Source organism: Cupressus sempervirens, chromosome 11 (genome assembly GCF_028749045.1).
Source record: "Cupressus sempervirens isolate cs-2001-9-10 chromosome 11, ASM2874904v1, whole genome shotgun sequence".
Classification (NCBI taxonomy): domain Eukaryota; kingdom Viridiplantae; phylum Streptophyta; class Pinopsida; order Cupressales; family Cupressaceae; genus Cupressus; species Cupressus sempervirens.
Window position 1 is genome coordinate 7,712,762 of NC_143128.1, and position 72,089 is coordinate 7,784,850.

General features: G+C 33.5%; 1 protein-coding gene across 1 annotated transcript; it reads right to left on the reverse strand.

Annotated features, from left to right (window-relative positions):
• Positions 1–14,808: 14,808 nt before the first annotated feature.
• On the reverse strand, positions 14,809–21,893 carry LOC149527959 (large ribosomal subunit protein eL34). The gene is made up of 5 exons (XM_089809207.1): positions 21,752–21,893; positions 16,632–16,775; positions 16,439–16,518; positions 15,877–15,986; positions 14,809–15,218 (listed from the first exon to the last, which is right to left on the reverse strand). The coding sequence occupies exons 2-5, from the start codon at positions 16,708–16,710 to the stop codon at positions 15,128–15,130; spliced, it is 360 nt and encodes a 119-aa protein (XP_089665333.1). The 5' UTR covers positions 16,711–16,775; positions 21,752–21,893; the 3' UTR covers positions 14,809–15,127.
• Positions 21,894–72,089: the final 50,196 nt, after the last annotated feature.

The following is a 72,089-nucleotide window of genomic DNA, read 5'->3' on the forward strand; positions in this document are numbered from 1 at the left end:
AAAAAAAATTCAAGAAATGCTTTTGTATTTTTATTGAATATATAGTTTTTTTTGTATTTTTGAATTTAAAAGGCAAGAACATAAACTAAATCTAATCTTAATGCAAGAAAAGGCCTAAAAAATATGAAGTAAAATATAATACCACAAGAGACAATAGGGCATCTAATTCCATAGAAGAAAAGAGGGTAAGTGTGTCAGGTTCACCAAAATGAATTGAAAGAAAATGGAAACCCTCTGCACAACCCTAATTTTCAAAAGGAATGATCCAAATTGATTAAACACAAGAAGGTGTTCAATGTAGAATTGGATCAAGTGATGAAAAGTAGGGGTAAAGAGGGGGGTTATGTGTGATCTTTCTATTATGGGAGAGTATGTGCCAAAAGCCTAAACTAGATAAAAGACAAATACTCACCTTGAATCTGGAAAAAAATGTTTTCTTATGTCTGTATGAAGTTTTTGGAAAATCTGCAATTACTTTCCTACTAGAAATGTCGAGATCGAGAAAACCTAGAAATATTTTCTCTTTTTTAAGGGAGGTCGACCTTGAACCTGTTGGTGGGGCACAATCTTACCCCGGGGCACAATTGTACCCCAAAAAGTTGAGACTTGCACTACTCCAACAAAAAATTATGTTCACGGATCTTGCAAGTTTGACAAAAAGGGTAACTAAATCTTCTTTCCAATTTGTTGTTCCACACTTGTATATGCAAGAAACATGGATTTATTTTTTTTTGATGAGGGGTTTGCCTCAATCAAACCTTGGTTTGGAATCAACCTTAATAATGGAATTGAAATAGAGAATGCTAGCAAGTTGTAGAAGTAAATTTAACAACGAAGCTATGATATTTAATAGATATGCAATTGTATTTGAAATGTGAACAAGTATATTGATATGAAAGCTTGAAGATAACATTAACAAATATAAATCAAAACCTCCATGATTGTATGTTTAGAATCCACCTTGATAGAAAAATGAATAGATCTTGAAGATGAACAAAGGATCTTGAAGGAAGATCACACCACCATGATGGCTAGATCTAGGGTTTAAATGATGAATCTTGAATGATTGAACCAAATCCCTTCAAAGGCTTAAATGCTTCAATCCTTGATCTTCAATGGAGAACTTGAATGCTTGAATGATAGAATGCTTTCTCACTTGAAAAGTAGGTAGTTTCTCATAGATAGTAGATGTGCTCGTGAAAAAGGTAGATAGTTGTTCATGTGGGATAGATAGAAAGTAGATACAAAATGAGGGAAGAAGGCTTCCTTATATAGTGATATAGGGCACTAACTCCTAGAGAAGGCTGGCATAAGAACATTAAATCCTATTTAACCTTAAACCCTAGGAATAGACCTAGATTAAATATAATTTAAGAGTCTACCATTCTGAAACCTGAAATAGTCAACCCAGAAGTAGGAAAAGAAACTTTCTAAAGCCCGAAATCCCAAAACTTCCAAAAATTGAAAATGGACCCTAAGGTCAAGGACGAGGTTGGCCCTAGCCTAGGTCAAATTCAAGGTTGCCCTTTACCTAGGTCAAGGTCAAGGTTGACCTTGACCTAGAAGGTCGTCCTTGACCCCGAGGCCTTCACAGAGCAGTTTGTCAGAAATAGGTTGGAAATAGAGAGAGAGAAAAGTAGAACAGGGACAAAACTACCAGATTCATGGAAAGACTCATTCAAGGTGCTTGACATGAACTCAAACCACTTACTCAGAGGGCTAAATGCTCTTAACATGGAAGTGCTTCCATTTTTAGACAATATAATATCATAAGATAATCCTCCATATAATAATGAAATAATTATATATAAAGTTTGGAATAAAAATAACATAATTTAACTTAATATAAAACATACTTTTATCATCTAATTCCTTTACCCTTATTAACTGTAATCCTCGCATAAGTGCATATATGAGCTCTTTCATTTCTTAGAATGAAGCCCTCTTTGTCTTAGTTTGAAGGGTCTTACATTATGTAACTTTTTCCTACTTCTACACTACTCTATTTTCCTATTTAATACTTCCATTTTATCTGCCATTTAATGTTGCCATACAAGGAATTAGCTTTTTGGAAACTATTGTTGACTTGAACTTACACGTCACATCTTTCTTTGAATATTTTCTTCTTTTCTATTTTCTATTCCTCCCATTTGATAAGATGGGGGATGTAACATATATCCCCTTTTCCACTATACCAAGGGGTACAACCTATGGTTTTCAACCCACTTGTCGGCTATGTGGGGTATTACTTTTCCAAAGTCAACAATTATTGATAATTATTAATGTTTTTTAAGCAACACTCATGATTAATTTAGAAAATAGTTAGTAAACTTGCTTACTAATGATATGAGGTTATTTAATTTAAATAAATTTATTAGTAGTTATTTAAAATATTTTATTTATATGGTTTGTCGAATATATATTAAAAAAAGAAATTCCTAGTAATCAAGTAATCAATTCTATTGTATATTTTCTTTTATCATTTATTTAATTAATTCATCAAATAGGGATGTCACTTATGATTAAATTTCATTATTATAGGGGTATTACAAAGCCTAAAAGGGGACAATACAGAGACTTGAATAGGAAGATTTAGAACATAAACATTTGTTAAGATAAGGAATGTTTGATGAGTTGTAGGTGACGCAATTGTCAAATCTTCAAAGACTTACATGCAAAATATGTGGGACATCAAACAAGGCATGATGATATAATTAATTGGAATACAATGAATTAGTTGTAGCACATTTATAATTTATTAGAAAGGATTTGCAAAACCACATTCAATAAAGTACAATATGTTTAAACTTAAAAATAAATAGGAGACATCCATTCAAGCTACAATTATGGTTTGTGGTTTAAGAATGAAATTGTTTGAAATCATGTATTTTCTCTAATTGGTCCTCACATGGAAGGTTTAATGTCAAGATAGTAAAACTAGTTGAATTTATGGTCATCTACTATGATATTCTCTACCATTCATCTAATATTTCAACAAATTAGAATAATAGGTCTTCAAATTTGTAGAAAATCATCAATTTTAATCAAAAAAATTACCAAAATAGTAACACAATGTATAATATAGTGAAATAAAAAACAAATGACTAGAGATACCTAAGCAAGTCTCTAGTTTGCTAATCCATGTTTGATCCACTTTCAAAAGTGATATTGAATAAATTGGTAAGTTAAAGGGTCAAAATTGAAAGACCTAGTTGGTAGAGTGTGGGCGAATACTAAATTACAATTTTAAATGCAATAAACATGATTAGTGTATATTTATGTGAATCTCAAATTGTTGATTAAAAGGTTTAAAAAAATTATAAGCATTTTTTTTTAATGTTCATTTCTTATTCAATAACATAGATAATTAATTCTAATATCTTCTCTTTTTTTCATTTTTAATATATTTATTAAAATATTTTTAAAAACCTACAACACAATGGTAAATTGGGAGCCTCTCAATTAGGGAGTCTTGGGTTTGAGTCTACTGAAATGTAACACAAAATATCAATTAATCTCAACAAATAATAATAACTAAAAAAAATATTATTGATAATTCTATTAGTATTTTTTTCTATTTTGAAACATTAAAAAAGGTAGAATATCATGATGAAAGGAGATGGTGTTGAAAGAAGCTCTTATGAAAAAAAAAAAAAATTATATTTTTTTCAATTCTATATGTATTCTTTTTCTAGTAATAATATTTAAATATGATGTTTTATTTTATTTTATTTTATTTTCTAATGTAAAATTATTACATAAATAAATGTAAGGGTTTTTCAAAAATCTGACTAAAAATAAAGCATAGATGAAACTTTGGGAAAATTTGTTTTGTAATTTTTTGGATAGTTTTACAATGTGAGACAAGTTTTCCAACATAAAAGTATGATGGGCAAGCCCGCATTTAAAATCATTTTAGCTTATTACCAAATACAAGAAAATATATTTTTTTCATTTTTAAATAGGAAAGAAATCATCTATAGCAAAAAAAAATTGTTTAGTAAAAAATGTGTTTCTAATTGAGTATTGCAGGTTAGAAAAAGGGTGTGATAGTACTTTGTCTACAAATAAATGAAAGAGTTTGGTGCAATCTAGTTGCCCCATAGCCAGTGCCTATAATCAATAGGTCAGACTTTTGGTTAGGTTCTCCAAACTATTCTTCAAGTTTCTTGTTATGTCTTAACTATTCACGTGTATGATTATAGTGAGATGACAATTGGAGGTTCCCCAATTTTGGGGTAGTAGATAGAGGGGATCAAATGAAGTATATGTGTAGTTGGAACTAGGTTGTCAATGGTGATTTTTTTAAGTTCAACTACTTCTATTTTGTGATTTGATTTCAAGAGGATAGATACAAATATAGCATATAGAAGATAAAATGCGTATACAACATGATAGAAATGTAAACTCTTTTTATATAATATCAATTAACTATAATTTTTTAATTAAAACAATCATTATCAATTAAATTAAATATTTTATCATGATGATATTAATGTATTATAAAAAATTAAAAAATGTGTTATCAAATGGTTAGTAGTCTTTGTAGCATTTTTTGATTGGTAAAGTCAATAATATCATCCAAAATTAGGAGTAGGTCTTATAATAATATATTCTTGCAAGATGTATAAGATTTTAACTTTCAAGATTGAAGTTGAGTTGGTAAATATTTTCTCTAGATGGATTATTGTTTCTCTCTCTTGATGAGCTCTTGTTTTTCTTTCTTAGGCTTCAAAAACAATTTTCTCATCATTAAACACTTTACATGCATTCATGAACTTTTTTGGAGCACATTTCACACTCTCAATGTACAAGCTATACATGCTTATAGGCATAAAATCATCTCATGAAATATCGAGCATATGCAATAGAACTCTCGCACACAATCCACTCTTTTTTTTGGTTTCAATGTCTTCTTAATTCTCTATTGTTTCAGGGTTCCTCGCACATATAACAAACCTCTTGCACTCTTCATACAACCCTTGCAACTTTAAAAAATAAACCTTTTTTTTGTTGTAGATTGCCCCTATGGCCAATGATCTATTCACACACTCATGATCTCCAACTCTAATATTAATGATGTAGTCAACACAACTTTTACACATTTATATAAGGAAGGGCCGAGCAATTACATTTTCATTTGAAAGGTGTTGGAACTAAACGTATTTTTCCTACATGGATCACTACAATATAGGGCTTGGCTAACTATAATATAATTCATTATAAGTTTAATCCTTTAGAGTGGGAACTAAAAAGTTTCTAAGATCCTTGAAGCATGCCCACAAGATTTTGGTAAACAAATGGATTTTTTGACAATGTCATGTTGTGGCAGGCTTAGATGAAAATTTGGGTTGTCTTTCCTTCATCAAAGAATTGCTTCATTCAGCTCGGTGTTGTATTCTCACTATAGTTGTGAAAGTCTTCATTTTGTAAGGAACATTTTTTGTAATATGTATTATTCCAAACCATTGATGTTACATGTGAAGCAGAGAGAATCCAATAGACACCAATTTGTTTTGTACTTGTGAAAGCATCTAAAAGACCCTTTAATCTTCTTGCAAAAAGCTCTAGCTTTTAACATAGAATTTTATTAAGCTCTACTACTTCAAATACAATCATTTCTCTATGCTTGAAACAAATTGATAAGTAGGAGATAATTTCTACAAGTCAAATTATGATGAAAATGAATGGTTCATAAGGCACAACACTTGGTGAAGGTTTTGCAAATTCAGTTGCAATCCTCATCCATGGAAGAAACTCCATAGTTAAGTGCACTCAAGCTAGAGTAGAACTAGGATGGATGACCTCTTGGGAAGTCTCACTGCTTTATCTCTGTGAGCATCACTTGGATCCAATGAGTGCTAAGAGTTCCATTCATTCTCATCTTATCTCATGATAGATGGGTTCATGTGAACCACTACTCATGAAACATGGGTTGATGAGTTTGACTCAAAAACTACACAGTTAAATCCTAATAGCAATATCATAATTTGACTTGCTGAGGAAGCTATCTCCTACTTATCAATTGATGAGCTTAAAGGGCTTTCTAATGAATGGTCATAAGGCACAATACTTGCTGAAGGTTTTGCAAATGGGGTTGCAAGCAGAGTGGGTTTAACCATGGTGGAAACTTTGTAGTTAAGCACGCTCAAGATGGAGTAGTATTAGGATGGGTGACCTCCCGAGGAGTCTTGGCGCTTCACCTCTGTGAGCATCACCTAGATCCAATGAGTGTTAAGTGTTCCACTTATTCTCATGAGAGATGGACTCATGTTGAATCACTACTCGTGAAATATGGGTCAATGAGTTTAACTTAAAAACTACACGATTAAATACTAATAGAAATATCATAATTTGACTTCTTGTGGAAATTATCTCCTACTTATCAATTGATGAGCTTAAGGGGCTTTCTAATCAATGGTTCATAAGGCACAATACTTGGCCAAGGTTTTGCAAATAGGATTGCAAGTGGAGTGGATTTAACCATGGAGGAAACTTCGTAGTTAAGCACGTTCAATCTAGAGTAGTACTGAGATGGATGACCTCCCGAGAAGTTCTAGTGCTTCACCTCTATGAGCATCACCTAGATCCAATGAGTGTTAAGTGTTCCATTTATTCTCATGAGAGATAGATTCATGTTGAATCACTACTCATGAAACATGGTTCAATGAGTTCGACTCAAAAACTACACAGTTAAATCCTAATAGCAATATCATAATTTGACTTGTTGTGAAAATCATGTCCTACGTATCAATCGATGAGCTTAAGGGGCTTTCTAATGAATGGTTCATAAAGTACAATACTTGGTGAAGGTTGTGCAAATGGGGTTGCAAGTAGAGTGGATTTAACCATGGAGGAAACTTTGTAATTAAGTGCACTCGAGCTAGAATAGGACTGGGATGGGTGAACTCTTGAGAAGTCCCCCAGGAAGTCTTTGTGCTTCACCTCTATGAGCATCACCTAGATAGTGTTCCATTTATTCTCATGAGAGATGGATTCATGTCGAATCATTGCATACCCCCATTTTAATAATGATCAGATGATGCGATGTTATTAAATAAATAATGAAAATAAAGTTATATCAAAACTAATACTAAAATATAAAAATAAGAAATTATTATTATTTAATCTATATTATCAATGAAATAATATTTAGTATGATATTTTAAATAATTAAAAAATAATAAGTAAATTTCAATAAAGAAATAAAAATAAATATAAAAGACAATATCATAGAAATTATGTTAACTTTCTAAATAGAATTTAATAACAAATAATAAACACAAATAAATAAGTAAATAAATAATATAACATAGAATAATATAAATTAACTAAATCTAATGAAAAGTCAAGAAATGTTTAACAAATAGACATGACTCCTTAAAAGTAAGATATAAAAGGGATGAAAGTTTATTTTACAGAGAGAGGGAAAAAAGAAGAGAAGACATGAATTCAAAAGAGAAAAATGGAAGAGGAAAGTAATATGAAGAAAACAAGCTCCTGTTAAGATGGAGTCCCTGCCTTTTGTCCCAAAGAAATCTAAATTTGTTACATCTTTTGTAATTCTCTTTATGTTATGAAATATTTTAATCATTTTTTGTCGTTTGGATGTAATTTAATTTTAGATGCATAGGTTTAATTGAGTTAAAATATTTTATGACGCTGACATCAAATTTTTAGATTTGTATGCAGTGTGTGTTATTAAGATTTTGGATCTTCCTTTATGGGCGACATATATATTAAAATGTTTCTTTGATGTATGAGTACAAGATTTTGATTCATAAAACATTATTAAAAAAAAAATTTAAATAACTAAATTTATATTTACAAATCTTTGGGATAAATTTATATAAATAATTATGTGAACTTTTTTTTATAAACAATTGCAAGCAACTATAGGAAAATTTTAAAAATCTTTGAAATAAAAGTATACTAGCTAGCATGGGTGTTGTATAACATGAATGAAATAGATTATTATCTAAAAATTAATATTATTTCTCTTGTTCTATATTATTTATCTTTATTAGATAAACTAGCTTTATATATATATATATATATATATATATATATATATATAAGCCGAGAGATATCCTTTGAATATATATAAGCTAGTAGCATTCTCGAAGCAATGTGTTTAGACAATATATTCATTTGACATTAAAGCAATTTGGCATAAATAATTTAAAAATATCATGGAATAGAAAAATTGAACTATTATATTTAGTCTCTCTAACTATTAAGATTCTATTTTATTTCTGTGACAAGTAAATGAACGTCAAATTTTTTTTAGATGAAAAATGTTTACAGTGAAGATTGCTGCCATTGTAGAAAGCCTCTCGGCTTAATAAGCTAGTAGCATTCTCGATGCAATGTGTTTAGCACAATAGATTCATTTGACATTAAAGCAATTTGGCATAAATAATTTAGAAATATCATGGAATAGAAAAATTAAACTATTATATTTAGTATCTGTAACTGTTAAGATTCTATTTTATTTCTATGACAAGTAAATGAACGGCAATTTTTTTTTAAATGAAAAATATTTACATTGAAGATTGTTGTCACTGTAAAAAGCCTCTCGGCTTAATTATTTATTAATAACAAAGGATTATATACAAAATGAAGACAAATGAAAAATTTAATAATATTTTCATTGCTTAATGTAATTAATAAAATATAAAATATAAACTATAGTAAAACTGATATATAAATAATCATTATTATATTATATTAATTTATTTATTTATTTACATAAATATAAAATTAATGAAACAAATTGATTCAAATAGAAATAAATAAAACATAATGATAAAACCTAAGCATTAAAAATAACAAACAATCTATTTTTATTTCTTGTGCGCACTAATTGTCACAAATGGACAGACAAACTTTAGCCCACTTAAGGCAAATGGAGGGCTCTAAAAACTTCGTAGGAACACTTCATTTTAATTTTTAGATTTTTTGCTCACAAAAAATCAATATATAGCCCAAGAAATTATTGACAAATCAAAAAATAGCAATTAATATAGGATAATTTATTTTCAAATCGAACCTAACAAAGTTTAGAAATGACATTGATATGTTGGACATTAATTAATATGGGGGCTAAAGTTATCAATGATATTGAAATGATGTGAACCTTGAAAGGGTCATTATAAAGTATAGAGACTTTTCCAAATTGTGACTTTTCAAAAGGATTATAACTAGTGTTATGACTTTTTAAAGGATTTGTATTATGAACGGTTGTCTCTTGGAAAAGAAGAAACGAAGAAGTGTATTTTATCATTTCCTTGTAATTAGAAAATGAAGAATTTTAAAAAGTAAATATAGAGTCGAGATAATCTAGAGAGAATAATTCATTGAAGGGTTGACTAAGGATAGAGTCACATGGACTATGAAAATAACATGGTAAAGAACCCTCTAATTTAACCCCAATCGTAAGGATGTCTCTAGATCAAGCTTCCTAGCTCATAGCTACCTCCTCGTCAATGAAGCATGGGTTAATAAATTTGACTCAAAAACTACACAATTAAATCCTAATAGCAATATCATAGTTTGACTTGTTGTAAAAATTATCTCCTACTATCAATTCATGAGCTTAAGGGGCTTTCTAATGAATGATTCATAAGGCACAATACTTGGTAAAAGGTTTTGCAAATGGGGTTCTAGGCAGAGTGGATTTAACCATAGAGGAAACTGTTGTCACTGAAGTCTGCACCCTTGTCCAAAGTTGTTACCTAAGAACGACCTCGTGAAACATGGAAACAACCTCCAAGCTGTGGGACTTGAACTATGAGGTTGACTCTCCAAAGAAGGTCGGCTTCCTCTTACTATCAGGATGCACCTAACTACTCTTGGAGAGAAAAAGGAAGAAGGAGAGCATGAAAACAAATCTACCTAATCTAATCTAAAGAGGTGATGCACCAAAATAGAGTGTTCAGACCAATCTCTGCCCATATATGCACTTTTCAACCAAAATGAAACTAAAGATATACACATTCAAACTTGCTTTAATCTAATAATCACATGCAGATCAAAAGACCAAGATGAATGACACAAGGAAAGAGAGGTTCACTTATATTATCATTCACATGCCAAGGAGATACAGTCATACAGATCATAGATCTCTACAAAACACCAATAAGAGGCAAAGAGTTCTTGCACTTTTACATCAATGGCTAAAAGAGATAAGGCAGAAAATCATGTAGTTCAGAGGCACAGGGGAATTTACACTGAGAATCTAAAACGCAATAACAAAGAAAACAGAGAAAGGTCCACCACAAAATTCATAAAATTTTGCCTTTGTAGCTCAAGCATAACTGGGATGTCCTCCAACTGTAATCACTTCGCAACAACCTGCCATTAAGTCCTGCAGAGAACAATCATGAAAAAAATTCGATCTGGATACGGATCCAAATGCAATGATATCTGATCTTCTATGTCAAATAATGCCTTGAGAGGACAGAAACGGCGCCATTAAGCCACTCTGACCAGGTAGATGGGGATTGGATCGGAGGTGGAGTGTTCTTCCTTGTCTTGCATTCATTCTAGGTTGGTTGGGATTGATTATAGAGATCAAATTATGCAAAAAACCTCGGTATCCCCTGTTCCCAGTTCACGAACCAGCGTGGCCAGCAGTCAACATAACCCTGGCATCGAAATGAGCCACGTGGACCAACGATCTCTTTTCACTTTGCCACCCCACAAAGTCTTCCCGAGGTTGACCAATCTTTCTTTACTAACTATGCCAATTCCTCAAACTCCAACTGCGATGGTCACATTAACTACCAGCGCATCTAACCATTATTGCCTCCACCGGACCCACTGGGACACGTGTCATCGAGGCGCTATGTCGTTATGCGTATCCTCAGAGCAATTTCCCATAGCGAGATAGCGCCCACTGTGGATTTAGACTAATCTGACAATCGTGAAGACTCACTATATTACTGCGCTATCTCCCTAAAAGAAACTTGAAAACCTGGGCCCACGAACCACTTGGCAACCACCTGGCATCTTCATCTTGGCGTGACCTGGCCCTACCGATCCACGTGGCACAATGGCGCTATGTCGCTATGGGTAATATCCTCGTAGCTTTCCATAGCGAGATAGCACCCACCGTCGATTTTCCTTAGATCTATGGTGATCAACAAAAATGCACGACTGCACGCCGAGTTGGCTGAGTGGACCAATGAAATATCACCATTGTACTATGACCCACCTGACAACTACCACCAAGGATGAGCCGTAATACTACTTTGGAGAAGGGCGGGCCCATGATGTCGTCTGTGCTACGCGTCACCGAGGCGCTATCGCTATGGGTAATATCCTCGCAACTTTCCATAGCAAGATAGTGCCCACCGTTGATTTTCCTAGATCCAAGGGTGAGAAAATCCTCGTGCGTTTGAAAGCGGCGTGGATCCAGGCAACTGCTGACATCAACGAACTGCCCAACTGGCGACGAATCAAAGCTGCCCAACTGGCGACAAATCAAAGCCTCATTCCAAGCATAGTCATCCTTCCACATTGCCTAAGGTCTCATTGTGTGTGCCAAATTTCATCATTGATATCTGACAGGGCATGCTTGGGACCCACCTTCCTTCTAATGTCGCCGCAGTATCATTTTCCGTCTGGGCACTATGTCGCTAACGGCGAGGAACACAGATTTTTCGATAGCGCCATAGCGCCCTCCGAGGATCTATCAAAACTCGGCGTCGGAGAAACAACAAGGAAAAGGGAGGACCCACCGGCCACGCGGCCAAAAGGCGCTATGTCGCTATGACAAAACAACATGCAACTTCCCATAGCGAGATAGCACCGACCATGGATATTTCGAGATCCGACGATGGGGACTTGCAAGCCCGCAGAAGTAAACCTAGGAAATAAGGAATATCATAAGGTTCGATCATTTAATTTTTTCGATATTCCTAGGATGTTTAAAAATAACATTAAACAGGGAAGTGACCGTTGGGCGGGCAAATATTTAAAAACTCAAATGTTTGGTGGGGGGCACAATATGTAACAAAAACTTTGTATTTAAGAACGCTATAACTTTAGGTACTGGGATGGGTGACCTTCCAAGAAGTCTTGGTGCTTCACCCCTGTGAGCATCACCTATATCCAATGAGTGCTAAGTGTTCCATTTAGTCTCATGAGACATGGATTCATGTTGAATCACTATTCATGAAACATGGGTCAATGACTCAAAAACTACACTGTTATATCTTGATAGCAATATCATAATTTGACTTGCAATGGAAATTATGTCCTACTTATCAATTGATGAGCTTAAGGGACTTTCAAATGAACGATTTAGGAGCCACAATACTTGAAGGCTTTGCAAACGAGGTTGCAACAGTTTAACCATGGAGAAAACTTTGTGGTTAAGTATGCTCAAGTTGTACTACTGGATGTCTAACCTCCCAAGAAGTCCCAGTGCTTCACCTCTGTAAGCATCACCTAGGTCCAATGAGTGTAAGTGTTCCATTTATTCTCATGAAAGATGGATTCATGTTGAATCACTGCTCATGAAACATGGGCCAATGAGTTTGACTCAAAAACTACAAAGTTAAAACCTAGTAGCAATATCATAATTTGACTTGCTATATAAATTATCTCCTACTTATTAATTGATGAGCTTAAGGGGCTTTCTAATGAATGGTTGGCAGGGCACAATACTTGAAGGTTTTGCAAATTGGGTTGCAAGCAGAGTGAGTTTTAACCATGGGACGGAATCCGTAGTTAAGTGCACTCAAGTTAGAGTAGTACTATAGGATGGGTGACCTATCAGGAAGTCTCGATGCTTCACCTCCTTGACCATCACCTAAATCCAATGAGTGTTTAAGTGTTCTATTATTTTTCATAAAAAATGGATTCATGTTGAATCACTGCTCATGACACATGAATTAATGAGTTTGACTCAAAAACTACAAAGCTCAATTCTAATAGCAATATCATAATTTGACTTCTTGTGGAAATTATCTCCTACTTATCAATTGATGAGCTTAAGGAGCTTTCTAATGAATGGTTCACAAGGCACAATGCTTGGTGAAGGTTTTGCAAATGGGATTGCAAACAAAGTAAGTGTAACCATGGTGGAAAATTTGTAGTTAAGCGCACTCAAGTTGGAGTAGGTACTTGGATGAGTGACCACTCGAGAGTCTCGATGCTTCACCTCTATGAGCATCACCTAGATTCAATGAGTGCTAAGTGTTTCATTTATTCTCATGAAAAATGGATTCATGTCGAATCACTACTCATGAAACATGGATCAATGAATTTGATTCAAAAATTACACAGTTAAATCCTAATAGCCATATCATAATTTGAATTGGTGTGGAAATCATCTCCTACTTATCAATTGATGAGCTTAAGGGGCCTTCTAATGAATGTTCACAAGTCACAATACTTGGTGATGGTTTTACAATCAATGTAGCTTTAACCATGAAAGAAAGTCTATAGTTAAGCACGCTCAAGCTAGAGTAGAACTGGGATGTGTGACTTCTTGAAAGTCCTGATGCTTCACCTTTGTGAGCATCACCTAGATCCAATGAGTGCTAAGTGTTACATTTATTCTCATGCAATGAATTCATGTCGAATCACTATTCATGCAACATGGGTCAATGAGTTTGACTTAAAAACTAAATAGTTAAATCTTGATAGCAATGTCACAAATTATATTATTGAAAAACCTTTGCTCGAGCCTTCTTCTTGAAGGGCTGGATTGAATGTGAAATGGTGCTGCTCAAAAATTGAAGATATCAAATTTTAAAATTTGAAATGTAACCATTGTATATCCATGCACACATTTTATTTTCAAAATAAAAAAACTATGGGAAAAATCTTAAATATACATATACAGTATTTCATCAAGAAAGTGTTAACACATCTTAATTGCGTATTTTCATGGCAGCCTTATAAGGCAACTATTTATCAAAACACAAACTTCGGCCACTTCTAAGAGCTCTCCACAGCTCTCCACGTGTTATCACAAATTTACTATACACACTTGGTAGTTTAATATTCTTGGGAAGGAAAAGGACTCAGAGACATGCAACAAAAGATCTTAGATCTTATACAAGTAGTGTAATGCTTTGCACACTCCTATGAAACAAATTATGAAGGTTCAGAATGTGACTCCATCAACACCCCCACTTCTTAACTAGTGCAACATTGATTGAATCTGTAGACCGCACAAGGCAGGTGAAGCTTAAGTGCATCCCACTAAAATGTCATTAAAAATCTCATTGGCACTCATGTTTTCCTTTTGAGCTTTGCAACAAGAGAGAGAGAGAGCAGAACTGTCATGTCCTATGAGTTACTGAGAAAGTTTTAGAATGTTTCTCTAATTATTTCATCTTAATACCAACTTTCTCCTATCAGCTTCCTAGTTCAACTAAAATAACCAAAATGTTTCCTCTAGCCCTAAATAAAATTGCAATATGGATATATACTATTTCTAGACTTTAACAACTCTAGACTACCATATTCATGAACTAAATTTTGATATTATTGGGTGTGCTTGTAAATCCCAGATAAGTCTATCACTCAGTGGGTTGGAATTGGCTGTTTGGCCTTTTGAACTGCTCTTTGATTCATTTCTCTCCCAGTTTTACCTGAGCTAGGAACCTTGTCCCAATTAACCTCCTCTAACCATTTCTATACAGTTCAGCCTGAGCTTTGAACCTTGTTCCAATGTACAGCTCATAATTTATTTGTTTCCTTACATGCTCAAATTCAGTATTCTAATTCCAGTTCTGCATATTATTATCATAAAAAAAATACAATCAAACAGCAAAAAGTGAATAAGAATAAATCTTAAAATTTGTCATCAATTAGCAATTTTCAACACGTATGTGAGTATAAATGAACAAGAAGCATTAAATACCTGTAATCCACTTTAGTGTGATTGAAAAATAGTCCCGCAGGTGATGAACAAATACATGTTGATCATAAGACTAATAAAACCTCAAGCCCCTCTGCTAGAAAAGGGAACCAGTACAATCACAGCTACCCACTGGGTGAAAAACAAACAATATACTTTTCTCGGGATTAACCAAAATATTTGGTTTACCACTGATCTTGATTACCTATAGGAAAAAAAGGTGTTCTAAATATCATATCCCCAATTCTAACTCTTAGTAGTCTTCTCCTTGGACTTCTGAATCTTCAACACTTTCTTAACAATCTTCTGTTCTTCAACAAGGAAAGCCCGGATGATCCTGCAATATAATTTGATATGGGTAGCTATTATTCCAAGGCAATCTACCAACAACACTAACAAAATAATTACACTGAGAAAAACAACATAGCAATTGCACTGCGACAGACATTTACTTCAACAAAAATAAATATAACCTTGCAAATATGAAATATCCCTAGAAGCCCAAAATTTTCTGCAGGCTATATGATTTAGTTTAGGGCCAATATATACCAAGTTAATTAAATCCATTCAAACTTAGAGGGAATGCACTCGTGTTGCTTCCATGGACGTCATATTCATATTGTATATCGAACAAATTAACTGGACGGTAATAAAATCCTTGGATGGTCTTTCTGATCAAAAGCTTTCATGGAATAAACAATTATCACCCAAAAAAATTAGTCGAAATTCAAATGAAACCAGTAATAACTGAAAAGAAAAATGGTTTACAAAGCACAAATTACAAGTTAATTTGAAGAGAACTACCAGCAGTATCATGTAAAATCATTCAAATATAAAGCCCAAATTTAATGGAATCTTTTAAAAATAAAAAAAGATCAGCATTCACAAGAGATGTTTACAGAGAGCGACAGCAATGAAGAATCTAAACAAATAAGAAAATGTATTGACCAAGAGCAAAGACCGGGAATATCAAAACTGAAAATGTAAAGCAATACCTTTCTCGCACAGCTGAACCAGACAGAACCCCGCCATATGCCCTGTTTACAGTTCTCCTGCTTCTTTTCAGCCTGCTCACCTTGTACTCAGCAGGCCTCAAATGGGGAATCTGTGAAGTATCAACCCATCAAGTACATAATATTTGAGTTTAAAATAAATTCAATTGATAGCTTCATAATGACTCAGCAATGACAAAATTACAATTGAGATTATATGCAACCTTTAGAAAGATTAAATCAAGCCAAAAAAATACAACATTTAACACTATATAACAGATACACTAATTATAAACATCCAGATTAAATATTTTGCAAGATAATAGGGAAATTAAAAAAAGGCATGAAGTGAAACTGTGAAAATGTAAAATAAGTAGAAAATGTCAGGATTTTTCATATGTTCTTATATTTTATTGCATATTTATGAAAAGCCCTAGACTACAATTCAGTTATGTCCAGCATATAAGCATTCGTAGCTTACCTTGCTCTACACTAACAAGAAAAGACCCTCATGAAAGCAATACAAAAGTAATATTTAACAAATTGAAAGGATGGAGCATCTTACTCCTTGAATCCTCTTGCCAGTAACTGGGCATTTGGGTCCACTGGCCCTCTTTTTAGCGGTCTGGTAGATTAGCTTTCCGCCTATTTAAATATGCATAAACTAATAGATGTGAAAACACATAAACAGAAGGATAGCATTATAAACTTACAAACCCTGTTGCAAAGTTAAACAAAACTAGAATATATTTTTGTACCAGGAGTTTTGACAATTCTGGTCTGGTTTGACTTGGTGTGATAGCTGTGGCGCCTGCGGTATGTTAGCCTCTGCACCATCTTGGCCTTTCCTCCCTTCAGCAATTACCTCTACAGCTGCTTTAAGCTGTAATCTATCTTTCACGCTGAAAAAATAGCATTTATATTTAGCTCTTTTTGAAACTTTTAAACTGGTCATTTTAGTTATTCAAGTTATATATTAGCGACTTATGCTCTTCTTGTTGGGTGCCAAAAACAAAATTCATGTTGTATACTTCTCTATTATAACTAAGATGATGTATCACCTCATTTTGAAACTATATTTTTGTAAACTATCTCTAATACAAAATATGTATATATAAACTAATCTTTACAAAGAGAATTCTAGTATGCCTGTCGGAGGAGGGATTGATTTATACAAAAAGATATCCTTCTCCATAAAATGATCAAGATTTTCATTCAATGAGGTCAGTGTAAAAAATATTTTCTTATAAAAGTGTTGGTATGTGGTGACTGATCATGCAAATAATGTACACTCATTGGAAAAAAATTCTCAAGGTTACGGTACATGCAAATAATGTACACTCATTGGAAAAAATCCCAAGGTTACGGTTAATTTGAACTGACTTTGTAAACCACCTCAAAAAAACTTGATTAATTAGTAGCAGCAAGATTAGAATACATCAGATTGTTATTTGCTCTCTCAGTTATTCTACTTAGGTATGGCTGAAAGAGGAGGGATTGATTTATACAAAAAGATATCTTTCTCCATAAAATGATTAAGATTTTCATTACATGAGGTTAAAGTCAAGAATATTTTTTATAAAAGCAGAACTTCAAAAGTGTCAAATTATTTTGCCATAGGGAAAACAAATTACTATTATGCAAAGATATTTCGTATTTGTATCGGCTGCAGATGCAATATGATGTTTTTAAGTTTTGAGATTTGGAAAGCAAGTCGAGATTGCAACTTCCATCACTATTTCCTTCAAAGCCATGGGAAAGCATCTCCTTTGAGTTCATTGAAGTAGATCATGATTCACAATCAACAAACGGTAACAAACATCTTTGTTGGTGGCTTTTCTAATGAGATGATAACTTTTTTCAAATGTTAATAATTTAAATGTACAGATGGAATATATATACTTAGAGAAGCAAATTAGTAAAACTTTCAACTCTTTTTAAGATAATGAAGTTATGGCTAGCTTACAAAGATGCCTATCATGTACACATCTACATATAACCTAAATAATGTTAATGAATGCATATAGGCTATTCATTGAATGTGTGTCCAAAATGAGAGAAAGGACAAAGGTGACTTGGATAGCATTCCCAATCTTATAAAGTACTGAGTTCTCTGGATTCGATTGTGTGTGTTTATTTATCATCAACGTTTCGGATCACACTACATGATCCATCATCAGGATGAGAAAGTGCAGGATAGTAAGATGGATCATGTAGTGTGATCCGAAATGTTGATGATAAATAAACACACAAAATCGAATCCAGAAAACTCAGTACTTTACAAATGGATTGTGGAAATCTGTTACTATTAATCTTACAAAATTGTTATGTACTTACAAGTCCGGGATTCAAGAGCATCAAAGAATTAAAAATATGCATAAATTGGGCTGAAATTTTTTTCAATATTATGGAAATAATATAAATTGCAAGTATCATAAATCCAGTTAAGTAAATAAACAAAGTAGCTTAGATATTTTTTTCTTAATTTTCACAGATTATATTCTCAAGAGTTCAGAAATGGAGGATAGAATAGGATAGATATCTTGAATAGTAGAGTACTAAAGGAGTTCATGAAAAAATTCTTAAATTCATGTCCAAGAGTGCAATAACTATCTTATATTACCAGAGATGAACTCAAGTGATCTATAAAAGCCATATTTAAAATTTTAGAGTGGTATCCAAGATTTTAAAACATGATTGATTCTCTTGTTTGCAAGTCAAACGATAAGTTTCATAGCACTTATATTCTTCTTGTTAGGGACAAATACAAGTCCATGAAAGTCACTTAATACAGGTCCATGAAAGTCACTTACAACCAATTGGTACATGCTTATCTAAAACATTATACTTTGCAATATATCACATTTTGCAATACATTTAATTTTAGGGTACCATCCTCACTTTTAATTCAATTTGAGGTTTACAACATCCATGCTTGAATTCTGATTAAAATAAGCACACATTTCAACCAAACATCTTTCTGTGATTGCAAATTAATAATCTTCTCCCTACAAATATGTGCAAAAGCAATGCAACCAAAAAAATTTTAGTCAAAGGAGAAGATGGCACTGCAGAGCTGCTTTCCTGGCAGTAAGGCTAGGGTTTCTGCTGCTCCTGATGCAAAGGTCAAATTTCCACCCCCACCCCCTCCTCACCATGGACAGCCTGGTCTGAGCTTGAATAATCTTGGCTCTCCAATAAAACCTCAAAGGCATGCACAACTCATGGAAACAATGATAGTCTGGCAGTTAGAATGCAGCAACACTTTTTAGAATTTCTTGAAGGTGATTCTTCCATCAACGTTGGCGAATGGAAATGCGGGAGCTCCAAGATATTTTTGCATCATCATGTTACTGACGCGCAGGTGAAAACTTTGCTGCAGCCTGCAGAGGGAATGAGATCTGGCAGCGGACTGGAGCTGGTTACTGGGGACCAGCCTGCTAAACACACCGCGAAGCATCTGCTTGTCGGGGGTGACGGGAGATAAAGCTTTCAAGAGCCCTGGCCCTAGCCTGTCACAATGGTACATGCAGCAGCTAGGGCACCAGCAAGTGAGTGGTTTAGAGGCTTCTGTCCCATCATCCAAAAGTTGTGTCTGTTGATTTGAATACAGAATCTGAGGAAGAAATTGCTCATAATGTTTCAGTTTTCTCATAACTAGGCATGATTGGGCAGTTAGGGGGGCTATGGCCAAGTTATATGATCTACATGCTTGGATTCGTGAATACTGGGAACCCATTCTCAAAGGGTGTGTTCAAATTTACCCTGTCGCAAAAGGGCTTTTCAATGTTTTTGTTTTTTTTAAAATTCAAGACAAAACTAAGGACTTATTAAGCACTTTTGGAGCTGGGAGTAGAAGTTCACTCTGATGCTGAAACCCTTGCATCCTGATTTTTGTCCATCTACTTAAGTATTTGACAAGATCCCACTCTGGCTAAGGCTTCCCAGTCTTCCTTTGCATTTAACGTTTGATTCTCTTTTAGAGGCAGTTGGAAATTTGCTAGGGATTTCTTGATGAAAGATGAAGAATTGTCAAATCTCTTGTATTCTGGTTAATGGATGTTTCAGAGGGGCTTCCTCCTGATATGTCTATAGACACTTCAAAAGGATGTTGGATCCAACCTTTGGACTATGAAAGGGTTAATCTCCTTCATTCAAGCTTTGCTCATATTCTGGTTGAAAATGAAATGGATGTTTCATTGGGGCTTCTTGCTGATATCTCTATAGATAATTCAAAAGGATGTTGGATCAAACCCTTGGACTATGAAAGGGTTCCTTTCAGGTGTAAGTTCCAAACAGTTCGTATGGCTGCACAATGTGGTAGACAAAATGTCCAAGGAGACTTCTTGGTAGAAAGATAACAGCATTATACAGTTAAGAAGAAGGCTGAGAAGCAAAAAAGCTTCTACAACGTTGCTGTAGGGGATGTGTCTTCTTCTCGGGATGATTTAGCCATAAGGAACAGTGTTAATGATGGCTTGGTGGGTGAGGCAAGGGAAGAATCTCAAATCAATATTGTTGGTATTCCAGAAGGAAGGGAGAAAAGCAGATCACCCTGAATCAAGGTTTGGGATGGCAGCAGAACCAGCAATGATCTGACCCAGGGTGGGGTTTCATGCTTAGAGGATGTTGAGGGAGTCTCAAAGGATTCACATCTGATTGGCTGGAGAAGGCTGATAAAGTTGAAGACAGTTGGTGAACAGTGAAAGGGGAAAAAAAGATAGTAAATCGGAGAATTTTGAGATGTTCCTCCGTTCCCATTCTAACCAAATTTAAAACTTAAACTTGGATTGGATGATCTCTTTAGTCGGGTATGTTTATGAACCTTTCGGTCATTCTCACTTCGGGAAGCTAGTACACTTGATTGTTGCCAACTTCGTTTTGAGGCAAGCTTCTCCCAGCTTACTTTTAATGATATTAAAATTATTACCGATTGAAAAAAACTGAAATCACTTATAGAAGATCTTTTGTCTGGACTAGAATATGAATTTGGCTGAGATGCAAGATAGTGACTATAACTTGAAGCAGGATAAAGAGAATGCCTACAGCTGGCCTGTCTGTAGGTGTGTTATAAGGCTTAGAAGCCTTAAGTCCATCCAAGCTACTTAATATAATTCTGACAATTTATAAAGGATATCATTTCTAACTTCTAAGAACAGTTGAGCACAAGTTGTGACTGAATGATGTTATTTGTCAATGTTTTCTGCTGTAAATTATTGTGTGTTGGGGCTCAAGTTTGGAAATCCCTTAGCTTGGGGCCTCCAGCCATGATTGCATCAGTTGAAAACAGAAAAATACATTATTTTACAAAGGTGCAAAAAGTATTTTCAAAAATGTAGAATTTATCAAATACCTGACCTGACCTCCTCATGTCTTTGTTAAGTTCAATTTTATACAACCTTGCTTCTTGTAAATAGTATGAGGAGAACAATGGCATGATTTTAGATCAAAACAATGACCAAATAGGCACAAGCACTTCTACACTAACCAAATCCAGTTTAGAAATCAATTACAACGATGCTCCAAGTAAAGATAGGCTGGTACATTAGGCTTTATTGCGCTCAAATCAATGGCAGTACGCGGAGGAAAAGAGAATCGAATTTTCCGAAATGAGTATGGGTCAAAAAAGGAAAAATGTATCACCCTACAATCAAACTTTATTAGGCTAGACGCCCAAACAACTGTACGAGGTTTTCTCTGCACTTAAGACGGATGTAAATTGCAACAACTTCATATGCGCAAACAATCATAGATGAAACCACAGAACCAAAACCTTCATTGAACAGATCATGACAGAATACTGAAATAAAACGAAACTAAAACAACTCCGTATACGGATTCCTCAAAAAAATGGCTGAAGCCATTGCAGGTGACTTACCTCAAGGTTCTGTAAAAATTGGGTCGTACTGCTGCACGTTCCAATGGGTCAAAACGAAAGGGTTTGCGAGCAAAACTTTTACAAAACCCTAACAAAGCAATTTAGCGGCGTCGAGTCTTTCAACAAAATACTAGGGTTCGGGGACCTTTTTGACTCTTCTCACAAAAGTAATTCATTAATCTACAAAATAGGGAAACACGTGAGAAAAAAAATTAATAATTTGAAAGAAAAATGAAAGTAAAACTAATTTTTATGTAAATTTCTAATTAATTAGATTAGACTACGGGAAAAAATATAATTTAATATTTAAAAATAGTGAAAGGAAAGAAAAAACTTTCCCATAGTTACATAAGTTAAGCTAAAAAAATCAAAATTAATTTGAAAATAATGAAAGTAAAATAAGGGGTAAAATATTGTGTAAATGAAAAGAGGTATTATTTTGTTAAGTGGAAGAGTGATTCAAATTAAGCATTTGAGTCTAATAATATAGAGAGACACTTTAGTTACGAGCTAAATGAAATTTAGAAAGGGGACTCGAGTAAAATAATAACATGTAGAGGATAGTTATGAATAAAATAGCTAAAATGTTAAAGATAAAATTTGATAAAGATATAATATTTGAAATTGTGATGAACTAATAGAATATTAGTTGATTATAGGTTCTTTATACTTTTACTACCTCTAAAGTATATTAATGGTTTAATTAGAAATAAATAGCTCATGTCAATCTCACAAGAGCAAGATACAAGAGAGGGACCAATAAGTAATAGAGCTACAAATACATCTTATAGTAGGTGGACAAAATAGACCTTTAGTGGTGTACTAAAAATGATGTAAATGCTTATCCCTAAAAGAAATTCCTTTAAATTAGCAATCAGATTTCCACAATCCATATTACTATTCTTGCACTCTCCCATCCTGACAATGGATCACTGAGAATGATCTGAAACATTGATGCTAAAACCACACAAAATTGAATCCAAAAGTACAGTGACATTTCCTTTAAATTTCAAAAACCCACCACCCATGTGATGCCACATCTACATGTCATTAAATGTGAATTACTGTGCACCTACTGGCCTTATCACTTTTGGGACCATTTTGTACACCTTCATGAAAAAAGGTACTATTGTACCATCGTATTTGACTATGTGAACTTGAAAACTATTTTTGAAGTAGGGTACTTGACAGGTAAAATTGATGTGGGAGCACCCATGGTCTATAAGCTATCCAACATCAACAAAAAATACTTGCATTTCTAGTTTGGTAAAGTTTACTCTAAGGTTATTGTCAATATTTAATAAGTTTCAAATATTTGTTAAAATATTTGGGCACCTACCTAATAAACTCAAAATTTGATTTTCCTACCATTTCATAGCATTTGACAATTTAAAATTGTAAAATTTCTACATAAGTACTGAAATTTGTGGGACCACCTACCACTTCAATAAGGATTTGAAATGGGTAAGAAAGCATGTTGACATGTTCATTCGTGCAAATTTAACTCAAAGAAGTGAAAATCTTGTAGATTCTATCTTTAGAAGTGAAAAAAAAAAAGCTAGAATAAAAAATTAAGCCACCTACCCCAAAAAATCTTAGAAGGGGATTTACAAAAGAATCAAGTTGAGACATTGTATTAGGGAGAAGTGGGGGAAAATGTACTTTTGGTGGTGATTTCTTCAAGGGTAAGTAAAATGCAATTTCATTTGCATAGTTTAGTCAAAATGTCAATTGTGATTTTTAAGCTAGTCTTTTGTTTTGTTTGAGTTGTTTTGAGAAGACATGTATGGAAAATATTAGAAATACTTTTGGGGGTATTGTAGTTGTATATTCATGTTATTGTTTTAAATTCATATTGGAATAACATTTTAACATATTATTTGAAAGTCAGGATGCTTATTGTTTTAGTTTCAAATTATTCTCTCAAGTTTCAATATAATTTCTCATTTTTTGCATATTGGCGTGACATTTTAGCATTGAATTTGTTGTTGCAAAACTAGTTTTGTGTTTATTATTGAAGGGAGAGAACCTCTCTATGTCATAAGTTGAACAAAATTGAGAGAGTAATTTTAAATATCTACATAGGATTTTGAGAAGTGGAAACTTAGGGTGCACACATATTGGGCTCTCTCCACTATATATTCTATGGGGTGGGGGGGTGGTGGTGTTTTAGTTATATGTAATTTCGTTGAGAAAGTATAGTACATTATGGCAACAATTTGCCTGATTGTGAAATAATAGGATCCCATTTTTCACGTAAAAGGGGTAATTCCCAATTCAATTCCTACATGGGTAAAGTTGCCTCTCCTTCCAATTTAATTTTAGAAGAGGGAATCTTCAAAAATGATAAGGGAGACTCTTAGTAAAATTGTCAAAGTCCTACAAGCAACCTCTCAATATAAATATACATCATGTTCTCAAATATGCATGAAAAATGGTGTTATAGGCAATCTTCGTAAGTTCATTGCAACAAATTGATAAGAATGAATTTGGAGACAAGATCATAAAAAAGAACAAGTTTCACTTGAATACTTGTATTGTCATGACTATGGGAATCCTTTTATATCCATATAGAAGCCAAATGAAGTGGGAGGAAAATCCAAAAACTAATGAAAAATAAGGATTTGTATTGTTTCTAGTAAAAGACAAACCTAGGTGATTAGAAAGGACGCTAATTGTATGTTGTCTACTTGAAAATAAATTTATTTCTATGGAAAGTTAATATAATGGAGTAATGAAAACTAATTATAGTAAAAACAAGGAGTAAACCACCATGGAAAAATATATAATAAACAAGAAAAGTAGGTTAAGAAATTAGTATATAAAAGAATAGCTTTCAAGAAAAGGAAAGTAGAATAGAGATGAATGTGAGAAGTAAAGAAGATTTTTAGAAAGTGGAGGTGATAAAGTGATTCAGGATTTATCTAACCTTAGTGAGGTGGTTCAAAAATCCCTTGAAGATATGTTGTATATAAGGTGCAACTTGACTCTTAGATTGATTGTGGTACCTGTGCTAAGATAAATGCAAGTTATTCTTCAAAATTAGAGGCATAATAGATATATGAAAAATTAGTGGAGGAGTCTTAGAAGAAAATTGTTTTACAATTTCACATAGGAAGATTAGCTAGGCAAGATAAAGAGCAATTCTATGTAAACCAAAGCAGGGAAGAATAATAAGAGTGCCCTTCACAAGCTCATATAAGTTGAATTATATTCTCCTACACTAATTATTTATTATCCAACCAAAAGAACTATTCAAGGAAAGATCCTTGGGTCACAACCTAATATTATCTTTAGGAAGGAGATTTAAAAAATTGAGGGTAACATGTTCCAGCTAAAGAATTTTTGGATTAAATGTGTGTGAGTGTGTGTGTGCACATGTGCATGCACTTTGTAACTTTCCTCTCCTTTACTATTTGTCACATTGTTAAGTCCTCAAGCTCTTGTGTATGTGGTTGAGTGCAACAATTGCAGTGATCATTTGTCCATAAATTCTTAACCTTTATAACATTGATAATCAATTCCCCCAAACTTACTTTAATTCTTAATTATAACAAGATAAAAACATGAAAGCACAACAATGGTAGAACACATGAAACACTAGATTTATGTGAAAATCCCTATTAAGAAAACTAACATGAATAATACTATTCTCAAATATATGAACACTAGTTAAGGTGGCATCAATTAAGGTTCTTTTTAAAAAAAAAGACTCGCTACTAGAAGCTCACTGGTCAAAGAAAGGCTTGCCACCCATAGAAGAAAGATAAAAGAGAATAGAGTGGGCACCACTAATATAACTCAACTATTTGATATGTAGACACCTTCAACTCATTACCTTCAATGGCTAGCACTCAAATAGCCTTACTCTCCTCAAACATGTCTTCTTAACAAATCAATATATCAGAGAGACATGTACTAACCACATGTCTACCATTATCTTAGTATTGATGTAAAACTCTTTTAGGTCATTTTTCATGTGTGTGTTGGTTATTCTAGTGATATTTGGGGATATATAAGTATGACATTATAGTGAATTTGGTATATTAGGATTCTTTGGATAATTGTTTGATATCATGTGGCTATTATTGGATGATTATGGTTATTTTCATGTTGATTAATTGCATGTGATGATGCTATTTAAGTTTATGGTTTTTACTGACACCATAATTGCATGTATATGGCTGGTGTGCATGTTTTATATTTATGTTTGATGTGTTTGATATGGTGAGGGATGAATTCGTGGTCGCTTATCAATATTTACATGATGTACCAATCTCTACCACTATTTATTATATTGGGGATTACATTTGGTATCAGAGTGTGAGTTTCCACATTGGGAACCCTAGTAATTGTGTACACTCATTAGATGTCCATTATGTATTAATTTATCTCTTGTCTTGTCTTGAGATGTTACTTTGTCGATTGATTATCATACATAAATATATATTGAAGCTTTATTAGTTACTAGAAATCATGCTATAACACTAGGATTTTTGGTTACATTATTTCTCACAAAGTTGGTAATTGTCTATATGACTATTTTGTTGTGAGGGAGAAATTTATGTGTGTGGTTACTTGATGAAAGTGATTAGATTTTCTCGGTTGACTAGTGTGATAGTTGATGCTTGTTGATGATTAGAGTTCATGTGACTCTCCTTGTTGTTTAGTTCCTAGTTTGAGGAGATCCTTATTTCATGATTCCATTCATCTGATCATTTTATGCTTCTTGAGTGACATTACTACTATGCACCTAGTGGTATGATACTATTATTTGTTTGTTGTTTAGAATTGTATTTTGTTGCTTGGATCCTATTTGATTTTGAATATTGCATAGGATTAATGTTGTTTAACAAATTATGAAGGTAGAGGATTAATTTTGAGGTTAGGAAATAATTCTTAGTAATTTTACTTTCATTGAAATGCATTGTTCATTGATTTGAAATAATGTATCATTTATTATGAGATTATTTTATATATTTTATTAATTAATAATAGGTCTTACACATGAGTTCAAAAAGGTCATTTTTTATGGCCTAATCCACATACCCCATTAACCTAACACTACAATAAAGTGCATTGAAACTACACCAACCCTTCATTAGAACCAGATTTTACATCATCCTTTCTCTAGGCATTACATCATGTATACACATGCATTTAAAATTTCATATTAGTCACATCAAAACACACCAAAATGACACATTGCTTAAATTCTTTGGCTCCAAGTTCATTCCCTTCAACCAATACCTAAAAAACTACTTTAGACCACCATTCTCAGACGAAAAAATTCCCTACATCCATCACCATTTCCACCATCCCACAAAAACATAAAAGAAGTCACCAAAAACCTACAACAAAATTTATCCTTGAATCAAAACTCAATTCATTAACCCACTCGGTCTATATAGCTTATCATTAGCAACTTAACATTATTTCTCTCTATTTTGTGTATGTGTCAACTAATAGTAAATAAAAAACTTTAAAATAACATGCATAACATAACATTCACACAAGAAAATGACACCAGAATTTAATGTGGAAACCCAATTTGGAAAAAACTACCAAGTAACATGCTACCACTTTTTCACTCTTCTAAAGTGAGCTCAGTTAAGAGCCAACCCTGTTAAAGGTTACGAAACACACTAATAGGTGTGACCCTGTAAAAGAATTTAATCACCCTATTAGGAGTGACCTTGTTAGAGGACTTTGGATCATTCCATTAGAACGTCACATTCATTAAAGAATTTACAAAAAGATTGTTAGGTCAACCTTGATTAAAGGATTTTGTTTGACACAATGGTTAGAATGTAATAGTATGTTTGGTTTGTAAAACACAACTCACTTTGCAAATTTATATCTCCATTTTCTCATCTGATGGTTAATTGATTGGTCGTCATTATCATCTCCATCACTGATCAACTTAGCATCTCTTCAAGCAATCACTCTTCACTAATCTTCTCACTTCTCCTATGCTTCTTTGTTGATCACAAGTTCTCCTTAAGATCACCAATCAACAATGAACCAACCTTGGAAAACATCTCTTATACCTCCTTAAATAAGCAATTTTTATCTTTTTCTTCTTAAACATCACCATAGATCTTAGGGTTAGGTGAGATTCATCAAATCCTTCTAGCATTATGTTCTCCTTCTCCCTTCTAGAAACTTTTCATCAAATCCTTGTCATAGATCAGTTAACAAACTCTCAACATGCATTAAATATGTCAACTAATTAGTCCTTATCATCCATGTGTTTTAACTAATCCAAAATTTCAACTATGTTGGCCCTAAATCTCAAATATTTCATAACCTGTAAACTTTTTCTCCCTCAACAATCACTAAGTTCTTTAGTTCAACCATCATTATGTAGCTCAGGATTCACTATTCTTCTCGATCCTTACTAATGCTTGGACAATACTAACATTTTCTTCATGAACTTTCTCGGCCATAACTATCACTCGACATATATTGTTTGTTTGGCTCCTTAAATTCCTTAATCTTTTGCTTCATTGACCGACCAACATTGGTACTTGGTCAAGCTTAGAATTCTACTCAACTTCTTGTCATTTCATTCATACATCACTTCACTTTTCTTCTTTACTTCATGTAATGATTGAACAACACATTATCTTGTCAATGACTAACTTATCAAATGCCCATTGTAATTCCATGATACCTAACTTCTCTTCTCAACAACTTACTAGCTCACCTTGCTATCCCCTCTTTTCAAGCCCTCTTCATCAAACAAATGATATGGTACTCTACACTATTAGTAAATGTCTCACCAATAGGGTTTGACATTAATGACAATATAACAATTACTCCAATCATGGTTTCCAACAAACCTATGTAGTATTTTGGAAAAGTTAAGTAGGACTCATAATTGCACATGACTACATAAATATATGTGTAAAAAAGAATAAATTATTTGTCTATCTATTATGTTAGGTACATTCTCAAATGCATTCAAGATGTTGTATTCGTAGGTGTCATGAAATGCTCACTCCATGGAATGTGACTGATACTAGTCACTCTATTATGTGAGGTGTTTTCTGATTGATAGTTGCTTTTGGTTATTGATAAATTATATGTGTTCTATATGGGCTAGCATAAAATGTTTGAAGCTTTCTTATGTTTGGATTAGTCACCTAACTCTCTTTTTGTTACCTATTTTGTTGCACTCAACATACTTGGTTTACTATTTTCATTGTGACATTTTATGATTTAATGGTGAACTTGGTATTTCATTACCTGGGTGTTCCTTTTGAATGTTGCAGTGGTCATTACACATGTTTGATATTGCTTGTTCAAATTTGTGATATGTGTTGTTTCTATCATGTTCATTATGGACCTCTAATAATATATGTAAGTGAGGATTCCACATGGAATTGTGTTATATTTGTATGTTTAGGTGAACTGCATTATGTATCATATATATATTTGCATAATTCCTTTTATGACATTTATAGATATTAATTTTGCCTTTCATTATATCATATTAGTTAGTGTCAACTTCCAAGAGAAAGCCTAATTTTATTCATTTATTTATTTGGCAGGGGGAGGGGGCAAAGGATGTAATACCCACCCATCTATGAACATTTAAGGATATTGATATATGACATTACATTGTGATTTGATATATTATGAGTCATTGGATAGTTGTGTGATATCATGTGGTTACAATTGGATGATTATGGTTAGTTTCATGTTGATTAATTGTATATGATGATGTTATTAATGCTTATGGTTGTTATTGACCTCATACTTGCATGTGTATGGTTGACGTGTATATTTTATTGTTCTATTTGATGTATTTGATCTGGTGAGGGACAATGCCATAGTCACTTGATTAGAGAGGTCTACATGATGTATTGATCCATACCATTGTTTATTAAACACACAGACATAGGCATAGACACACACATGCACGTGCGCACATACACACACATGCATATGCTCATCCTTGATACAAATTGTAGTACTAGGAGTTGACTTCTCTAAATTGTCAAGATGAGTGTGCCCTATTACACTACCTCAATGGTAAATGGGGCAAAACTAGTCCCCCTTAGTGAACACACAGACACTCGTAGCACACACACATGTGCACTTGGCAAACATGGGGTGCTCTCAAACTTGAGACTATGGGAGTAACCCATGACCTCAAGTTCAACCACTACTATCTAATTGACTACCTACCAAATTTGTTAAGGTTATGTGAATTTGTGAACCCATGTTTTGAGCATGATTATTGCATTTTGATCTAGTTAGTTTTTCTTTTGTTGTAGTTTGTGATTTGGTGATGGGTGACGTAAATTGGCTATGGGATTAATTAAGATTAACTATGTGATTAAAATTATATTTTATAGAATATAAAGATATTTAATTAATTAAAATTAATTAAATACTTGTGTTATTAAAGAGACATAAATAAAGGGTCTAATTATGAAAATTGAGGATTTAATTAAATATTAAATCCAAATTAAAAATTAAATGCATAATTAATATAGTTGACTTTTAATTATCAAGTTGCTTATTAATAATATGTTGTAAATATTAATTTAATTATAATAATACTATACAATTTAATTACTTTAATTTGATAAATTTATTTATGAATTTAATTAAAAGGTTGAGTTAAGTGCTTTAAGTGGAGAGTTATTTAATAAAAATATTTCTTTTATTAATTTTAAGTTATCTTTTTTTAGGTTTTAGATGATGTCGAAACCATAGCTTTTATTAAGTTTTCTAAAGAAGAGGTCATTTTAGACACACAAATTATCAAGCTACATGTTTAGTCTAGATTTTGAAGTTAAGGAAATGATTGAAAGATCTAGAAATTGGAATTTGAAATTGAAGACTCTGTTGTTGCATATTAGTTGGTGGATTGATGTAGGGTTTGAAATCCCTTGTAAATCTTTCCTTTTGAATGGGTTGTCTTCATTATGTTTCCCATATTTGGTTGATGATTGTGGAATGTTTGCAATATGTTTTTTGTTATCAGTAAAAGACTAAGATTTTTTTAATTTTTTTTTACGACATTCTTCATTCAAGCAAGCACTAGTAGGAAAGAACAGAGAAGAAAACCTCCAGTCTTGCTTGAGACATTAGTCCTATACAAATTACATAGTTAAAAGAGGCATACCCCAATGATATACTTTTACAATCTTGTCACTTACATTTATTTATTTTAAAGAGATAATTTACATTTGTCCCTTTTTGTGTTTGGGATCCTGAAGAAGAAATTTCTAAACATGCATTATCTATGAATACCAACTACAAGTTCTAAGCTGAAACAAAGGAATGATAAAAAGAGAAGGATAAAGTGAGGAGCTCTTGGCCAAAGATTTTCCTATCAGAACATTGGCTATCTACATCACTCAGTAAAACTTTAGACTAATCCAATATTAATAGTCCAAAATGTCCTTAAAACAAACATAACTCTACTTATCTTTTCAAAACATTCTTATTATAAGATTTATTTAGAGTCATTACTCCTTTAATTTCACTTTTAAATATTGTTTGATCTGTGTTAAATAAGCATACAATTTAGAAACTAATATTAGTGATTAGTAAATTAAATAGGGAAGGTTCTGGATGTCTGGATCCTTCTAAGATTTAGATTGTAATACTAAAATTTAACTTTCTTGATATCCTTACCAAGATTAAATTTATCTAGATATTGATTAGAGATAAACATCTAATGACCCCTAGCATTTGAAATGCCATTGGGTTACCTTTTTTGTGCTAGTGGAGAGTTTCTAATTCATTCTTGTATTAAGCTTTGATTATAATTTTATGATTACCTGCAATTGAATTGGACTTAAAAGAAAGGATGAGCCACCTTTACTATAATTCCGCTATTTCAATTTCACCATATACGTTTGCATTCAAACTTACAATGAATACCAAAAGGATTTAGGAAAAAGGAATAAAGGTTAAATGATAGATACCAATGTCAAAATGCAGTCTTAATCTAGTTTGGATATGAAGAATCTAACCTTCCAACCTAAATCACAAGTTACTACCATTTAAGTTTGATCCATTTACCAAATTTAAAGAATAGATCATATCCTTAATATTTCAATCCATTAATAATTAAAATTTACTAAGTAGATAATATAAATGAAAAAAAAAACCAAGGAAGAAGGACAAATAGAGGAAACCTAACCAAAAGAAATAAGCCTAAGATGAGAAGACAAGAAGAACATGAACAAGTCATTTAAGCATGCCTTTAGCATCCAACTTTTAAACTTTGAAATCAATCCTATAGAAAGTATTGTTAAATTGTTTTGGTTTCTCATTGGTCTTTGTTATTAATAATGCCTTTGTAAAGATTTAGTTGTGAAAGAGGCAACAACTCGATATTGAGTTGAACTTGAACTTTGAACCACAAATTTAGACATAGTTTAAAATTTAAGTTCAAGGTTTAAGTTCAAACTTCAAGTGCATTGGTTTGAAAGTGTAGGTTCAAAGTTCACATTCAAGAGATTAAGTATGAAGATCTAGGTTAAGTACTTAAATTTAGTAAATCAGAGTTCAATACTAGCAATCATTTCACAGACCACCATTCTAGTTCAAGTTTGAAGTTTAAGTTCAACAATTCAAGCTCATAGGTTCAAAGTACAGGTTTGGAATTAGAATTCAATAGTTCAAAGTTCAGAGCTCTAATCAAGTTCAAATTTTTAAAATTCAAATTCAAAGTGATTAAGGAACTTAAAATTGATCTACTATTTCCAACCCATATGATAATTGGGATTTCATGATAACAAAATATATATCTTTAAAGAGGCCTACATGTAGGATTGCAGAGGATGTGAAAGTGGTTGGAAACCACATTTTGCCAATTTTATAACACTCATATAGACCCAGACTCGGTAGCTTATATCTTTTGACTCGATGATTAGTTTTTTTATCTCTCCTCTTAGAATTCAGAAAACTAGGATTGGGATAACATATCCAAAATTGAGGTTGTTCCAACAGTGAGAAAAAAAGATATGCCCCTCAAAACATGGCTCAGTTTTACTAGCTACAGTATTTTTTTGTCCACATAGCAAAAGAAATGTTTTGATTTTGATTTAACATATTTAAATTCCATTTGTTAAAATATAATTTAAATATGTTAAGATATACTCTTATAAATTTTCAAATAAATAGTTTATAAGTATTTATGAATTCAAAAGGGGAAAGAAAGGACATATTACAAAGAAGATAAAGGTAAAAAGAAATTACTTATTGAAACTAAAAGAGGTCAGGAAGAGGAAAGATAAATATGTCAAAGCAAGGGAGGTCGGGGTTCTTCTTTTCTGCAAGTCTTGAGGCTACCAAGGAAGGAAAATACATTTTCTGACTATAACAAGGGGATATAGGAGAGTTTATTTTATGTTTTCTACATTCCTGATTGTAAAGGCATGACACTGAATAGTCTTGTGGTTGCTTTGTTATATCCAAAAATAGGAATAAATTTATACCACAAGTCATATGGGTTGCATATTTATTTTCTTGATTAAAAGTAATCACAAAGTTCTCTTCTTCACATTTCTAAATATAATCCTCCATTTTATATCAAACATGTGTTGTATGTAATCCTATGGTTCACATACTCACATTTTGCATAATAATATTTTTAACTCCTCTAGTCTCTCATGTAGTGTAGAGGATTAAATAGGTGTTCCTATGGTTATTTGTTTGTCCTCTTGCTTCAATTTGTAAATTTGATAATCACACTCAGTCCATGGTTATGGGGTGGGTATTAACATGCCTTAGTGTCTTTTGGTTAAAGGTATATCTAGATGTTTAATTCATTGAATATCTTCTAAGAGGGGGTTATACCTCTCAATTCAGAGGAAGATTATCAATGCAATGATAATCTATTCAACTATCGGTAGAATTTGTGCCTTTATTTGGGCATTTTGAGTCATTATTTGCATTTCCTTTTTGAAGGAGAAATATGTTTACCAATAGATTTTTGGTGACTCTACTAGGGAAATAGAAAAAAAAGATTCAGTGCTTGATATTTGGTTCCTTAGTTTTCATTTCATCTAGGTGTACAAGATACTAGTGACTCTGTGAAATGACCATGTTGACTAGAAATGTCACGAAGAAGGGACTTGACCCTACCATCCCTAAAATCCTTCAAACACAAGAGAAAGTGTTGCAAGACTTTTGGGAGCATTGTAAAAAAAGTATCTCCCACATTGTGAAAATAAGCCTCAACATTGAAGATGATCACACTTCTACCCTTCTGTGGAGAAGTTTGTGTCACTAGTTTCACAAGTGAAAGGATTTGGAATAATACAAGAAAAGAGTAGAACAACTTGAGAAGGAATTGGAGGTATATGATGACGAGGCTCAAATTATTCTAGTTTCCTCCCTCTCGAGTAACTACCTTTTTATGAATGAGAAAGAAGTCCAACAAGAAACCTTGGGGTCTCACAAGGAGAAAACATGGGTACATTGTGATGAACAAGGTATGGAAGGTATGGTAAATCTGAAATGAAACATTGTGCATGAATCTAGCCTCCTTCCAAATTTTGAAAATCTATGTTTCAAAATGTTAGAAGATCATCTTGCTGCAAAAAATGTAGAGAGTGAAAAATCCCAAATTCCTACACAACCTAAATATGAAGCTTTTTGTTTTATGGAAGATTGTGGTAAAAATGATCCTCTAGGTGCAAGAGTTTGTACCAACCCTATTTAGGAGTCCTTTTCTTTTGAAGATAATAGGATATCCAATTTTCTTGATGAAGCTTCTCCATAGTTTTCTAATAAAGCTCTTGATAGACATGCTATAGAATCATGTCTAGAGAAGCAACCCTATAGTCTTGGAAGTATTGTTAGAAAGGAAGTTTCCAATGGAAATAAACATCATGTTGATGATAAAAAGGAAGTAATCCAGCATCAAGTGTGCCCAAGAAACCTGAGAGGTATTCCTTGTAAAGATGAAACTATAGAGAGAATGCTCACAATCATTGAGAATGAAATAGTAGAACCTCATAAAGATCAAACATCAACAAGCTTGGGATGGGTAAGTAAAGAAAGCCTTCTCAATTCCACTTTTTTTCCTAAAGATAAAAGTGTTGGTATTTATTCTTTCCTGACCAACTCCAAGATGAATACCTTCAATCACTTACACAATCTGAAAATGAGGCTCTTCATCCTACTTGGGATGAGAAAATATGTGGTTTTTAAAATCAAATAGTTTTAGAACTAAGATCCTTGCATGAAATCTCTTGTGCTAAAAGTGAAAATTTATTGTTGCGTAGTGAGAGTTTTTCAAATTTTATAAGTTTGAAAATAGAGAAAAAAGATGAGATGTATGAAGCACTTCATGATGGAAAGAAGGTTGAAAAGCTCAATCATCGGTAGTTCACTTGGGTGATGACTCTTTGAATGAGGAAGATATTGTCAAAAAAATTTTATCAACAATCAATTATGAAGATCCTAAAGGTAAAAATTTAAATGGTGATTTGATTAATGCATTTGACTTGGATACAATGTTTCTGAGGTGGTTGCAAGAAAATTTGATGAAGCTTATCCATTCCATGCTAGTCCTATACTGGAGAAAGTGTATTTTTTCTTTAAGCATACCTCTATTGTTGAAAATCCTTCCCATGATTGGGATCTTGTAAGTATTGATTAGGTGAGTGGCATGATTGTCCCATTGACAATATGTGAGCTAAAAAAATATCAGCCACTAACTAGAGATGATCTTGAGATTTCCATGTTGGGAACTCAGATAGGGGATGATGTTTATAATGAAATGTGGATTGTCATCCATGCACATAATCAACTTAGCTTGCAACAGTAAGGAGGTTACCACAAGTAGGTTGCCTTCAATTAATTCATTTAGGTGCAACCCATTAGTCCGAAGTGGCTCTTTCTTCTCGCAATCGGTAAGTGACTTTGTGTAAGTCTTCCTTGTTTCCATTTTTATGGTGACATCCTCTTATGAGTACATATTTGTAAATAGCTATCTTCTTTACAATTTTTGTGGTGTATAGTGTAGCTACTTATTATTTTTGTGGTCTTGGTAGCTTAGATACTTTGGGTGTTTCCCCACCATTTCTCCTCTCTGCAAGCAACTTCTCTTTGTTTCTTAGCTTATGACTCTACTTTCCCAATGGATAACCCTTGGTATCTTACCAAAAGATTTCTAGATTCTTCATACCCCTCATGACCCACATCTCTAGTCAGAGCCAGTTGTAAGCACACTTTTAACATCCAACTTTTAAACTTTGAAATTAGTCTCATGAAAAGGATTGTCAATTTGTTTTAGTTTCTCATTGGTTTTTGTTATTAACAATGCCTTTGTAAAGATTTAGTTGTGAAAGAGACAGCAACTCAATATTGATTTGAACTTGAACTTTGAATCACAAAGTTCAAAGTTAAGAGTTCGAGAGTTTAGGCACAAAGTTTGAACTTCAAGTTCATTGGTTCGAAAGTGTAGGTTCAAAGTTCACATGCAAGAGATCAAGCATGTAGATCTAGGTTGAATTATGAAATTTATAAATTCAAAGTTCAATATTGGTCATTATTTTAAGGATTGCCATTCCATTTCAAGTTTGAAGTTCGAGTTCAATGATTCAAGCTCATAGGTTCAAAGTATAGGTTTAGAATTAGAATTCAATAGTTTAGAGTTCAAAGATCTAATCAAGTCTAGAATTTCAAAATTCAAATTCAAAGTGATTAATGAACTAAAAATTGATCTATTATTTCCCACTCATATGATAATTGAGTTTTCATGACAACAAAAATTTGTCTTTAAAGAGGCCTACATGGAGGGCTGCAGAGGATGTGAAAGTGGCTAGAAATTACCTTTTGCCAATTTTGATTTTATAATAGTCATATAGACCTGCACATAGTAGCTTATAATTTTTGACTAGGCGACTATGCTTTTTATTGCTCTAGTCATAATTCAGAAAACTAGGATTGGGATAACATATCCAAAATTGAGGGCGATCCAATAGTGAAAAAAAATGCCCCTTGAAACATGACCCAATTTTAGTGATAACAGTATTTTTATGTCCACCCAACAAAATAAATGTTTTGATTTTGATTTAACATATTTCAATTCCATTTGTTAAAATATAATTTAAATATGTTAAGGTATACTCTTATAAACTTTAAAATAAATAGTTTATAAGTATATTAGATTTCAAAAGGGAAAAAAAGGGATATATTACAAAGAAGATAAAGGTAAAAAGAAATCAGTTATTGAAACTAAAAGAGGTTGTCAGGTAGAGGAAAGATAAACATGTCAAAGCAAGGGAGGTTAGGGGTTCTTTCTACGAGTCTTGAGGCTACTAAAAAAGGAGAATACATTTTCTAATTGTAACAGGGGAATGTAGGAGAATTTTTTTTTTGTTTTTTTATGCATTCTTGATTGTAAAGGCATGACACTGAATAATCTTGTGGTTGTTTTGTCATATCTAGAAATAAGAATACATTTATAGCATACGTTATATGGGTTGTATTATTTTTCTTGATATATCTTCTAATAGGGAGTTTTACCTCTCAATTCAGAGGAGGATTATTAATGCAATGATAATCTTATTGGCACTCAAAATTGCAGCCCAAATTTTGAGCAAGTTTGAGAAATTGAGCCCTATAAATACTTTTTTGATGCACATGTACCCAACTATCAAGTTGAGGCTTAAGAGGTGTTTGGTGCTTCTAGCACCTTCCATTCAGCCTATCTAAGTGTTCCATGAAGTTAAATTTCCATTTTGAGCCATTTTGTAAAGTCCTGTTTTGAGCAAATGTCAATTCTGCATTTTCACTAGTGTCAAATAGTGATAGGAGGCTATGTTTTCCATTTAATATCTTGCACCCATAAATGTTTCATGACTTACTGCTTTGATAATGTCTATTGTCCATACCTAAGAACCTATGTTTCAAATTTTGAGTTGTTTCGAGTCCGTTTGACTATGTTTTGACTCCCTCAAAGTTGGTCATTTAATATTGTTGTGCTGATGCAATTAGTTCAAAATTCTGGGAAGCCCTGTTTGACATGTTATAACTTTTGACCAGTTGACCAAAATGCTAAAATTCCTTTTGTGTTGCATTTTAGACATCAGAGACTTATTATGTTTCAAGTTTCGGCTTATGAAAAATCCGTTTGATCAATTTTCAAATGTGATTCCAAATGCAATTTCTATCCTTTTACTGGTGTCAGCATTTGTAGATTGATTGGAACCGCTGTTTGTGATGTTATATCTTGAAATCTGTGATTGCTTAGATCAAATGGATTGTACCACTGTGTTGTACTCCAAAAATTCTTTAAGTGTGCCAGTTTTCAAGTCTTGATGAATCTGTTTGCACACTTTTCTAGGTCAATTCCATTCACAAAAAATGTTTTCTATCAGTGTTTCCAGTTTGCAAAATCCAAGTAGCTCACTTTGACTAATTGCCATTTGCATCTTGTTATTCTTCATGAGCCCAAATCACACATCCATATTGTTCTCATGACAGAGAACCAACGCCCCAAGTTTTGTTTTCCCAAGTGTCCATTTGCCCAGTTTTTAAGATCAAATTCGAATGCAATTTATTATTTTTTGACATGTTTTCTTGTAGGCAATTATGAGAGGTGAACTTTGATAGTGAATATCTTTTAATACCAAATCCTTCATGAGACGAGATTCGATGAGATGCAAGTGTGTGGAACAAAGAATCAGTGTGCCAATTTTCAAAGCTCGATCAGGTGTTTGGGTCAGTTTTTAAGGCCAGTCAATGGATCTCCTGACATGAAATTCATAGTTTGCAGATCTATGGTAAAATGAGTTTTAATTGATGGTTCAGTGATCAAACTTGATTTTAATCAGTTCGAGATTATCAATAGATCAATTTTCCAGTTCAATTGTTCAGAAACAATTTTTTTTTAGCCAGACCCACTTTGGGGCCTGACTAAACTTCACTAGAGCATGAGTTAACTAGGAGAAAGTTGTGTAAAAGAAGTATGTACTTGAACTTACAGAATTCACACATGGTCAAAGTGAAGTATCTTCGAAGAATCTTTATACGAACTTTACGAGTTTTGTGGGTAGTTAGTCCTGAGACATATAATGTTTATTAGTGGTAAGGCCAAATAGATTTTGTGAAATTGTATATGTGTGTAATCATTTTAAAGTTTGGAGCCAACTGTATTTTAAAGTAATGTGAGAAGCCATGGAGTTATCATGAGGGTTTTCTAATAGGTATGACTCATGAAACTATATTGATGATGGATTACTCAAGGAGTATTTAAATACAAGAGGGTTAAGAATAGAAGGCTTATTTGATTTCAAGAAAATTGCAAGATGCCCACCTATTTTGTGGATGTAGACTTGACAACATTAACCAGGCAAGTGGTTTCAGTTGCAATAAAGAAAATAATGGCAAGTGAACATGCACAAAGGAGGAATTGCTTTTCCAAGAACCCATGGCTAAGAAGACACACGAAGCGATAAAAAGGCAAAGCCATAGCATTTAAGGACACCAACGCTAAGAATAATTTACATTCACACAAAGGCAACAAGTAAGTCGAGAGCAGTCTTTCAGAGGCAAAGGTAACTCTAAAAAACATAATAGGGGATGGCCATTAAACAAGAGCCCCACACATTTAGTAAGATAGAAACATAGAAAACTCCTCGCCAAAAGCAAAAAGGACATTGCCCACGCACTAAAGAGAAGCACAAAGCAGCATGGGAGTTGGAGTAAAGAATCCATGACAGTAGTGAGAGCTCATGCCAAAGAAAGCTGCAAGAAGCTCAGAAAGAACCTTTGGCACAAGGGGACTAAGACACATTCAACGCCTTGTAAAGGGAACCACACATAAAAAAGACACCATGCAGGGGAGCAGGTTACCAACAGCAAGGAGCGGCTTTTGCAAAAACATCCACACTTAATCCAAGCCATGCAGTCAAAGAAAAATAAAATATAAAGGGTTGTTGCATACAAACAGAGATTCACACATAAGAAATGACAATGCCTCACGCAAATGAAGAAAGGAAATTCATGCAAGCAAAGACCAGAAGCATCCACATTGAAGGGTTAAGCTAGCTAGCAAGTAAAGTAGGCCCATAAAAGAATGTGGTAGCCGCCAGGCAAGAGACACCAAATAAAGAAAAGGGTAGTCTATACAGGAAGCCACCAATATAAAAAGACCCCTCAGCTTCAGTCAACTGAAGGAGATCCACATAATCGAGCATGAATGGGAGGCTACCAATTTAACATAAAGAAAAATGAAGCCACCTTGTAAAATTGGAACCTACACTTTAAAAGGAGAGCACGTTAAAGATAGAGGCGTCATGAAAATGCCAAGGAGCCATCCACGTTGAACAGAGAAGGTGTGTTTTGAAAAACACAATCTACAGGGATATATCCCACATGCATTGTTGGAGAGATTTTTTCTTTGTTTACTTTTGGAAGCCATGATGCATGCGTAGGGCCCATTGATGGCCAGTCATAGGTGGATGCCAATTGGAGATGATGTAAGCAATATTTTAGAGAAAGATGGACGTGTGTTGATGTGGCACCCAAGTTGAAGACTGCGGGAGATGTTGTCGCATGGTGAGATCGTGCGGTGTGCGCATGCCCACAATAACAAGTTGCTCGCTAGTTAAAGATTGCGGGAAAGCGAGATTAGGACATGTGCAGGTTTCAGTTGGCGATGAGGTGGAAAAAGACGAGCAGTTCAGACGCAACGCACAGGATGTTGCCACGTGGTAGATCCAATGAATAGTACACGCCTGCAAAAAGAAGATGCACGCTAGATAAGCAATGCAGGTAAGCGAGATGCTGACACATGTCAGCGTGTCTCGCCCAAATAGTGATGTGGAAGATGCAACGGGAGGGCCAATCAGATCATGACAAGTGGCACTTAGTGGTAGTGGTTGACCAATCAAAAAGTGCCACATGGCACACCCAATCAAAATTAGTTTGACCCGTAATGAAAGGCTAAAGGGAAAAATGAAATGTTTTTAAAAAGATATATCATTTTTTTAAAATCATTTTTCCAAATTTGAAAGTATGCACATTCAGACCTTTTTAATTCAAAAAGAGTATAATCTAAAGTTTCAACTTTAGATTAATTCAAATTTTTGAATTTTTTTTAAATTTTAAAGTGCAGACTTGAGTTTTATGCAGAAGGACTGTTTTTCAAACTCTGATTCTGGAGGTTTTCGAGAGGCTAATATAGTGATGTTATATATCGTCGAAATTGTGAGAAGATCAACTTTTTGATTCTAGAGTCAATTTCTATATAGAAAGTAGCTGGTTCGTGCTACAGGAGGTTTTGTCCCAGATTCCTAGTAGGCCACCACATTCAGATGACAAAGCTCAAAACTATTTTTTGGCATGGTAATGACCTAAATATGGATAAAAGACAAGGAAAATGCAATTGGGGTCAAGTTTGGTCGCATTCAAACTAGTTGAACCTCAATTTCATCAGCATTTTGAGGCATATCAGATATTTTTGGTTGCATAAAGGTTTCATCATTTAGCTAAGATATTTTGCAAATCATTTACAAAGCAATGATGAAACCAAATCAGTTCAAAATGGTAGAAAGAAGAGAGAGGTTTTCAATTGTAGAAGATTGAATTTCAAGTGGAGACATATCAGTTGCATAACAGATCTGAGAATTCACTTCTTGCTATATCTTTCTATCTTTCATCCATTATAAGGGGTTCCAGTCTTTGTCACTGAGAAGCCAGTAGGTTGGCAGTTTTCTCTGGGTAATATCAGCAGGGTTCCAGTGTTTTACTGTGAAACCATTTTCTTCAGCAGATTTCTCTTGTATGAACAACATTAGGAAGGATAGTATAGATAGTTCAGATCTGTTAGGTGTTTTTTGTGTTTTCATTTCATGCATATGACTGTATAATTTCAAGGAAATTAAGACAAAGAGCAAAAGATTCATTAGTTTCATTCTGATTCTCATCTCCTCTTATCAATGATCTTCAATGTTTTATGATCTTTGAACAAAGAGCTTAGGTTGTAATTGCAGTCCCTTAAGGCTGTATGTTATTTCATTGTTGCTTATGACTCAAGAAGTTATGCAAATGCTTCAGGGAATTAACAGGGTTGCAAGTTTACTGATGAGGATATCATGTAAGAATGAGGTTCAAATTGAGCACAGATGTCTATTTACAAGGTAAATAGATAGATCATATATCTAAATATATGAATAAGTCTCAGATATCCATATGTATGCACTTGATTCATAGATTTGCCCAATGGATTAGGCACTGATCAGTTACAGGATCATTACAGTCTTACTACTGCATATTTGAGGGTTTGTTGAATTCAACATTATTAATTAAATGTTCTTTCCCTTTCATGTTGAAGGACCTAACTGTTTAACCCTCACTCAGCTTATGAGATTCATAGCTTTGCATTTAGCTATTGTAGATCTATGTCATTTCATGAGCCATTAGGAGAAATAAGGGTAAAATCTGCTTAATAGATTCAAGGATATGTTTTTGCACTGGTACAGTATTATTTGAATCTGAGGTCTACCTACCTAGGTTTAGCAAAGCCTGAAGTAGAAGAAGGGTCATGCCTCATAGTTGGCCTATTGTCAGAAATGGCATGTTGAAAATGGGAGTTAGTTGCCCCTAGATATGTCAGTTTCTCAGTGGGATAATTGAAAACCCTACAACGTTTTCAAACACCAACAAAATGGTGACTCTGCTGGGGAGTTGTGTTGAGATTCATCATAGAAAAACCTTGAGAATTTAAAGGAATTCAACACAACAGAAGGAACTACATGGAGAAAGTTTTTGTACAGTAGTAAGTTGACGTGTTCAATCCATTTCCTTACTAAATTTTCATGTTCCCTAGTATGCTTTATTCTCTTACAACAGTAGTTTCTGAATTGGTTATAATTTGTGTTGAGAAACGAGTATACCTTCTATTAGTTCAATTTTGTGAGATGCTGTTGTAAAAGTCAGAGTCAGGAATCTAAAAATGAAGTGTATCCTCTTTCCAAGGTGTTGGTGATTTGCAAGTTTTCCATATTGAAAGTCTGGTTCAAAATGCACAAATGGTAAAATTGTTTTAAATATTTTCTCACTAAGTGTGAGTGGTGACTCTGAAGTAAATCTCTATACCAGTGCATGATTTTTTTAAAATATTGCAGGCTTTCAGTATTTGTGGGCAGATCTAGTTTGTTGGGAAAGAGAAATTATAAGTTTCTTGATTAATGGTTTATGTGGTTGTTTGTGTCTACTGAAGTAATGCTCTTCAAAGGGTGAATCATTGTTGTGATTTCATTTTCCTCTTCAAGGAGGTGGCAGCTCTACAAAGGATTATATCCACGGTGTGAAGGGTTTCATGCTTGCACCTATACCAATTCGCAGATCTGAAGTTTCAGACAGCAACACATAAAGGTATTTCAATTTTCATATATTTGTCTCTCAGGAAAATTGAATGAACAAAATGGTTGCCTCCATATAGTGTTTTCAGCACTAAGAAAAAGAGGTAGGAGTTTTAAAAGTTTGTAAGATGGATTCTAAGTTTAGGTCTAAAAATGATGTTCCAACTCTTGAAAATGTTCGTGCAAATATTGCTAGATTGAAAAGAAAGATTCATGATAAGACTATCTTAATGTTAAGAAGTACAATTGGTGATATTAAAGGTCTTAATGGATTTCAAATTTATATAAAGTTCAAATCAGTAGTTATGAATCTTGACGATTTTTTTAGACCTGAGGAGTCTTCATGGCTAGTGGTACTCTTAGAAGTTTTTATGCCACGTTCGGTTGATTGGCCAGCCAATTTAAGATTAGATAAGATTTATGAAATCCAAGATTTTATCATGGAGGTTCAAAATGTTTTGAAGAGTAATGAGTCTAATGTTAACAAGTGCAATAAGTACATTGAAAATGATGTTAAAGATGAAGTGTCTCAGTTTTATGAATTAGAGGATAGTAATCAGTAGTGTGATAATATGCATAATGTGGATTCATCTTTTTATGATGATGATTGTAAAGAAGAGGAATAGTGTGATAGTAGTGATAGTCTTTCTTCTAGTGATGAATGTGAATGTGTTACGATGCTGCTTGTTGAGGTATTATCTAAAGAAGAAGATGTGTGTGATGATCAAAGTTCTAATTTTTCAGAATGTATTACTAACGAGCTTGTTGTTACAAATGTGTCAAGCTATCTAGATAACAATCACAACCAAGGTGAAGAAACTAGTAGTGAAATCTTGTTAAGTGTTGATGAGATTTTCGACTTGTTGGCTCACGATTTTGAAAGGTATGCCATGTTTTTCATTTCCATATGGTGAAGTCATTTCCCCTAAATTTGATGTTGAAGAAGATGTAGTTTTAGAATATGCTCTGTCAAGTTTGGGAGGTGTATGTGATGGTAATTCATGCATCAATACACATGCTGACTTCTATGTTGAAAATGAAGATGTATAGATAAGGTCTATTGCTTGTTCTCTTGTTTTCATGAAATCGAGATACATTCAAATTTCTCATGTGATAAAGAAAGTAGTACTAATGAAATGGTTTACCCTAATGAGTTATTTGAAGCAAACATTGATACGGATTAGCATATTATGAACATGCAATTTCATGATGATTCTTGTGATTTAGTATCTAATTAGTTGTTGGAGTGTGAAGAGGTTGCAGTGAATGTTCAATCTGGTTTATGGATTACTGATAATACAGATAAGGAGAAATCAGATTTTTCATTCTCTTCACACTTGAAGGCACAAGGTGAGTTACAATCTGATTCATGTAACTCGTTGAATGAAGTAGAATACCAAGCTTTTGTGTTTCCAGTTGAAGCAATCCATAATTCAGTTAGTGTTGATCAGTTTCAGTTTAATGTTAGTTGTTATGATCATGCTAAATCATTTTTTCATAGTGAGAAAGATGAGGAAAGTATGTCTGACTTTCATACGTACTATGAAGATCATGATAGTTTTGTTTTGCCTAACGAAATAATTGAAAGTGCTAATGTGTTGGGTGAAACAAATGAGAATAAGAATTTGATTTTGCCTTAGGAGAATGGTGATGAAAATTAGGTGTATGATAGAGGTAAGAAGTTTTGAAACTTTTCAATGGCCCAAGGCCATGGCTTGTACATAGTAGTGCTAGTTGTTGTTTTCTTTCAATAAAGCTGTTCAAGAGAGTTTTTGCTATCAGGTGTGTGGTCTGCTTCTCCCAGAGATTTGAAATCTTGCCATGCCTGCAAGGGGCATACATCCCCAAACAAAGCCACTATTGGTGCTCACAATTGTAGCCCAAATTTTGAGCAATTTTGAGAAGTTGAGCCCTATAAACAAGCTAGAGGCCAAGCCTTGACCCAAAAGATAGAGATAGAAGGCCCAAAAAAGGGCAGATACACCTAAAAAGGAAAACCTGAGGCTAAACTACAACCAAGAACAAAAATAGAATACAAGATAAAATAATTACATAGTATTAGTCCCAACATAAGCTACCAATCTAACCTTCTAACAACAATAGAAAATATATCCCAAAAAATAAAATGTAGGATGATAAACCAGTGAAATCAAGGATCCTCCTCTTTCTTCTAGAACACCATGTTTAAGTCTTTGACTTTCTCCAAATCTATTGTAACCAAACTTGGGGCTAAGAAATACATAGGTTTCTCCCTACTAGATTTAAACAAGTTTGGGAGAGAAAATTCAAGCTTGTCTAGGTCATTGAATACCACCCATGGTTTAGTGTATGAATCAAATACACAAATAATGGAAGATCCAACCCTTGTCTAGGTCTATAACTATGCCCCTCCAATATAAAAGGAAGATAACACCAACCACCATCCTAGGTCACTCTTTGTTAAACTGATTAATATCTCTTATGAATAAAGTTGGATGCCTCATAACATTAACTTGCCCCAAACACTTGGTGGGTTAGAAATATAAACCTCATCAAAAGGAATTTCAAGCATCCTTTTGATACTAAGAATTGCTTCCTTGAGCCCTCTAACCAAGTTGAATCAAAGATATTGTGACACAGACAAATAATCTCCCAATGTACAACTTTGCTCTAGCAAGACAAGCTATGAATGACCGTATGACAAAGCTATTGGTGCACCAAGTATAGTTATAATTAAAGGCATTATCTCCTAGAGCTCTACTCACCACTACCCTAGCCATGTCATCAACTGGATTCAAAAGTCTATTCCATCACTTTGGTTTTATAGAACACTTAAAAGCCATAGTTCAGTCTTCAAATCCATGAAATAAAGAAATAACATACTCCATACTATGCCACAGGTCACATAACGTAGAGGACATTGAAAAGGAAAACAAACAAAAAAGAAAAAAGAAAGGACAAAATATATAGACCAAGATTTGAAAGCTCTGTCTTTGTGAATGACCTAGAACATTCTGGGCGATAGAAAAATATATAAATCAAAGAAGTAGAAAAAATGATTAAATTATGATGTCTAATTGTAAAGGGATAATCATTAAAAGTAATAGGGAGAAGATCACAAAGGTTTAATTAACGACTATCTTCGATTAGATTGATAAAGTCATCAACACTAATATTAAGAGGAAGAAAATGACAGGAATAAATGAGGAGGTAAAACTATTAAGGATAGAGGTTAAACAAAAAATATGTGAACATTTTACATATACTAAATATCTAATTCAGAATAGTGAAAATACTTAATCAAAATAAGATCTCTATTGCTTGGATTGTTATGCCCTCTCTATCCATTCCCTTATTTTCTATAAGATCTACTTCTCTATTTCCTTCTTGATAGATATGAAGAATCCTAGCATCATCAAATTTGTCTAAAAGGATAAGTGCAATTTCAAGTTTAGAGTTGATAATCCAATTCAGAGTCATCCTTTTTCTCAAGGTATTCAGGATAATTTTGGATTCCCCTTTGATAATTAACCTCTTTATACCCAATTTTAAGATTAGAGTGAGTCCTTCCTATAAAGCTTCTAATTCAGCTATATTGTTCATTGTGGTACCTATAGGCTTAGCTATTTTGATTATCTAGTCTCTAGAGTCAAAGCAAACGATGCATCATATTTTTTCCTTCCCCAATTTTCCTCTTGATGCTCCATCAAAGTTTAATTTTGTCCACCCAATTGGTTGTGGATCATAGCTATATTATTTTCTTGCTACAATTTTTTTCTTATGATAAACCAATGGCAACTTGACAAGACTAGTCCAATTCCTTTTCATCTCTTCATCCCAATTTGTGAAAGACCCTTCTTCCTTAACTGAGCTTCTTAAGTGACTATTCATGACTTATGTAATACAAAATTCTACTTTGTTGAGAAAAGATGGGATATTAAGTTTCAAGTTGCAAAATATACATCTATTTCTTTCTTTATAGATTTCCCACATTAGGATAGAGGGAGAGATGTTCCATAATTTATTATATATTTTAAATTTACTATCATTTGGCTAACCAACTAAATGATTATCAAGATGTTATGGGAGGGGAGAGGTCCAATTTAACTTTTGACAAATGTTTGCAATATGTTTTTTTTTCCCTTGTTTGAATTTTTTTTAAAAATATTATTAGGATTTTCTCATGTCGAAAAATGATGTTGCTCTTAGATCTAGTAAACCCTTAGATTTGTTTGACAGAACTACATGCATAGAATTATGATAACATATGAATTTGTTCCCTAATCACAATTTTGTCAAATAGCATAATTAGTTTCCCTTGAGTTTATTGCATAAATATTTTAGATATATGAATGCATGCTAATTAGAGATTATTTATATAAATATATTTATTTTATGCATGTCATAGTTGGGAGTTAACAATATAAGCTAGTATATTTGTTAGTAATTTTTAAAATATTAAGTACAAAAGTATTTTTTTCTGGACTATTATAGAATTTTTTTATATGTGATGTTAATATTAGATATGGTAAACCCTAATAATAAAAATTATATGTGATGTTAATATTAGATCTGGTAAACCCTAAAATTCCTTTTAAAGAATTACATCCATAGAATTATGAAAACATATGATTTTGTTCTCTATCACAATTTTGCCAAATAGGGTAATTAGTTTCCCTTGAGTACATTGCATGGATATATTAGATATACGAGTGCATGTTAACTAGGGATCTATTTATATAATTATAATTATTTTATGCATGTCATACTTGGGAGCTAAGAATCTGAGTTTCTATATTTGTTAGTAATTTTTAACATATTTATATGTACAAAGATTTTTTTTAATTTGAAAAAGCACTCTTATAGAAATATACATGTGTGTGTGTGTGTGTATTTATATATATGGAGTTTATGTATTTCATATATGTATACACACACATACACACACATGTAAAGACCATTTAAAAATCTTGTGCTCATTTGAGCAACAACATGAGGCTTGAAAACTTATTTGTGCTCCTTATGAGCAACCACAATAGAAACAACAATTATAAGACCAAGAGTCACAACTCAAAATTTCATGAAGATGTACCTCTTGGGATTTGAACCAGGGTCTCCATAACAAGAGCTCATTGCTTCAACTAGCTAAACTAAACCCCTTGGACTATTTCAAAAATATATTAAAAAGTTATACTATATATATAGCAATTAAATTTATGGGCTATAACACTCTTGTAAAAGGGCATTCAAATCTTGCATCAACTAATGACTCTGCAACTACCTCAGATAAGATTTGCTCATTCAAAAAAAGTGGTGGAGAACACAGTTAAGTTTCTATATGGAGCAAAATTCATCTAACAAAAATCCGATGATGTGTCCTCCATGAACCAAGGAAGTGATAAAGGTAATATCATTCCTACTAAAGCTATCTTTGTGAAACCAAATTTCCAAATGGCTATTGTTATTGAATATATATATATATATATATATATACATACATATATATATACATACATATATATGTATATGTATACATACATATATATGTATATGTCTACATACATATATATGTATATGTATGTATACATATATATGTATATGTATGTATACATATATACATATGTATACATACATACATACATATATATGTATGTATGTATACATATGTATATATGTATGTATACATATATATATGTGTGTATGTATACATATATATGTATATATGTATACATACACACATATATATGTATACATATACATATATATATATATATATATATATGTATATATGTATACATACACACATATATATGTATACATATACATATATATATATATATATATATGTGTGTACATATATATGTATACATACACACATATATATATATGTATACATACATATATACATATGTATACATACATATATACATATGTATACATACATATATATATATATGTATACATACATATATATATATATATATATATATGTATACATACATATATATATATTTCTATATATATATGTATACATACATATATATATAGATATACATATATATAGAAATATATATGTATATATATATGTATGTATACATATATATATATATATATATATATATATATATGTATGTATACATATATATATATGTATGTATACATATATATATATATATATATATATATATATGTATGTATACATATATATATGTATGTATACATATGTATATATATATATACATATATATAGATATGTATATATATACATATTTATATATATGTATATATATATACATATATGTATACATATGTATATATATATACATATATGTATACATATGTATATATATATACATATCTATATATATGTATATATATGTATATCTATATATATGTATATATATATATATATATATAAATATATAAATATGTACATATATATATAGATATACATATATATACATATATATAGATATGTATATATATATATATACATATGTATACATATGTATACATGTATACATGTATACATATGTATATATATATGTATACATGTATACATATGTATACATATGTATATATATATATACATATGTATAGATATATACATATATATACATATATAGATATGTATATATACATATGTATATATACACATATCTATATATACATATACATATATATATATATATGTATATATATATATATATATATATGTATGTATACATATGTATATATATATATATGTATACATATGTATATATACATATGTATATATGTATGTATATGTATATATACATATGTATATATATATGTATATGTATATATACATATGTATATATATATATGTATATGTATATATATATATATACATACATATATATATATATATACATATACATATATATACATATGTATATATACATATACATATACACATATACATATATATATATATATATACATATACATATATATATATATGCATATATATACACATATATATATATATGCATATATATGTATATATATATACATATATATATATATATGTATATATACATATATATATATGTATATACATATATATATGTATATATATATATATAGGCTCTAAATGGGCATTCAATTCTTGTATTTCCAATTTCCAACCAATGACTTTGTAACTACCTCAGATAAGGTTTGTTAATTCAAAAAAGTGGTGGAGGGCAACTTTAAGGTTTCAAATGGAGAAAAATTCATCTAGCAAAAACTCGGTGGTGTGTCGTCCATGAACCAAAGAAGTGACAAAAGTAATATCATTCTTGCTGAAGCTATATTTGTGAAACCAAATTTCTAAATGGCTATTGTTATTGAATCAAAGAAAAATAGATTAAAATATTTTGCATTATTCCTTGTTGCTTTAGAAGTTTCTAAGCCCCCTTCACATTCCTTCTTGAATGAATGGTTGCATAATGTTTGGACTAAAAATTTAGGGTTTCATTTTACATAATTTAGAATGATCCAAAAAGGGCTCTTTTTTAAAATTTCATGGCTAACCATTCTAGTTAGAAATAAATAACTAGAAGGAAAATCTAGAAGGTAAAATCTTGCAATTTTAGGGATTTTTCTGGGTCTCCTAACTCTATTCAAAAATAAATTGTATCCCTTTCTTGTCCTAGATGGCTTACAATTGGTAATCTCCTATTTCTTTGGAATATAATCCTGCAAGCACTTTGACCGATTAGAAATGTTATTAGAGTGGATAAACTAGGCACCATGATTCCACACATTGGTGCTTGGATTTTGGTGTCAATGAGCCCATGATTGGTTATAGAAGGGTAGATAATATCATGCCCTGTCACATTTCTTAGCACTATCCATGCTTCCTTTGTCGAAGGGAAAGCTAAACAAGACTTGCATGTCTTCGACTTAAGAAGAAAAAACCTCCTATTCCCAAAGGAACCAATACAACAACTAAACCTCCTCAAATGCAACCCTCATCCCAACCTGAAAACACCTCCTCTCAACATGCTCTATTGGCTCAACCCCCTCCTACCTCTAAGAATTTTTCTTATGCACTAGTTTCTCTAAAATAAGATTTTAATAACTCTGGCACCTCACGACCTTTTGTGTTGTCAATGTGGACTCTACATTGAAATGTCTTCCTAAAGTCAACTCCATAAATGTTGATCTTGATCCTAAGCCTCCTAGACCCAAAAATATGACTTCAAATGCTTAGAAACTTACTACTAAAATGACTAGGAAACTATTTGACCCTAATATTAAGCATGTTACTTCTCCCAAGATGTATGTGAACAAATTTTTGAACTTGTTTCCTTTGTGCAAAAACTTCACAAAGGATCCATCTACTCTTCCACCTCACTAGGAGATGGTAAAACTATTAGAACCAATTACCATCCTATTGTTGAGATAGTAGAGAACATAGGTAGTCAGGATGAGAATATTTCTAAGAAGGTTGACACTTATGCATCCCCATATGGCTTATTACACTCAACAAAGTTTTTGAAGATGGAGAGAAACTTAGAAAATTCTCTTTGGTGGTTATTCTTTCCCCCCGTTGTCTCCCCCCAAACATTAATTATCCTCTCCCTAATATTCTATCCATTGTTCCCCAAAAACCTAACCTCTCTCAAGTGAGTGGAAATTGTGATGAATTCGATGTGAAGAGCAAAAATGAGATTTTATAAGAGGGAGAGAATGAGGAAATGATTGCCACAAATGACAAAGTGGCTCCCAAAGATTCTAAGTTGCTTGTATTTAATGGACAAAAGAGAAAGAGAAGTGTGAGAACTAAGAACATAGAGCATGTTATGATTTGTGAACCTTAGGTTATTGAAAATGGGGAGCCCTCTACTCAAAATAAGAGAGGTAGGCCTCGTGGTTAGATCAATAGTAAATTTCCAATAAGCACCCTTGGAAACAACTTTTAAGTTGTCATAAGAGCTTTAAATATCCCTTGGACACTGACTCATAAGGTTTCTCATTGACTTTATATTTTCATCTTAGGATATCAAGGGTTTGGAATCCACTAACAAGAGATATGTCATTAAAAGGTTTCTAAAGTTGTAGAAATATATTGATTTTCTTTTGCTTCAAGAAATAAAGACTATTGGATTCACCCTAGATATCAATTTAAAATGTATCTAGAAAGACACAAGGTGCTTTCTCACAAGCTATTTTTTGTAATTCATATGGCATATTAGAATACAAAACCACCTCTCAAAAATATGATCAACACCACCCGGTAAGAAAGATTCCAATACAATAGCTACACTTGAAGGGTTTCTTATTCCCTTTGTTTCTTAAAATTAAAAGGGAGATGAATGATATTTATATGCAAAAGACTAAATAAGAATTCATCTCATCTAACTGAATTGTGAAAACTGGTGTACAAGGAAATGGAAAATAATTTGAATGGATCTAGAAATGAAATAGGTAAAGTTATTTTTCATAACCAAATTTATGATTGTCGAAGTCCTAAAATGACCTATAACTACATATCTAAGACCTAGAGGTTGTAACCTAGCTTCTTACCTAATGTGATCTCAAAATGCTAGGGGAATTATGACAATGGAAACATGTTCTGGGTAGATGAAAATAATGGTGACATGTTCTTGGTGCTTTTGTTTGATTTTTCATAGATTGTTTGACTATTCTTGGACTACCCAAATCTCATCTGACATTTCCATAACTTGTTCCTACACACCAAAAAAAGGGGGAAAAGGTTACTAAAGGATTTTGACTTAATCAATCCTTGTTTAGGAATCAACTTTAAAATGTAGACAAATAAGGAAAGATGAAATAGAAACCAAATATGAGTTTTAGATCACCTTATACATTGATGGCACAATGTTTCTTTGGATGTAATTACAAATGTTGATGCAATAGCTTGATCTAAAATAAAATCATGAGAGAAATTCCTTGAATGATGGATGTTGTAGTTTTCCAAAAATGCTTCACGAAGAAAGAGAAGAATTCTTAGACAAATTGAAGACTTGGATGCTCAATTGTAGAAGAGATCTTGAACTCCAATTTTCTTGACTACTCATGAATTCTTGAGAACTTGATAGTGAAGGTTTGCACTTGACAATGCATACTAAAATGAAGAGATATGGGGGGCTTATATACAACTCACATCATTTTGGGAGTTTGAGAATGATCTAGGTTAACCACAAAAAATAATCTCCCAATAAATCCTTGACATTGAACTCCACGTGAAATTTGGGCCCAAAAACCTAGGGACAGGCCATCATCGGCGACATGTCCTATGAAGATTGGGCCAAAACTTGTCTTGGGTAGCTAGAATATAGGGTACATGCAATTTTTCCAAGGATAACTCATTTTGAAGTCAAGACATGTCACAAAGACCAAAATAGGATATAGGGCATAACTGATGAAAGAATTATTTGATTGGAGAGATAATAGGCGAACATGCGTAGAATTGAGGCCAACCTTGAATTTGCAAAAACTAAATCAATATAGAACTTTTAATGTTAATTTGAATGCCCAATAAGAAAAAGGAGAGTATGAAATCAATGTTAGATTTTGTATATGCTAAAATGGGGCTAAAATGAGTACCTAACCAAGGGTGCTTACTTTTTAGGATGGTATAATGACAGAGCACATGAATAAGTGGATAAGGTGCTCCACAACAATACAATATCATGGAATAATGATAATAACAATCTCATTAAATGCTTAAAATTTATTTTGTGAAAGAATCTTAAAAACCTTACATGCAATCGGTAGTGCATGGAGCAATAAAAATTACAGTGCCCGTGCTAGAATAGGAAATTGCAAAGAGGCTATGAGTATCCATCAAAATTTAAAGAAATGTGCCTACAAAATGTGGTTGTGTGGACAAGGAAAATGTGTTCCATTTGAAAAGATATTTCAAAGATATTACATCACATACAATAAAATGAATATAGGATATGCACAAAATTGATTTATCAAAGAAAAGTTTACAAAGTTTCAAGAAAATCTAATGGAAAAAATAGTACCAATGTCACCAACATATGTTAGCATCATGAATAAGACATGAACATGTATCAATGTACATTGATAGAGGGATTTTTTTGATAGGAGCTCAAAATGCTTGGTGGATATAATTAATGGATTATCACAAACATCTTCCCTAGTTGTACCAAAATGGAAACTTTAAAATGTTGATATAAATTCATTAAATTTGTGCTTGATACAAAATAAGCTTGATAAAAATAGCAAATATGTACTGTCTTATGGAACACACATAGTTATAATGGACTTGTAGAGATATTTTGAACTCTCAAGCATTGTGAATAGAAAATTAAAATGCAGATATGTAGAAAAACACATGTAGGTGAAAGATGTTACATAGTGGGATTCAACAAAATTCTAATATGTAATAGAAATGTTAAAAAGCCTCTTGAATGTCACCATCAAATGCTAAGTAAAGTATTAAAAATGTTCTTGGAAGGCTGTTGAACATGTTAGAGATTATTGGTTAGATGTTGACTATGTGTGCTAAGATTAGTGTTTTGTCATTGATGTTGACATAATTTTGCTATATCAGACAATGTGTTTTGTTTTTTTGGTTAAGATGATTTTAGTTGTTTTGATAATTTTTTGAAGATCTTTTGTTTCTATTTTAGTTGGTGTTTTAGATATGTATGTAGTTTATTGTAGTCATTTTATAGAGCTTTGCATGACAAGTTGAGTGAGCTATTATTGATTTATTAGTTGACTCTATTTTAATATTCTTGTGTGTAGTAGTTGAGTTTTGATTCAATATGGATTAGATTGACTATTTCAGTTGATGAAAAGTTAGGTACAGCTGGGACTTATAATTTTTGCCTCATACAACATTGTTCATGATTCCAAGTTTGACAACCTATATTTTTTATGTGTCAAAGTTTGGTGTGAATATTATTGTCAATCAATACATAGATGAGTTTGGATTTTGAGTTTGAGATGAAGAAAAGTTTCAAGATTTTATTCATTACAATTGCTAATGTTCTTGAATCATGTTATGACTGTATTGATGGTTCCCATTGGTTGTGGTCATAATCTCATGTGGTGATTTTCTAGCATGTTGGTGCTTCTTCATTTAGGTACTAGCTAACGTGATGAAGTAACATGTTATGGTTCTTGGTGTAGTTTTGTGTGCTTGAGGGTGACATTTTAGGTTCTATCTAAGTCTTGGCCAATTTGATATAGATTTCTTTAGAGTTTGAGATTAATGTTTATATCATTTTTTCCCATGGGTCTTGGTAAGATGCCTTGTTTTATTCATTGTAATGAACATGTAAATGAGAGATCATTTTTGTAATTGAGAGTGTATCATGAGAGAAAGATGAGAAAAAAGTTATAGTAAATATTTTGTGATGAGGCATAAATTGTACTTTATTGGAACTATATTGACATTGAAAATATTGTAGGTCAATTTAGTTGTATTAGATAATTAGTCCACCTTTGTGAATTGTAATAAGAGGTTGATTAGTAAACTCAAATGAGGGCCAAATCTTGATATTATATTGTGATCAGTGTTCTCTAAGGAGTGAGTCTATGAATTCATGTGCATTCCGCTTTTGTTTTACATTTTCTCTTAATTGAGCTAGTGATTTTAGTAGAGCACATTCATCTTGTGGGTTGGACTCTCATTGATATTTTCCCTTAACTATGGTTCCGCAAGAACACATATGGTGTTATGTGTTATGAATTTTAGATCTTGCACTAATATTTATCTTTTGGATTTGTAATTAGTTTACGTGGTTGAAGTTTTAATTGTTAGTGTAAAACAGATTCTCCTCCACTCTCACTTGTGCTTGCCTCCTTTTGGGCCTAATAATTAGTACTAGAGCTGAGTCTTTTTTAAGAAGCTTGATCACTTAAAGGAGATCCAATATGAGAAGAATAAGGAGAGACAATCATAAGTTTGATGTAACCTTGGAAGAATCATATGACTACTTGTCTAATATGTATGGAAGATAATATTGGGAGATAAATGAAAAATATCATACCATTCCAAAAAATCTAACTCAAGCTACTACTAATGAAAAGAAGAAATTCAAGGAAAATATGTTAGCAAGGGAAACTTTGATAAGTGCCTTATCTAATATAAAATATCTTTACATTTATCGGTTGAGAAGAGTATGTGAGGTATTGATTAAACTAGAAACTATTAACGAAGGTAACGAGTATATTAAGCAAGTGAAGCTGCAAGCTCTTAAAAGATAAGTATGAAGATATGAAGATGAGTGAAACAAAAAATATATCATCATATATGTATAGAGTGAATGATCTAGTTTGTTTAGTTAAATGTGCCAGTGGTACCTTGAGTGAAGCTAAAGTTGTAAGAAAAATTCTAGGATCTTTTCCCATGTATTACAATGAGAAGGTTGTAGTTATTGAGGAATTGATAATTGTGAGAGTCCTTTCAAGGGAAGCTTTATCTAGTAGACTATGTTCCTATGAGATGACTACTCTTGTTAAACAATTTCTGAAGGTTGAAACTACATTCAAAGCTAGCATGACTAAGTATGATAGGTCAAAGAGTACTTTTAGGATATTAAAATACAACTATGCTAAACAATGGGAAGATATCATGGAAGAAGAAAGAAAGATTCATGAGCTTGAAGCTTTGATTAAAAAATGACTATCTAAGGGCTCCATTAAGTATGAAGGAAAGTTTCTTTTGAAATACTTTAGCTGTAATAAGATTGGTCATATTGCATCTAGATGTCCTACTAAAGTTTATAAGGATTCTATGTTCAAATCTAAGAAATTCCACCCTGAGGGACATATATGTTTTAATTTTGTTGAAGATAGTGTGGTTAATGATGAGTCTTGTGCAGAAATATTATTTATTGCTCTTAAAAAAGATTATCCTAATGAAGAGAAAGCTTTGGTTTTGCATGTTGATAAAAGAAATGAACGAGCCATTGATAGTGGATGTTCATGTAATATCCCCACTTTAGCAGCCAACCAAGTGTGTGTGTGTGTTAGCCTATTTCTACATGGTCCCAAGGGCTAATGAAGGGTTTAAAGGGATCTTAGAGTGTTTTGGCCTAGTTATCTCTAGTTTGGGCCAAAATAGAGTTGATTTACTGAGTTTTAGGCATACTTACTATTTTAAGTAAGTCAATAGGACATAGGGGAGGCTAGTTCTAGTGATTGAATTTGATACTCCACGGCAAGAGCCTTCCAATGAGCTATCGCTTGTGCTACTCAAAGTCTGATAGCTAATATATTTTTATGCTTGAAGTATTATTAAAGTAACAATTAATTTAGTTGTAAAATATTAAACTGTTACTTTAATATTAAAATTTAATGGGGATGTGTGCAAATCAAAAGGGGTGCCTAAGGGAGACATAAGTGATTATTTTAATATGTTTTATATCACACATCTTTTATCCCACATTGCTCATGTGAGTGGAATGGACCCTTGGAGAAAGAACAAAAGGGAGCATTAGTAGCTTCATTTGGTAGGTGGAATATGAGAAGAAAATTGATGTGTGAGTTGTAGATCCATTCTTGGCATTAGAGGACATATATACTCTCTTATGGCATTCTATATGTCATTCCCTTGGGGTTTGGGCTTTGGAATTCATTTCTATCAACTTCATTAATAGGTGGATTAGACGCATTTCCAGCTACAGATGGATTGGTGTTTGCTCATATCATTCTCACTTATTGTCTAATGCTTATGCCATTGTAAAGGGATGATTTTATTAGGGTCTTGGACTGATTGAAGAAAATTTTTACTATAGCAAAATTGTAGCATGAAACTATTCATATTATTGTAGTAGCAAGATGGGAAGTCATTATTGGAAAATTATGCTAGAGTAATTAGTGAGTTGAAAAGTCTGCTATGTATTTGATTTTATTAGTTAAAAATTAATATTATTTCAACAGTAGTTCAATCTCCAATTTGCATATTATTATAAACTCTTTCTTGTTCATGTTATGTGGTTTCAAATCTATGTAAAGACATAAAAACAAACAAACATTTTATTTTTGGAGCCAAAAAAGGGTTTAAACATTTAAATTAAGGGTTAGATGCAAACTATTTGACTAAATTCCTATCAGTAGTTGGTTCAATTGTTGGGCAATTACAGGGTGTCCATATAGTGGTATCAGAGCATTAAGTCCTGCCATCTTGTGGAAGCCTTATAGTGAATTTAAAACAATTGAATAAATGTAAAAGTGTTTACTGAAATGTCAAAACACTAAAATCAGAAATAAAATAGGTTTAGAATGTATGTTTGAGCATGTGACAAAGCCCATTAACTTCTACCATACTAGAGCAAGATAATAAAGATTTAGACTCATAGAGTGAGCAATTTAGTTCATCTGTGTAGGTGGACATAGAATCCACTCATACAAACACAAAGGAGATAGTCTTCAAACAAGACAACAATATGGGTGACTAAGATGACAAGAATATAGGACTAGGCATATGCAAGAATGTCAGTCTAGATTAGGAAGAGGTAATGTTCAGATGGTTACTGGGTATGTAAGAGGAGGGGCAACATATGCAACAAGAGAAAAATAGGTGAATGGATATGATGTTGCAGCTTATGGCTAGATAGATTGTCATCAATACTAATCCAGGTGATGCAAACAATGAAAATGTGGGCAATGATAATAATAAAGGCCGAGGCAACAACAATGGTCTTGAGAATAACATTAATGGTAATAATAATGGACATGGAAACAATGGGAATGAGGTTGATAACTTTAGATATGTTGCACACTTAGCTCAGACAACAAGCTCAAGACCTCTTATATCCACCTTCCCACCCAGATATCTGGTTCAACTAGTAAATGAATTGCAAATTATCAAGTTACATGATCAGTTCAGGAGGGATTGGGAGGCTAGTAGACTAGAGTTTTGGGTGGATACTTCCCTAAAAGATTATATGGACTTGAGGATTAGACACATGCCTAGAGTAGGAGGGAGAAATCAAAACTTTGAGCTGAGAAAGAAAGTTGGGAAACTTTCTTTACCTTATTATGATGCCTTAGGGAAGATGTCTACACGAGCTTGGGTGTAGAAGGTAGATACAATCAACACAAGCTTGGGTGCAGAAGGTAGATACATATATCTAGCTAAATTTGATGCCTGAGGAGGAGACTATCAAGTATGTGACTATTCATTTGGATGGCCCAGTGCATGAGTGGTAGCACCATGGCATGGTAACCTTGGGGTATATTTAGATCACATCTTACAAGGAATTTATTAAGAGACTCATAGAGAGATTTAATACCAAAGATCTTAAGTTACAGTTTAAAGAGCTGGTACAACTCAAGTAGTGGGGATCAGTTGAGACATACATTAGTGAATTTTAGAGGTTAGCTATGTTGGTTACAAATATTTTAGAGAGTAGATTAGTAGTGTTATTTATGGATGGACTCTCAGATCCCTTGAGGGGTTGGGTCAAGGGCCATGATCTAACTACATTATAGGAGGCCACTAAGAAGGCTCATGACTTAGCACCTTCTTCTTTTAAGAGTAGATTTCAACCTAGGGATTCACATATGAAGAAGGATAAGGATAAGGAAAAAAAACCTTTTGACTAGAATGCACAACCAAAAGAGGATAATAGGAAGTTGGATAATGAAACCCTGAATGAGTTGAGGAGGAACAAGTTGTGTTTTCATTGTAGAGAGCATTAAGACTTATCTCATAAGTACCCTCTCAAGGATAAGGCAAATGAAATGGAGTATTTTTTAGCCGAGGAGTCGTAGTTAGAGGGGGAGGATCAACACTCTAATTTAGATGAGAATAACATTTCATAGGAGAGCATCATTCCTAAGGATGATAGGTCATTGGCACAATTGATAGGGGTTCAAAAGGAAATCACATTTAGGGTTAGGGTTACTATCCAGGGGAAGAAAGTGATCTCTCTCATTGACACTAGGGCTACACATAACTTCATAGATGCATGGTTAGTAGCCACAATAGGTTTATAGACTGACAATCATGCTAGGTTTAGAGTCATTGTAGCTAATGGTGACAAATTATTATGCACTCAGAAGATATCTAATCTTCACACTAGGTTTGGAGATGGCTATGAGTTGGAGGACAAGTTCTATGTAGTAGAAATGGGATAATATAATGTCATCCTCGACATGACATGGATGGCCTCACTAGTTGAGTCCACACTCAACCTAGAAAAACTAGAGATGAGATTCCAGCATGAGGGAAGATCTGTTGTACTTAGAGGACTTTCAGATGGGAGTTGCAGAGTAGTCTCCCTAAGGAGAATGTAGAGACTTTTTCAGCATAATGAGATAGAGTGGGAAACAAAGTGTTTCATCATGCCATCCCCATAGGAACCATGAGTAAAGATTCATCCACCAAATATCCAAGAGATACTTGACAAGCATGCCAAAGTATTTGGTGATATTCCACATGGGGTTCCTCTTGGCAAGGGAATAGAGCATGTTATTAAGCTCGAGAAGGGAACCAAACCGGTCATGATTACCCCCTATCATCATCCTAAGAAATACAAGGATGAGATAGAGAAGGCAATAAAGGAGCTATTGGAGATGGGGTACATTAGGTCTAGCAAAAGCCCTTTTTCTTTAGCACTAGTTCTAGTGAAGAAGAAGGATGGGACAATGCGCATGTGCATCAATTATAGGGAACTAATTAAAAAATAATTAAAATTAGGTATCCCATTCCTAGGATTGATGATTTGATTAATGAGTTGCATGGTGCATGCTTCTCGAACGGCTTAAACATCACACATTAAGGCTTGATTCCTAGTGCAAAAGTGTTAAATAGTCAAAGTTTGACTTACTTTTCTAGGCTTAATTTCTTCCTTAGTGTGTGATGTTTAAGGCTGGCCCATGCTTCTTCATCAAAATTGATTTATAACCTAGATACCACTAGATTAGGATGAGATCATAGGACATCGAGAAGACAACCTTTCGATGTCACTATGGTCACTTTGAGTTTATGGTTATGCCATTTGGGATAACCAATGCACCTGCCACATTTCAAAGTTGAATGATCCAAGTGTTCAAGAGGCAATTGAGGAGATTAATCTTGATCTTCTTTGATGACATCCTTGTCTTCAATAAGACCTGGGAGGAGCACTTGCAACATTTGGAGGTGTTATCTATTCTGGATAGAGAGTCATTGTATGCCAGGGAATCAAAATGTGAGTTTGGCATGACCGAGCTTCTTTACTTTGGGTATATCATTATTGCCAATGGTGTTTGGGTTGATCCTAAAAATATTAGAGCTATTGTGGATTGGCCTACTCCCACAAACCTCACACAACTTAAGGGGTTCTTTGGTTTATGTGGTTTTTATATGAGGTTCGTTACGGGATTCTCACAGATTGCCACACCTTTGAAATATCTTACCAAGAAAGGAGCCTTCACATGGACAAAGGTAGTGCAGAGATGTTTTAACCACTTCAAATAAGTGATGTCATCTTGTCTAGTTCTAGCTCTAACTGATTTCACGAAGCCATTTGACCTTCAATTTGATGCTTCAGGAGATGAGATAGGAGTAGTATTGGTATAGGAGAGACACCCCATTGCATTCAAGAGTAGGAATTTCTAAGGAGTTGAGAGGTATTATTCTATCTATGACAGGGAAATGTTGGCCATAATGCATGCATTGGCCAACTTTTAGTCATATTTGGTAGGTGGGCATCTTGTGATCAAAACTGATCATAACAGTATTAAATACTTCATGAGCAAGCATGATCTTAATGATCAGTAGCAGAAATGGATCACTAAATTGCAAGCTTATGACTTTGATATAGAATTTGTCAAAGGTAAGAAAAATGTGGTGGCTAATGCTTTATCTTAAAGAACTCACTTATGTGCTCTAGTAGAGATTTCAGGAGATTAGAGAAATTGAATTATAGTGGAGTATGTAGGAGATGATTGGGCTTCTAGGATAGTTACAAGCACCATTTAGGATGACAGGTATGTGGTGATGAATGTGTTGATTAGATTTCAAGATAGGATTTATTTGATCCCTACGTTATAGTTTAGAGGGGAGATTCTAAGGACATTTCATGATGTACCTACAGATAGGCATCTAGGGGTCTTTAAGACCTATAGGCATATCCAAGAGTGGTTCTCATGGAGAGGGCTCAAGGATGATGTTCATAAGTATGTCAAGGAGTATACAGTTTGCCAACATAATAAGGGAGAGCACACATTTCTTGCAGGTTTACTACAACCCCTTCCCATTCCAGATAGGAAATGGGAAAGTATTTCTATGGACTTCATCATTGGTTTAACATGAGTGTAGGGAAGAGATTGTATTTATGTGGTGGTAGATACATTAACAAAGTTCACTCACTTCTTTTCTATTCCTTCTACGTATACATCAACACATGTTGTAGATTTATTCTTTAGAGATGTCTTTAGGTTGCATGGGATACCAAGATTTATTGTTAGTGATAGGGATAACAAGTTCATCTATCAAGTTCATGAGCACCTTTTGGTAAGAGTTGTTCAAGCTGTGTGGTACAGATCTTACACCTAGTATGAGTTACCACCCTCAGAAAGATGGGTAGACAAAAATAGTAAATAAATGGGTGTAAGGCTATTTGCAGAACTATGTGACTACACAAAAAAGAGCGTGGATCAAGTGGTTATACATGGGGGAGTATTGGTACAATACCACACATCACATGACCATCAAGATGAATCCATTTATGGCATTGTATGGGTATGAAGCACCTAGCTTCATGAATTTAGTTTTGGGGAACAACTGAGTTCCCAAAGCCAAAGACTTATTGCAGGATAGTTAGGATATTTTGAGAGCACTCAAGGAGAACATACAACTAGCTCAAAATCAAAAAAATTTCCATGCTAATTAGTATAGAGTAGAGCATAGTTTTGAGGTAGGGGATATGGTGTATTTGAGGTTATAACCATATAGGTAGTCATCACTCAAGAGGGACGGAGTAGAGAAGCTGAAGCCTAGATTTTATGGTCCCTATAGGATGATTCAAAAAGTGGGAGAAGTTGCCTATGAGCTTGAGCTTCCAAAGAGTAGTTAGGTGCACATTGTATTTCATGTGTTAAGGCTAAAGAAAGCCATTGGTGAGAGTGTAGTTCATTCTATAGATTTACACCATTTAGATGAGGAGGGGAAGCTTACGTTAGTACCTAAGGCTATTCAGGACACCCAAGAGAGGAAACTCAAAACCAGGATAGTGAAGGAGTATTTGGTCAGATGGAAAGACCTATCAGAGAATGATGCTACATGGGAGAGTGAGCAAGTTATTCGGTAGGATGGATTGATATTGCTTGAGGACAAACAATTTCAAGGGTGGCGGACTATAGTGTCCTCACTTTAGCAGTCGACCAAGTGTGTGTTTGTTAGCCTAGTTCAACATGGTCCCAGGGGCCAATGAAAGGGATCTTAGAGTGTGTTGGCCTAATCATCTCTAGTTTGGGCCAAAACAGAGTTGATTTACTTAGTCTCAAGCATACTTACTATTTTTAGTAAGTCAGTAGGACACATGGGAGGCTAGTTTTGTTGATTGAATTTGATACTCTGCAGAGAGAGCTTTATAATAAGCTATCACTCGTGCTATTTGGAGTCTAATAGCTAATATATTTTTATTCCTGAAGCATTAATAAAGTAACAATTAATTTAGCTATAAAATATATTAAAGTGTTACATTTAAATTTTAAATTTTATGGGGATGTGTGCAAATCAAAAGGGACACCTAAGGGAGACATAAGTGATTATTTTTAATATGTTTTATATCACACATCTTTTATCCCACATTGCTCATGTGAGTGAAATGGACACTTGGAGAAAGAATAAAAGGGAGCATTAGTGACTTATTTCAAAAGGTGGAATATGAGAAGAAAATTGAAATGTGAGTTACAAATCCATTCTTGGCATTAGAGGATGTCTATCCTCTCTTGTGACATTCTAGATGTCATTCCCTTGGGGTTTGGCCTATAGAATTCATTGCTATCAACTTCATTAATAGGAAGATTGGGCACATTTCCAGCTACAGGTGGATTGGGTGTTTGCTCATATCATTCTCGCTTTTTGTTCAATGCTTATGCCATTGTGAAGGGATGATTTTATGAGGGTCTTGAACTGATTGAAGGCAAATTTTACTGTAGCAACACTATAGCGTGACACTATTCATATTATTGTAGTAGCAAGATGGGAGGTCATTACTGAAAAATTATGTTATAATGCTGAAGTAATTAGTGAGTTGAAAAGTCTGCTATGTATTTGATTTTATTAGTTGAAAATTAATATTATTTCAGCAGTAGTCAATTTTTAGTTTGCATATTATTATTGTGTTGCATAAAAATATAACTAAGGAATAACACTCAACAACTAATGCACATTCCTACATTATCATGCAAAACTTCAAAATATGAAAGAAGACTGTAAGTAAGCAACATGAAACAAAAAAGAGCATAAAAGCATTCAAAATATCACTATGCAAATCTCATGAAACCATCAAGTGTAGATGATTTCCTTGCTCATGGGATGTGGTTGCTCACAAGTCCAGTAGCATAACAATAAGGTAGATAGTGCTTCTGAAAATGAGGAGAGGGCTCTCCATTTATAAGAAAATAGATGCAACAGACGGTTGAGATTGAATGCAAGATGGAGGGCTAGGATCCCTCAGGATTGATGAGGTGTCAATGAGGTGGAGGACAAGTAGACTCCACATGGATTAGGATTTTGACCATTCAAAGGGGGAAATATGCTCACACATGTGTGAGCAACCCTTGATGGTGACATGATCAATGAGGTGTGAGACAACTTGATTCTCATGCAAGAGGACAAGTGTGCAAGGGATGCCTCTCACACATGTGTGAGACACCTTGACTCTCATGGAAGAGGACAAGTGTGCAAGAGGCATGCAAGATATGAGGGATGAGGAAAGTGTGAACATCTCTCACACATGTGTGAGAACACACTTAGGATTAAGAGGTGATTAGCTAAGATGATTATGCAAAGCAAGCATGATTAAGGAAGTGGGTTGGTTTAGCATGATGAGTTAGTTAGGCTAGTGAGGTTAGGTGAGGGTTAAATGTAGGAGCCATGTGCTCAAATAGGCTTAAATGTAATATTTAATTCCTAGTGGAATTTAGGCAAGGATTAGTTAAGTAAACAAAGTACTTAATTAAAGGAGATGGGTTAGGATTTAAATAAACCTTAGTTTATTTAAATCAAGGAAAGGCAAAGGATTTAAATAAGCCTTAGTTTATTTAAATTAGGGTAAGGCAAATGTAATTAAATAAATGAAAATTTATTTAATTAAGGTAGGGGAATTAAATAAATAATGAATATTTATTTAGTTGGCTAGGAACGAGTTTTGGACAAATTTTGGTGTCTACATTTTGCCCCTCTTTGATATAGCATTAGTAATGTTATATCAATGAAGAATAAAATATAGTGTCTAGGAGGATAAGACTAGTAGCATGATGCCCCAGTCATGAAAGGATGAAGAAGGATGACGAGGGTGGAAGGGTATGCCCGCTCGAGAGGACATGCAGGTGAGAAGAACATGGATGTTCTCTTGAAATGGAAAGGAAGAGGATGGAAGGGAGTTATGCTGCAATGGTGTGAACAACCTAAGTTTGATATTGTACTCAACACTATGCACCAACGTATGAGGAACCAAGATGAAAATGTGTTAAGTACATGAAAATAAGGATCTAATACAACCATATGCCTTATGAAACCATGATATGGAAGACCATGATTCCTGGGACAATAGGATGCAAAGACCATGATACATGCAAAAAATGCTAATGCATACAAGTAATCAAGCAACCATGCACAAAAGACCAAAAGAAAACCAACATTTTTGCCCCTAGTCAAGCTGAAAACCCAGGATTGGACTGATCGATGATGATTGATTAAGGATGGCAAAGCTAATGCTAAGCGTAATGCACATCTGAGGATTGGGAAGGATTCATCCCATGATAATGATATTTGAATATGGTTAATGGATTATCAGCTGATTGGGTCAACTTGATGAATTGATTAAGGGTTGATGTACAAGATTACAAGATTAGATTGATTGAATTAGTATTGATTGCACAATGAGATTTTTTTGATTTTTTTAAAATTTTATGGCAGATAGAAGAATGAACGTGGATAAGATTGGAAGAATAGATATTGATAGGATGAAAAAAGATTAGAGTAGGATCGATATTGATTTGAAAGAATTAGAAGAATTGAAAATTGATTGAATTAGAGGATAAATAAATTTGATTGAAGTGAGTTGGAAGAATTAGAAGTGAATGTGATATGAATGAATAGAATGGATATAAATGAATTGATTGAAAGAATGTGAGATAAAATGAATAGAATGGAACCAATGACAAGGGAGGGTCAAGGTATGGTAAATGGAGGAAAAGCAATGTGATGTGGTGGATGACAGTAATGGTGAAAGGATATGAGGGGCTAAATGATATGGTATCAAAAAATGCGAAACCAAGGACCATGTTTCAAAGGAGTCCAAATGCCCCATACCAAGGATATGAAAATGGAGGGAAATATGGTGGGAAAGGATGCGTGGAAAAGATGCATGAAAATGGAAGGATGGAATGAAGTCTAGCGTATGGAGGAAGAGAAGGCATGGCTTCTTCCAAAGCATGTATGAACATTTTTGCTATTGTGCCTCTAATAGTGATCACAAGCATGGGTATGAAAGTGCAATGAATAAGGAAAATTTGAGGGAGGGTATGAAATAGGGACAATGATATGAAGGGTATGACTGAAATGTGGGATATGAAATGGAAAGGAATGGATGGGATAACCAAGATCAAGGACATATGAACGAGGGATGGAAGTATGTAGGAGTATGGATGGAAAATGGATGAAATGAACATGACAAGGACTATGGAACGCAAGATATGGATAGGATGTCAAGATCAAATATATGGAAGAATTATGGATGTATGCAGGAAAATGTATGGATAATGCACAAGGAATATGTCAAGTGAGCGTATGGATGGATGAAAGGAAAGTGAAATTCAAGATCAAAGATGGAAGAGGATGAGGAATGGTAAATGGAAATATGGGAGATATGTAAGGGAGTATGGTATGGTTGGAGCTTTCCCCCAGTATAGAGTGCAAGGGGAAGAGGAAAAGTGAATGGATGGATAAGCGGAAGAGGGAGGCAATGGATACATGATAGGGAAATGAAGGGAGGACTCAAGCATCTATTTTTCATGGATGGTATCCCTTGATTTTTTTATCTTTATTTTTATTTTTCTTTGTTATTTTCAAGAAATTTTTACTATTTGCTCATAGATGTTGATAGGATAGTGAAAAGAAGGATGAAGTGGATTGGGGAATGGAAGACAATGACTTATGAAAAGATTTGGATTAAGGGGGTGGAGTGGGTGGGAGGAAGACATGGTTGATGGATGCTAGGTTGGAAGACTTGTGAGAGAAGGGATGAAGGAGGCAAAAATATCGTCATTGGAACACACCTTGAAGGGTGATGGAAAGGAGGAAATTGTGGAGGATATGTAGGAGAAAGTGTGGATTTTGGGATATAGGGACCCAAAATGGAGGAAGGAGATGATGGATTTAGGATGGTGGATTTGGGTATATAAGGACCCAAAATGGATGTGGAAGCCTTTGGATTAGCCAAATTGGATGTCATTTTGAATCTTTCTTTGAGATTCATTACTACATTAAGTAGCTTTGGTATCCACATAATTTTTGCATTTTTGATTTTCAGCCTTTGTGGCCTTTTGATTTTGCTTTGGATCAGATTTTTCTTTTCTTGAACATGTCGTTTAGAAGGGACATGTTGATCCTTGGGCTTTTGTGGATTTTTGGCATTATTTTCTATTTCTTTAGCATCCAATGTGTTTCCATTAACCATGGTATGGGTGCATGAAGCAAAATGGGATGGAGAACGTATGGATGGTGAACATTGGAAGGAAGTCAAGACTGTGTGCCTTTGATGATCTTGACTAGGGCCATGAGGGGATGAAGGGGAAAACATGGATATGGTGGATGGGTGTATGTAAGGACCTAAAATGGAAGGAAGGGATGAAGGATTTAGCGATGGAATATAAGGACCTAGAATGGATGGAAGTGAGGAAGGAATAGGGATATGGATATAAGGTCCTAAAATGGACTTGGAAGATGAATGATGGAAGTGTTTAGGTTTGGAAGGAGGAATTGTGGGAGGTGTACTAACATCTTGAGATAATATTTCTTCAATGGGATGCTTATCTATTTCAACACAAGATACGAGTCCATGTGCATGGGGTTCATGAGTGGTAGGATCATGTGGAGGATGAGGATCACAAAAGGAAAATGAAGGGGTACTTTGATCTTGACTTAGAAGAGGATCATGAAGTGAAATACATGGATCATGAGATGGAATAGGATCATGAGATGAAGTGGAGGGAATGGAACCATGAGATGGAGAGATTTGATCTTGAGATGGAGGAAGATTAGTGGATGGAGTGGAAGGAATCTCTTCATGAAGTGGAGGATCTACAGAGGCTAACTCTTGAGATGGAATGGAATTGGAGGTACGTGGAATGTCTTGATCTTGATTAGGAATTGAAAAATGAGATGGACTAGGAGGGATAAATGGATCTTGAGGGATAGGGGAAGGATGGGATGGAAAAATGCTTGGATCTAGAGGAGAAGACGAATCTATAGTGACATGCTTTGGAAGATGAACTTTGGGTGATTGGCTCACTTATCTTGTTCTTTACACTTAGCCAATAATGATGAGAAATACCCCTTACAAGCTGGGGATGATGTGGATTTTGGAGGATGAGGATGAGGATTGTGTGAAGGTGTAACTATGGGTAGGGGATTGCATGGAGGGTTGGGGTTGGATGGGACATGAGGACTAGGATCTTCGAAACATGGAGGAAGAGGACACATGGCATGGAAGGCGGCCTCTTGTTGTTAGCTTGCTAAGAGATAATTCTTTAGTTGCTCTATTTCCTTGGCAAGGTCATTTGTGTTTGAGGAAGTGTGTGGGCTATGAATGGAATTGTATATAGTGGAAGGGTAATGAAGTGGATTTCCCTTGTCAAAGGTAGAAGAATAATGAACATGAGATGGATGAGAGTTGGATATGAAGTTTTGAGGATGAATTTGATATGCAGGTTGAACAGGAGGTATAACTCCATATTGTCATGCAAGATCATCAACCATTTGATTAAGCCAACTCGGATCCATAGATGTTAGAGGAAGAGTGATGAAAGATTCGATGATGGATGGAAGATGAACTTAGGACTAGGAGCAAGTTTAGACTTTGTGTTGATTTGATTTGAATTGAATTGGACTCAAAATTGGTAAAACGAAGTCCAAATGTTTACTAGCCTAGGCTAGTAAACATTTGGACTTGCTTAGGTGAGTAAACATTTTTTTTTTGTTTTCCTTTGCTTTTAACCTATTTATCTATGAATAAAGGAGGAGTACATTTTTTTTAATTTTTTTTTTTTCTAATAACGAATATTTAATGCATATGTACCCTAGAACTTGAAAATAAAGTCATAAGCAAAATATAAAGTGTTTTATGTCAAAAAACTTCCCTTAGGTCCTCCAAATGCAATGATGGGCTTTATGACTTGATTAGACGCTCCTCATGAAACTTGACCTCCAAATGCAAGTCTACAACCTATGATCTTGAACACTCACAAAACACTCAAAAACACATTAGATGGTTAGTTCGAACCCGTGAAGTGGGTCCCACTAGGCGTGCCAAAAATGTGTTGCATAAAAATGTAACTAAGGAATAACACTAAGCAACTAATGTACATTCCTACATTATCATGCAAAACCTCAAAATATGAAAGAAGACATGTAAGTACGCAACATGAAACAAAAAAGAGCATAAAAGCATTCAAAATATCACTATGCAAACCTCATGAAACCATCAAGTGTAGATGATTTCCTTGCTCATGGGATGTGGTTGCTCACAAGTCCAGTAGCATAACAATAAGGTAGATAGTGCTTCTGAAAATGAGGAGAGGGCTCTCCATTTATAAGAAAATGGATGCAATAGACGGTTGAGATTGAATGCAAGATGGAGGGCTAGGATCCCTCAGGATTGATGAGGTGTCAATGAGGTGGAGGACAAGTAGACTCCACATGGATTAGGGTTTTGACCATTCAAAGGGGGCAATATGCTCACACATGTGTGAGCAACCCTTGATGGTGACATGATCAATGAGGTGTGAGAAGCATGGCTTCTCACACATGTGTGAGACAACTTGATTCTCATGCAAGAGGACAAGTGTGCAAGGGGTGTGAGAAGGCATGGCTTCTCACACATGTGTGAGACACCTTGACTCTCATGGAAGAGGACAAGTGTGCAAGAGGCATGCAAGATATGAGGGATGAGGAAAGTGTGAACATCTCTCACACATGTGTGAGAACACACTTAGGATTAAGAGGTGATTAGCTAGGATGATTATGCAAAGCAAGTATGATTAAGGAAGTGGGTTGGTTTGGCATGATGGGTTAGTTAGGCTAGTGAGGTTAGGTGAGGGTTAAATGTAGGAGCCATGTGCTCAAATAGTCTTAAATGTAATATTTAATTCCTAGTGGGATTTGGGCAAGGATTAGTTAAGTAAACAAAGTACTTAATTAAAGGAGATGGGTTAGGATTTAAATAAACCTTAGTTTATTTAAATCAAGGAAAGGCAAAGGATTTAAATAAGCCTTAGTTTATTTAAATTAGGGTAAGGAAAATGTAATTAAATAAATGCAAATTTATTTAATTAAGGTAGGGGAATTAAATAAATAATGAATATTTATTTAATTGGCTAGGAACGGGTTTTGGACAAATTTAGGTGTCTACAATTATAAATTCCTTCTTGTTCATGCTATGTGGTTTCAAATCTATGCAAAGACATAAAAACAAACAAACATTTTATTTTTGGAGCCATAAAAGGGTTTAAACATTTAACAAAGAAATTAAGATTTGGATGCAAACTATTTGACTAAATTCCAATCAACAGTTGGTTCAATTTTTGGGCAATCCTAGGGTGTCAATTACAATTCACATCACATGACTGGTGATAAAAATAAGTTTATGAAGCTTGAAGATTATGATGGTGGTGTTTTGTAAGATTTGGTAAGAACTCTCCATGTTTTACTAAGGGAAAATAATCTATTGCTCTTGATGGTAAAAATAGTACCGATGATGTTATTTACATTGAAGGCTTAAGACATAATGTGTTGAGTATTGCAAAATTATTGGTTAAGGGTTTCTGATTGGAATTCATGGAAGAGATGTGCAAAATCATTGGAAGCAGGGGAGAACTTATTGCATCTAGTAAATAGATTAAAGGCAATCTATTTTAATTGAGAATCATTGAGAGTATACGTGTGATTACTAAGATTTCTAACATTTGGTTGTGGCATAAAAGATGTTGTCATGTAAACTTTGATAACATGGTGAAGGTGAGCACTACTAATTTTGTGACACTAAGAATAAGACACATATTTCATAGAGATTGCTAGATTTGGTGCATAAAATTTTGTGTGGTCCTACTAAGACAAGAAGCTATTACAAAGATAGATACTTCATGCTAATCATTGATGATTATTCAAGAATGAATTTGGCTACATTTCTAAGAGAGAAATCAAAAGAATTTTAGAAGTTTCAAATATTCAAAATGATGGTTGAGATAGAGTTTGAATAAAGGATGAGAATTCAGATCCAATACATTCTATAATTTTTGTGAAGGACATGGCATAAAGAGGTAGACTTTAGCTCCATGAACCCTACAAAAAAATGGTGTTGTAGAGTGAATGAATAAATCTATTTGAGACACAATTAGAACCAAGATAATTGAAGAATTTTTTTTAAATATCTACTAGAGAGAAATAGTAGGCACTTAAGTTTATACTTTTAACCGAGTGGAGATAAGCAAGGATTCAACAACACTCCTAATGAACTTTGGTATGGTCATTTTCCTAAAGTGAAATTTTTTAGAATGTTTTTGGAAGCTAATGTTACATTAGAGAGATGAGGACATTGGAAAGTTTGTTC

What these genes read in the sequence shown, in the direction of transcription:
- LOC149527959 (XM_089809207.1), bottom strand. Translation starts at nt 16,710, where the DNA reads ATGGTGCAGAGGCTAACATACCGCAGGCGCCACAGCTATCACACCAAG. An exon ending in CTGGCAAGAGGATTCAAGGA is followed by an intron (nt 15,987 to 16,438) that starts GTAAGATGCTCC and finishes GATACTTCACAG; the next exon opens with ATTCCCCATTTGAGGCCTGC. An exon ending in GGTTCAGCTGTGCGAGAAAG is followed by an intron (nt 15,219 to 15,876) that starts GTATTGCTTTAC and finishes ATTATATTGCAG; the next exon opens with GATCATCCGGGCTTTCCTTG.